Source organism: Rhamphochromis sp. 'chilingali', assembly GCF_963969265.1.
Source record: "Rhamphochromis sp. 'chilingali' genome assembly, chromosome: 3".
NCBI lineage: Eukaryota > Metazoa > Chordata > Actinopteri > Cichliformes > Cichlidae > Rhamphochromis > Rhamphochromis sp. 'chilingali'.
The window spans coordinates 28,489,844-28,561,932 of NC_137931.1; the positions used below are offsets into that span (position 1 = coordinate 28,489,844).

The following is a 72,089-nucleotide window of genomic DNA, read 5'->3' on the forward strand; positions in this document are numbered from 1 at the left end:
AAGTCAAAACAACCACCAACAGCCACAAAACAGAGATTAAAAATGATCAAAAAGAGTCTAAAAGACCACAAAGCAGAGAAAACAAAAGGATACGATGTAACAAAAATGCAAAATGATACAACAAACTAACCACAGAGCCACAAATCAACACTAACAAAAAAAGTCAAAAAATAGCTAAAAAAAATAGATAAAACTGCTAAAAATTGAAACAAGAAAACAACAAAAAGACACAAAAGAACCGAAGAAAGAAACAACATGAAAAAACAAATTGTGCACAACCAGAGAAATGTCTCTTACACTAATATGATTTTCTAACTTTTACATTAAAAAAAAGTCTTGGCACAGATAAACACGGGTGTTACAAACAAAGAACAGACACTAAATGGATGATTTCACTGTTGACACAGTTTCTGACGTGTTTGTGGTTCTTTGTGATCACAGCCTGCTGCTAACCTCCTGCTCTGAAGTGTCCAACAGCCAAACCCTGGAAAACAACAAAATGAGGAAAGGGAGGGGTGAGGAAGGAGGAGGAGGTGTGCATGATGAAAAAAGCAGAGAGGGGGTAAAAGAGAGAGAGAGAAAAAAAAATCATGTTTGAGGTCCAGAGAGAAAAGGGAGGGGTGCAGGCTGCCGAGAGAGGAGGGCATGTACAGTAACAGAGGGCCGTATGTGGGGCTTGGAGATGCCTTCCAGGCCACGCCCACCTGCAGAAGCTATAGATGTTGCCGTTTCAGTGGTCCCCCTCTTCACAGCGAGGACGTCCAACAGCTGAACAAGTCCTAAGTCCGACTGACCAACTGCAGGGAGAGGCACTTAGTGAAGTTGTCCAGCACCTGGTTGCTCCTCATCCTTTAAATCTGCGCCCCATCTTCATCTCCAGGCTAATCCCAGAGGCTGCATCCTCGCCTTCATCCTCGTCTCCTGCAAGCTGAAGCTTTGAGAGGTCATGCCGGGCATCGCTCCCCTCCTCCGAGTCCTCCTGCTGCTGCTCGAGGGCACGACTCTCCTCAGCGGCATCCCTGCACAGAGGATCAGAGGCAAGTGCACAAAACGGCATGCAAAAAAACCCAAGTTGCATAGCGTAATGGGAAGTCAACGGGGTAGCACGGGCATGAAAGAGAGCAGAAATAAGTAAAGTAACAGAGCTGTAATAATAAAAATGCAAAAACTAAAAGAGTAAATGGCTCATTTCATGCATGAATGAAACAGATTGGCATAAAGTTGTGAAACAAAAGATGGTGACATGCTTACAAGTAGTACTAAGCAATAGGAGGTTTGAAATAAATGAGGAAAATGTACAGAAATAAATGCTAAAAGAATGGAAGTAAGTGGGTGAAATGTCTACAGAAAAGAAACAAATAGTTGTGAAACAAAGTGGCATCAACTTGATAACAATGTAATACAGCAAATGTAGAATAATGTTTGCAGCAACAAAAATGTGTCCGTGGGTCTGTCAAACAGGATGGATGTAATAATTAAAAGTCGTGAGGTGTGAGAAGAAAAAAAGTCAGGTTTAAGTCATGAAAATGTGGAAAAGTGCAAAGATGAAAGTAAATGGATGTAGGAGATTTAGGCAGGAAGCAATGCAGGTACACAAGAGTGAAAATAAATGGTTAAATTATAAAGTAGGAGTAGGGATGAAAAATCTGTCCACAGAAGACGCATAAACATAAGAGAAAAAGAGAAAGCATTAAAGTTATGAGGACAACGCTAGAAGTGCTAAAGTCAGCATGATGATTGGGTGCAGGCAGGCAAATATCTCAAACGTGTCCAAATTAGTTCAATGTGATGAGTTTATTGAATCTTTTGACACATGAGGAAACCCTGAGGAAACTGAATGTTTAAGAGCTGAACAGCGTTTTCATGCTGCTACTTGTCCCAAGTTTTAGCAGAATTAGCAGATTTCCCTGGTTGGAGCGCCTGCTTATCCTTCAGTGTTCCTGCACATAAAAAAAAAGACTCATTTGTGAATAGATTTGAGTTTTTGTCTTGCTTAATCTGCCATGTGTGCCGTTAATGACCTGTGCAGCTCTTCGCCTGCAGGTGCTTGCCTGATTCTGTCATCAGTGCGTTCTCTCCTTTCTGCTGACTCGGCTTCTTTGGCTGCAATAATGGTCTGCAGCTGCGGAGAAGTGACAGAATACTCTTTCAGAACACTTTATAATACATGCATTTTGGCCTTTTCCTGATTGCCTTTTGGCTGAGTGTTGAGGTGGATTTTGGTTCGGTGTCTTTGTCAGCTCCTGCAGCCAGGCTTTGCTGCAGGTTGTGCCTGCCCCGGCCCGATGGGAGGAGGGGCTAATTCATGAAATAACCTGTCATTTTTTTCTGCCTCATTGAGCTTTTTATGTTATGTAAGATGATAAAATCCCCCTCATTCAGAGAGACACGGTGGGCTGACGTGACAGCTCAGAGAAGATTACCTCACCGGGTGAGAGACAGCCAAGAGCAACATAGAGGGACAGAGAGAGTGAGTGATGTGTTTGGAGGAGCTCCGTGGTTTTTTTTTTTTCCAGTTTGTTTTATCTTTTTTTGCATATATTTTCCGCAGTTCTTTCTTTATAGGGAAGTTTATTGGTGGCAAAAGTACAGAGTGAGCAAAAATGTAATTAATGTGGTGAAGAATAAGAAGCACACAGGGACACGTGTGTAAATGTGGAACAAGTTTCGTGCTAAGTCCTGCTTTGATTTTGTTTGTTTCAGCTGGCTTTGTTTCAGATTCGGGGGATCCTTGACAACAGTTTCATCAGGCCACGCCCACATACAGCTGTTAGATTCAGTTTTTATACCGAAGCTCTTAAAGGGAAAAGTTAACTAGCCAAACAGGTTATTACGGGGCTCTCAGTGTTTGTAAAACAAAGACCAGTTGCAGGGGTTTTGTCATTGTTAAACTTCCATACAACTCCTGTTTTAGTTTTCTGGGCAGCTGCTTCAAAAAACAGCTGTTTCCCATTATTTTCGTTGAATACATCTAGGTACAAATAGAATTCGAGGGTTATAATTTTGCACGTGTAACTGTTTCTTCACATTTTTCCCTGTGCAAACTCAGAGTGGATGTAAAGCTTGTCCTATCAAAGAAATGCCATGAAATATTGCAAAAAGATTTCTCTTTTGACTTATTGTGTAAAACGATAAGGTGTCACTAACAATAATTTTTTTTCTCTATTCTTCATTTTTATTAAATACCTCTCTAATTTGTTTGGTTTCTCTTTGAACTGTTTCTCCCCTTAAAAGCAGCCAAACTGAGTTTTTTTTTTTTTAACATAATGTTGCAGTTGACCTGAAGGGGCCCCCCTTTTTCGCCTTTTTTTTGGGTCATTTATATATAAAAAAAAAAAACAACCCAAGGTTAGTCCCCACTTAAATGCTAAAACATGCAATATCTTTTGAGGCACCAGCAGTTAGTCAGTCCCCACAGACTCCCCATTAAAATGTCCAGCTTTACTCGAGAAGCCAACATGTTTGGAGTCGGATACACAAACAGATTTAATTATTACAAATGTAACTTCAGTTGCAGGTGACCTGCAGGGGGCACTAAGTAACATTTTTGTACTTTCATTGATTAGTTGATGAATTTTAATTGTATGAGTGGGTGGGTTTTTGATGCTGTTTCGTAGCTTACCTTTAGGGTGCCGTGACACATCTCATGATAACTAACATTTTATGTTCAGTAAATTAAATCCAGTTACACAAAAACCATCTGGAGGTGTGGCCAAAAGGGGGTGCAGGATCAATGTGCAGTCTTTTTCTCATGGAGTTTTTCAAATAAATAACTTTGAAGATTATTTCAGGATCAGTTTCAGGCTTAAAGTTGAGTTTCAGCATGTTTTAGTTCTTTGTGTATTTTCTTTTGGGGGGATTTCCCACCTGAAAGATGATAACAACCCTCACTGAAGCCAGCAGCAGGAGCAGACGCTTGGAGGTCTAGAGATACCGGGGCCTGTGCTGTATCACAGACGACTGTTTGAGTTCCACCACACTGTTTTACCGTTGCTGCTAATGAGCTGGCTTGCTCTGTTGTCTGGTGGCATTTCTTCCCTTAAAAGGAGCTGCTGCACACTGAGTGTGTGCAGAAACAGACTCCAGACTGCACGCAGGTGATTTCTTTTGCTAACTGGAAAATGTTATGTGTGTCTCTCTGGTCGTCCGACTACGACCAGTACCTTCTAATACTGCATCTTGTGTGGTGGTTTATTGTTCATGTTTTGTTGCAGTACTCAGTGACTCATGTATCACTTTTTGGTACAACATTATCTTTCAGTTCATTTTGATGTTTTGCTGTACTTCTAATGTAATTCTTAGTGGTAGTTATTTTGGAACCTTTCTGGGTTATGAGCAGTTTATAGCTGCTCTTTGTGCATAGTAATACTTTATGTGTTCTTTGTGGATCAGATGCCATTTTATAGTACTTTGGATTGTTTTTTCCCACAGTACTTTGATGTAACAGTTTGGTTTCTTGTAGTATTTTAGCCTTTGTTAGGACTTTGTGCTCCTTTTTGGTACTTTATTTTGAGCAGTTTTGTGGTACTTTCCGATTCATAGCAGTGTAAGTTTAGAGTAGCTTTATATTTACTTTGATGCACTTGGTTCATTACTGTTTGTTTGTGCTACCTGGTGACATAGTTAATGTATAGTTCTTTATACTACATGGCAGTACTTGTTCTTTGGTTTTCATATTTTGCACACTTGGGTGATTTTTCTGTACTTTTACCTCCTTGTGATACCCTTTTCTTGTAGTAAGATGAAGTAAAAGACCTGTTTTAGTACTCTTGTTGGTAATTGTTGAGTTCTTATGGTTGTTTTTTGTGCTTCTGGGCATTTGGCTCTGTGCTGTAAGAATTTATAGAAAATGTTATGCTTTTTTGACTGTCTTTTGTAATGTTGCAGGTATTTAATGTAGCACATGTGATGATGTTAGTTGATGAGAACACTGATAGCTTTTTGAGCTATTACTGTTTGTGGGTTTATTTTAAGATTTTTTTATAGTACTTTTGGTTACTTGCTGGAGTACTTTTTCTTCCATTTGACGCTGGTTTCGTGGGTACTTGTGGTATTTTGTTGTACTTAATGTCTCTTCATTAGGGTCCATTTGTTCCTAAGGAAAAATGAGAGTCATTACAGAGATATAAGAGTTTGACACACCGAGAAAACTGCTGCAGCTGGGATATGTTGTCCATGCTTTTGGGAGGGGGAACCCTCGTCTATATTAAGCACTGTTTTTTGTTTGTTTTTTTTCCGTGGGGGTGGGGGGCTGATGTCTGTCATGATGTTGAGGTTTATCCCTCCGCCTTCGACAGGCCAAACAGCGGTGCCAAGAATGAGCTACATGATTCCACATGTCCAGCATGTTGGCCTCTCTGCAGGCTTTTCTCATACTGATCTGCATGAACAAACAGCCCAAAGAAAACCTAGACAAGATGATGGACTGGATGTACTTGAACACAATGACATGCTTGGAAAAATCCAAACCTTACAAAAAAGAAAAAGAAAAAAGAAAACACTTGTCTAGTGATTGGGCACATGCCGTTCCTCGCAGGAGGCTTTAATGCCTAATTAGACCTGATTGTTCCACTGAGCTTCTGCACAGAGAGTTAATCAGCTAAAACAACAGTTCAGAAACAGAAAAATGCTCCTCTGCTGGAATTTATCACTTCAAACTGCTCAATTGGGCTCCACATTAACCTGTAGTCACTTCTATGAAAGGATGTGTCTTCCAGCAGCAGCTGATTTAACCTTCCTCTATTTAAGGCTGAATAACCGCTCACATAAACATCACAGAGCCTCAGTTGATGGCTTCAGCTGATAGAGATACTTGGATCATAAAAGGTAGGAGCACAATTTACAGATCACAGTGTTTTTTATGAAAGGTTTGAGGCAATAAATCTTCGTTAAAGACCTACAAAGTCAAAAATTGTCAACATTCCAGCATTCAATATCATCTACATGGGCTTTGCAACACCATTACAATTCAGTTTCAGTTCAGTTTTATCTACAGTATATGGCACTAAACAACAGTTGCCGCAGGGTGCTTTATATCAAGAAGGTAAGGTGAAGACTGTACATAACACAAAGAAAAGACTGAAACTCCAACAATCCGATCACCTGCCTATGGGAAAGTGCTTTGGCCACAGTGGGAAGGAAAAACTCCCTTTTAACAGAAATAAACCTGCAGCAGAACCACACAAAGCAAGGGGCAGCACCTAAATTGGTGCACATTAAGTTGCTGCAGCAATCTTAAAAAAAACTGGACATTTTTAAATACAGTGTTTTTACAAACAAATTTGTTTGTAATATTACAAATTTGCAGCGTTACATGAGCATTGTATTTGGATCATAAATGTACCGGTATATAAAAATTCCTTACAATTTTCTGAGATACTGCATTGTGGTGACAGCTAGACAAGATCTACCTGATAAGATAGATTATCAGAAGCTAGAGAATAATAACAACTGTGTAGTGAAGTTCTGTGTTCAGAGTAGAAACATTTTAAAGACAGAGGAATTTTTGGGATTACATGTGGGAAACCTTACAAAAATCCAGCTAACAGGTTCGTTATGCTGGGACTGGTTTGCAGTTCGTCAGAAGCCAGTCTGAATGTTACCATAGCTCGGAAAGCCACATGAAGGCACGGAGAGGAACATGAAGCGTCACATGTGTGATTGCCTCGTCATTGAGTTTTCCTGGTGTGGATTCAAGAGAAAACCAAATGCAGATGAGCTCTTAACAGCTTCATCATGTTCAAGCAAGTCGGTCCTCTTTAAATGGTGGGAAAGTGTTGGAAAAACAAGCAACCCTGGCTGATGTGGAAAACTTAAAGAGGCTGCAAGTCCTGCTGATTCAGCCATTTTAGGTTTAGGACTTTCCAGGTCAAAGTTTGAGTTCTTCTGGTGTATTCACATGAAATAACCTTGTTTTGGGTACAGTTGGACATTCTCAGCCTGTATCACTTCGCGGGTAGTTGAAGTGTCTGCTGAACTCTCAGTTTACAGTGTTTCATTGATGTACTGTTACTGTGACGCTAAAGGAAAACTGAAAACAGACTGATTCCCAGGCAGCTTCTGAACGTCTTTTCTCCAGTTTCTGAGTGGATTATCAGAGATAATGATGCACAGGAAATGGAAGTCAAATCTGTTTCATGTCTGTGAGTTCTGACTCTGAGGAGGCTAAGTTTGATGCTGGCTTGGTTTAAAGCAGCTTATTCACAGAGTAATTTGGACCTCCTCGTGCTTTCCTGTGTTTGGACACTGTCAGAGCTCTGGGGCCTGGAAAATAAAAAGTTTATAGAGAAAACCCTGCAGGACTGAAACATTTTGTCCTTGTTAAAATTTTAAGTGTGGACCATGATGATGCACTTGAACCCTGCAGACAGAGGTCAGGAGGATCTGCCACTGGACACCAAACATGCTCATTAACTGCTTGAGCAGAGGCTCTGAGGGAAATCGTAAAAGCCCATGAAAAACAGAGATATACAGACAGTGGATTGTAGATGAGATATCCATCTCAGCATGAAATGTAATCAAAGCATGACTTCCCCTACAGAACAGACTGTATCTTCAGACTGGAATGTTCAGTCCAGTCAGAAACTTCCATGTTACTGGACTATAAACTGGACAGAGCTTAGAATAGAGCCAGTATTCATCCAGTTGAGGTGGTTTGGCCATCTAATCCAAATGCCTTCTGGACACCAGCCCAGGTTTTCTGGGCATGGAATGCCAAGCTCTGAGGAGACCATAACGTACACCAATATCATGAAACCAGTTGTATATCCCATGGATCTCTCTCAGGATCCCACAGGAGGAATTGGAAAACCTGAGGAAAGGATTGTCTTGAATATAACTTTGGGTAAGAAGAAGAAAATTGACAGACATAATTCTTGTCTCTTTGAAATAAATTTCTGGCAGCTTCATTTTGTAATAAAAGTGTTGGAAAACTCTAAAAACTCTTTCCATCATCAGGAATTTAATATAGCATTTATTCCAAAAATGACGTCCCCAAACATATAAAACAGAATCTCAATAACCTGTCAAGGGAAATGTGGTTTCTCTCCAACAAACAACAAACAAAGCAAACAAAAACAAGAAACATTTTAAAATTGTCTCGTTTGAAGACATCGTGCAACACTGGCCGTCTGTGTTGCAGGATTCTATATAGGATCTCTTTTGTCATTGGTCCTCCAAGAGAAAATAGCATTATTTTAGAGACCTAAAAAATCCACACTGTGCTGATTGATTATTGTGCTGTTCATGTAATTGACATGTTAATTCTGAGAACTGGTTTGTGTCCTTTATGGACGTTTTATGAACTTGGTCTAGATTCTTGCTTAGGTCCAGGCACTAACCTAAACCTGCATGGTTTAGGTTTTTGTTTGATGGAGCTTTAAATCAATAAAACTTTCACCATGGTTTGTTTTTACTGCCTTTGATTTCTAAAAACACAACCTTTACTCGTTTTTTTTCAGTTGCAGTGAGATTATCTTGGTTTGTTTTAGGAAAAGGTCCTGCTTTGTGTTAAAATAAGTCCCTTGAGAATGCAAAACCACATGTTAGGAAAAAAACTTTTGTCATCTGCAACAAGTTTCTCCTTTGTTTTCATCCTGTGACAGTGGCTACACCAGCAAAGAACATGTGGCCACAGTCTCATGGTTTCTATTTCAGACACCATGGAAAAAGACGCTAAAGGGGTACCCGCTGGATCACAGTGTGACACTGAGTGGGCTAGACTAAGCTTCAGTGATTAGCTTTGAGTGCAAATACCCTCTTTAATCATGTTACAATAACTTTAAATAACTCCTGCAGTAAGTAATAGGCCACACTTTTAACTGTTGATTTTTCCCCATTTCTTTCTAAGCTAATTTCTATAAAAGTAAAGTCTTATAGGCAGTAGAAATGTTCTCTCCAGACCAGTTTTAGAGTTTTGGGCATCTTATTAGAAAATCCTTATTTGACTGACTTGAAGATTCGATAACATGCCATGTTTCAATCACTTTTTGAATTAAAAATTTAAGTATCTTGTCTTTGTGTTCATAAAGACTATTTAATTAATTTGTACTTAGAGTGAAATGTGGTTGAACTCTGAATTCTTACTTGATATCCAAGATGATTGACTGTAAAAGCTCAGAGCGACACTGGAGCTGGTGTAGAGTTTGAGTCCTTGTCTGTCCCCACTTTGGTCTTTGATTTTTCTGTAAAGCTAAAACAAATGGTTCCTCTCTAACTGTTTGTGCTAATTTCGCAAAGTGTTCAACTGTAATTATCATCAGATTGATCTGATACTACCTGTTTGGGTTTGACAGAGCTCAGTGGCACACTGGCAGGAGAAAGAAAAAGAAAGAAAAACTGAAATGGCAACATGACTATTGGAAAATGAAATGTTATTCCAATTAACATAGTTTTTTATTATGTATATAAAATGTTTTTGATACATTTCAATTTCTTGAAACTTAATTTATAGTGCATTTTTTAGATGCAAATTATGGGTGACTGCAGCAACCTGTTAGTGACCAAAGCAATCAAAAAGAGATTTTTGGTGGAGCAAAATAGTAAATGGCCTGCATTTGTATAGCACTTTTCTTAGTCTCTAAGGACCCCAAAGCACTTTACACTACATTCAGTCATTCACCCATATTCACACACTGGTGATGGGAAGCTTCATTGTAGCCACAGCTGTCCTGGGGCACACTGACAGAGGCGAGGCTGCCGGACACTGGCGCCACCGGGCCCTCTGACCACCACCAGTAGGCAAACATGGGGTTAGTATCTTGCCCAAGGATATTTGGCACGCAGCTGGGAGGTAGCCTGGGATTGAACCACCAACCTTCTGATTAGTGGTTGACCTGCTCTGCCACCTGAGCTACAGCCACCCTTTTTATGACTGATTTCAACTTGAGACAGCCAGCAACCACTCATTAGCAGTCGTTTTTACCTATCAACCAGATGTTGCCAGTGGGTCTTCAACCCATATTTATGCCTTAGTAAATCAGAGCTTGGTCTTGAAACATTTAAATCTGGTCTTGGTACCAATTTTTTGAGTCAAAAACCAAAATGTCTTTGAAATGTATCACACAGTTCTGACTTTGTAAATTTTTATTACATGAACTTTGATTATGTTATGATTTTTTCTCACCTTGAGTATTTGTTGTTGAATTCCTGATATTCCCTAATAGTCTTGCTTCTTCTCTTCCTTAGTGCGTCGACAGAACATGAAGGTTCGAATCAACGCCACTGGTGACACCATTGTGATGAAGTTTGTGCGTCCAAGTCCAGATGTGAAGTTAGAGGGTTATATTCTGGGTTACGGCAGCAGCATGTTCTCCAAACAGTTCATCCAGCTGCCTGAAAACGGACAGCCCTACGAGACTGAGATGGGTAAGACCCACAAATATTTCTTCATCTACAGTATGTGCATATTTATAATGTTTTTCTTTTCCAATCTACTTTTCCATTTGTTTTAATCAGTATCAAGTTGTTGATGAAGATGGTCTTTGCAGATAAAAGGCAGCAGATCTTTATGAATTTCCTTAAAAGTTTATTAGAAAAAAATAGTACACTTGGGCAAAATGAAACCTTCCACTCCCTTTTCCTAATATTTTCCCTTTATACAATTCTCAGAAGCTGAATGTATTAGTGTCTGTCTTTAAAACATTAAACAGGTTCATGAGGAGATGATTAAATCTGTGCCAAACCACGACTTTGTGTTGTTTTGATTCTGGAACTTTTGTTTCTGCATCGGTGTGACCACCAAACCTCCATGTCTAAAGCTTTACACTCGTGGGAAAGTGAGAGTTTCTGTAGGAATACTTTCGGGAAAAGAAGAATGTAAGAAGCTTTGAGAAGCAGCAGAGTCTCACAGTGACAGCAGCAGGTGGCTCTGATCCGTTTTCTGAAGCGCAGCCAAGAATTTTTATCCCATCACACCAAGAAAGCTCTAAAAGTTGCGATGGTATGATGCATATAATCGGCCACAGTGAGAGGGTTAACAGAAAACCGGCTGAAAGTCATCCTTCAACACCAGTTTTCATGCAGGATGAGTTTGTTTGCACTCCTGCAGACTTGGGACTAAATGACTGCAGCAGCTTTTGGAATTTAGACCAGAATTATGAGGACTTTTCTCCTCAAGCAGGAAAGCCCATTTATCATCTAATGACAAATATTGGCTCTGCATTATGCTCACAAAAAGCACCAGATTTGGCTGAAGTTTGTTTATGGTCTTGGATACATTTGCTTTAGTGAGAGATGTGGAAGTGAAAAAAACATAAATCCTGGGTCAAAACTGCTTATCGTGTTGGCATTATGAAACATTAAAATATGACTAAATTTGGCTGAGGTTTTGTGGTGATCCTTTGTGTGAAAACCCAAAATTTGCTCAGTATTGCCGTGTATGTTGGCAGAATTAGAAGTCAAGAGGCTACAACATTTCGGTTGATGGACAGGTGCCAAAACGCTCAACTTTTCTTGCCTTTTGGATGTTTTTATCCAGGTTCTCTTAGCCTTGAGAGCTTAATTTCTTGGTGATGAGAGTGTAGCAAATTTAGCTTTGTACTTTCTTTGAAATCAACTAAATTGGGCTGTTCATGAATGACATTACTGATTTTAGATGCAGTTGCAGTTCTTATCAGCTGTGAGCTTTTTTTCATCCTGCTGGAAGTAGTTTCATACTATGTTTAAAATTACACAGACGTTGGCTGAGGTTTAGTGGTGCTATTTTAAATACTTTATTCACTGCGTCCCTACTTTTCTGATTAATGTACAGTAATAGTGACTTTGCTCCAGTCTCTCTGTGTGGGTCACTAAGATACTAATTCAATGATGAAGAGGCGGCTGAAGGTTGGTAGACAGGCCCTCATTTACTCGTGTGATGATAAATTTTTGTCTTTTTTTTTTTCTTCAAATCTTATGGTAGAAATAGCCAAATTGTGCCAGAGTGTCTGGCACTGGTTTTCTGGATAGATTTCTGGTAAAAAATAAATGTGGTAGTTTTTCCTCAGATGATTGATGGAACTTCCTTAAAAGTTGGCATCAGTTTTGGTGGAGACTTCAACAAAAAGAGCCCAAACTTTTAAAGACAATTTTCTCATCAACTGCTTGATTGGCTTTGATGAAAACATCCGAACTCTGGCATAATATTTTGCTCGTGTTATAAATTGGTACAACATTAGTAGTTTGCTGAGAAACATCAGCTTTACTCCAGTCTCTCTGTGTATCGCATTAAAGATACTTAAGTCAGATATGGAAGTGAAGTTCCAACTTTTGATTAAGTTATGGTCTGTTTTTTTAGTCTTTTGGATGCTGTATGTTTTCTGACTCTCTTTGAGCAACTGTGACCACATAATTTCCTCTGAGACTAATAAGCTAATCTGATTCTGATGATTCTGATTAAAAATTGCCAGAATTTGCATGGTCTAGCTTTGATTTTCTTGGTATATTTCTGATGACATAAAATATATTTTGCCATTGATGATTAATTAATATGACTTAAAATTTGGCTTAGGTTCGGTGAACAAAAAAGCTTTTCTCATCAATTGTGAGCTTCATTTCTTTACTTAGTAGCTTCCCATATGGAAAAGAAATAGAAAGAAATTATAAAAGACTTGCATCAGATGTGGCCTACTTCATATAGTGAATCATATAAGGCTTATATGATTTACTCATGAATGTGGCCACTTTCATATATTGTTTTAGTAAGTATCCAAAACATACAAGTTTCATTTATATAATTTTTCTAAGGATCTTATATCTGTTTTCACTCTTGTATGCTTTTCATATAAGTTTCACACAAGACAGATACAAACTTTATAAGATTTATTTATATCTTTTCCATATGGGTTTGTACCTTGTTCAAACTGTGCAATATCTGGCTGAGGTTTGGTGGACAGCTCACCACACATCCAAACATCTTCAGATTATTTGATTTGAATAATTCAGATCTAAGTGTTTCTTCCTTTCTTGGCATTATGAGACATGCTGAGTTCATGTGCTGCTGGGAAAATCAGGTATCCCATTCTTCCATGTCATGTTTACTTTCCTCACTGTGGGAAAATTAAATCCAGCAGACAGATGATAAACACATATAAACAGTTAGATACAGGAGGATCTTGGAGCTCCTCTGGGAGAATTTTAATTTAATCTCCTTCTTCATTTTCACCACTCATCTCTCATCACTGCCACTTCTGCCTCAAGGTCATGTCATGTCAGTTTGACGATCTGGGCGGGACTGTGGTATCAGAACTGCTCTTAAACATTTCCTGCGGTGTTTACCTTCCTGTTTAAAAACCCTCAATGGAGGATCATCCATCAGCAGTTCCAGGAGGACTGCAACCGCAGTGTTGACTCTTTAAATCCGATGCTGCCGGTGGTTTCGGGGTTTTGGTTTTTTTAGCCACATGAGACACAAACATGGCTTCATGACGACTCAGGGATACTTCACCATTTCCTCTGCAGGCAAACTGTTGCTGTTTCAATTTAAACTTTACTGCACGAGAGTGGAGAAACAGTAGCACTGTATGGTGTTAAAAACATCTGAATTTTGGCTCAAGTTTGGAGGATGGTTTGGTAAATACAGACAAATCCTTAATCTGTTTAGGGCATGTGATAGATGGGGCCATTTGGGGGGTGGGACATGTTTACACCTGTAGAGATGAATACAGTCTCCTCTCAAACCAACAAAGACACTGGTTTGTTTTTGGAAAAAAAGTTAAACATCACTCAGTCCAGAGAACTGTCAGAAAACGCTGTAATTTTAAATGAAGTCATTTGAATGAGGAGATTGTGATAAAGAAGCATTTCATCAGCTGACAGCGGCTTTGTTAGATGCTACAGAACATCGTGATACAGGAAGAAATTACCATATTGATCGCACAGATGGCTGAAATATTAATCAAATATGAGGAGCTGAGTTATTGATCACAAAAATCAGGCGATATTTGCAGAGTAAATGTGCTCAGTTTGACAGTGAGGCGTTCCTCCCCCATAACTGGTCATAAATAAAAAAGCTGAATGGTGTCCAGGCTAAAGGCAGGAAGAAACAGCAGCTGCTTTAACAGTCATTCATCATTTAAAAAGGTCTCCAGAGAGGTTTAATAAGTGAGGGTGGAACTTTTACTTTCACACTGATGACTGAGTGAAACTCAGAGAGCTCAGTCATCAGGAGGAGTTCAAAGGTCACTAAGAAAGGAACAATGATTTTCAGTGTAGGCTTACAAATGATTTTGACCTGTAATTTTTATTCTTTAAAACCACTTCATAGCTGTTTTACAAAACTTTGTTGTTATTTTATAAGACTTTCTGGTGCGTTCACCTAGTTGTTTTGCAGTTTTGTAGCTATTTTTACATCATAACTGTTTTATCATAACTTTTGTAATACTTTACTTTTTTTTTTTTTTTACACCTCTTTAAAACTCTTTGTAGCTTTTGTGATTTTATATTTTGTAGTGTTTTATGATACATATAGTGCCGTAGTTATGTGTGCTGAATATAATATCAGTGAGTTCTCAGTGATTCCCAGACATTTACAAAAGTTTCTTTATTTTTACGGGGATCTAGGCCAATGTTCCTGTATGTAAGCCACACTTTGCACTGTTAAATTGACTAAAGAAAGTCAGACTAAGAGATGAGTTTGTGCTGGAAAAGGAAACCGTGCATGTGGGTGAGAACAGAAAAAATGACAGATAAACACAAAAAGGTTGAGGCTGAACTCTGGAGTTAAAGACGCAAAGAACAAAAGCAGAAAACATTTGACTTGGATGGAAATCAGATTATTATGAAAGAAGATGTGAGTGTTTTCACATGTGGATGTTTAAACTGCCATCCTTGTATTTCAGCAAAGAAACTCTCTCCTTATCTATAATCATTCACATCTGTGTGTCTACTTTCTGTCCATGTGTGGGAGGAAGGTGGGGGAGGGAGGGGGCAACAATACCCGCCATGACATAATCACCATAAGAGAGTGCAGAATTCCTCACATGTTTCAGCCTCTATGAACTCCCACATGAGATGTTCATGTTTCTGTAGGGAAGGTTGCAACATACTTGCCATGGTAGTTGCAGCAGTACAGGTTGTAACTGTACCACTATTTGAAAAAAAAAAAATGGTACTGTCTGCAACTGTGTGTTGTGGTTTTATCCAACTTTGTTGTTGTTGGCTTTTATTCTTCTTTGTCTGCATCATTCTGTTGGGTGTACATCACAAAGCCTGACCTCATTTGACATGTTTTTTCAGATGCAGAACCAAAGTACCTGGTGGCCGTCCAACCAATCCCAGCTAACGATGTGAAGAAACACTGCACAGGTATGCTGGCAGCTACATGTGGGCTTCAAACTGATAAACAGGCCAACACATAGTCTCACTCTGTACTCACTTGTCCCAACAGGTAAAGTGAACCTGGAGAAGCCGCTTCACCTGGTGATTGGTTCTATTAGCCCAACCGCTGTGCTACTGTCCTGGGGAAACTATCTGAAGACACCCTATGAAGGGAACATCATGAACGAATGTCTGGAAGACGGGTGATTAACTTCACTTGTTGTCCCAATGCTGATTGCATGTTTTGTCTAAGCTGTACACTGAGCTCTGTCTCTAAAGCTTTGAGCTTTCAGGAATATTTTAAGGAACAGTTCATAGTCTGGTAAAATATTGCAAATTAATTTTTGGGGTTTACCTTTATGATGAGTAACTTCACATATGTCACAGATTCATCATAAAACCAGTTTTGGTTTAGTGAACATGAAAGCTTTTTACCTCCTCTCATGTATTTTATGTTTTATGGACAACCAGAAAGCCCTGTTCCAAAGCTCGACGTTACTCAGAGACAAATCACCTTCAACTAATCAAGATGATGAATTACAACCCTGAAATCTCCACTGCTGTTGAGCTTGAACTGTCCCAGTGTGTTGAGTGATATTACACCGACTGAGACTCACCAATGCTCTTTTCCATCACCCCTTGATCTCTGCTGCCTCTAATAATACATATTTTTCCTTCCCTGTCAAACAAGTTGGAGGAGCCATTGGAAAGCCTGACCTAGGCGTCCTCTGCCACTCTGGGCGTCTTATTAAAACCTAATGTCAGCTCCATCTGTGGAGGGTTTGGCTGCTGCCTCAGATTTTTGGATCCCTGCTCTGAAAAACAGAACTTGAAGGAGTGAAAGTGGAGATTGGCTTTGTGGTCGCCAGAATTAACAACACCTAATGGACAAAGTTGTTTCCACACTGAGGTCACGGTGGATACAGGCAGCCAGAGAGAAACCGCACGGCATGAAGACGCTGGTACTGGATTGTGTATGTCATCCATATGTCGTACCACTGGGACACTTCGATGCTTTCTGAAACCTTCAGCCTTGTGATCAGGGAAACTTTGACAAGATGCAGCCGAACACATCTTGCACAGTCTACGAAGCAGACCTGCAACCACAGTCATCAGTGATTTAGTTTTGTTTACTTCTGCATAACCCAGTTTTTCTACCTATGAATCTCAGACATTATGGCTCCTTATATAGTTTCAAATCCCTTTAATATCAACTAGACACAAAATTATAGTGTATTTAAAGTGGGTCAAAGTCTATTAAATGTAAAAGCTGCACTTTGAAAGCACATTCTTTTTGTTCTGCAGCTCTAAATGGGCTCTTTAAGCATCTCTCTGATTTTAGTTTTGAAAGTTCAAAGCATTATTTCACTTAACAGCAATGTATAAAAACAGTTGGTCAGATATTAGTACAATTTCAAACTGCTTAAGTAAGATAGTGGCCATAGTTTTGGATTGCATATGAACTTTATATCAGTGTCACACAAGTTCCTGTTAATACCTGCCTCTTTAACAAAGAGCAGCCAAAGCAAAGACTTACAGGGGAGTTTGTTCCATTATTTGGGACACCATCTGGCAGTTTGTCCTCAGTCTGTAACTATAAGCATTTTGTTATTTTAATAGCTAATTTAAAAAAAGGTAAAATAAATAAAAAACTATTTTTGTGATTCCCTAAACTGTGGTAAGTGCTGGTTAGCCAAAGATTTATTTATGTACAGCACACTTTCAATGGATACAAATACACACCAGTTGTAATTTGTAGACAAACATGTACATTTTTTACACAGCTGTATCTGTAGGTAATTTTTATTCCTATCCTTGATAAAAATCTTTACCATAATGGTATTATGGCATTAATTTTTTTCAAATACTTGGCTTGCTATTTGTGTTTATCACAATATAAACCTAAAATATGAGGAGCTTGAGTCACTCCTCCAGAAATGTGTGATACTGTCAGCCTAATTAACCCATTTCTTTGTATTTTTTCGAATTAGTATTAGGCAGCTGGTTGCTAACATGTTTAGATCAGCTGCTTTACCTGTTTCCTCTGGGTAAATTACAAAGATAACCTTTGTGTTTTATAAAAGTTAATGAATGTAAGCATGGCCAAATCGATGTATTGCTGAAACACAACCAAGCTATTGAGAATTAAAAAAAAAAACAAAAACCCAAAAAACCCATTACATATAAGCATATGAAGTTAAAATACAATGGACCAAAAATAGAACTCTGAGGAGCTCCAAGGGCAGTTTTCAGACAATCTAACCACCTTGCTGTTGGTAAAGGCATTTTTCCTTTTTCTCCATCAGATTCTACACTATCCGCTACAGAGAGAGAAACAGGAATTGGATCTACCAGACATGCCCAACAAGCGATACAGTCATTGATAACCTGAAACCCAACACGCCTTATGAGTTTGGCATCCGCTCCAACAAGGATGACCGCAGTGGCACATGGAGCAAACCGGTCATCCACAACACCAGCATGGGCAGTAAGGAGTTACTTACGTACTTGTCACCACTGGAATCATAAAGGCTCAAGCTAAAGAAAACATCAAGCCTTGATTTTGATGTTAAGAAAAAGTTTACAATCTCTTCCAAGAAAAGTTTTTATTATCATTTTTTTTGCAAAGCAATGGCTAATCGATCTTTAATAATAATAATGATTAATTTTACTGCTTTTTCTCTGCACTTTTTTCACAGATAAAAATAGACAGAAATCATACAAGCCACGTAACAGTCCTCCAGTCAAGCTGGGGGTAAGTAACCTGCTGTACTGTAACAAAGTAAATGCTACTACATCTGGGATGTAAATGTGATGACCTTTAAAATTTTTAAATCATGGATACATGTAGAATAGACTGCTTCAAACTTTATATTTACTTAAATACCTCAAAATGTACTTGAAAAATATTTAATGAAGTAAATAATAACATGAACAAACTATGCTGCGCTTACTTTATGTGACATTAATAACATTTTTTACTGTTTGCTTTTGTATAATTATGGCTATTTATTATGGTTAAATTCTAAAACATCAAAAAATGTGCCATATTTTTAATTTGTGTATTTGTTTTTGGTCAGTAAGCTTACTTCATATTTAATGTAAAGTATTATGGCAATGAATATGCAAAAAAGGTTTTCTTAAATTAATAAAACTTGAAGAAAGAAAATAGGAAGATATACAAAAACATTGTAAATAAAATTAAAGGTGAAGATAATAAGTCTTCATTAAAGGAAAATTACCTCTGGGTTTCCACAGAATTTAAAGGTTGAGGTCAAATTTTTCAAAGCAGTGCATCACGAGCTTAGGAGTCCTTGTGTTTATGTATATTTGATTTAAACATGTCTAAAGTTGACATTCTTTGTTCTTTCTTTTTTTTTCTTTTACAAACAGACGCCCCTCTTTGCTCCTCGTTATGGTAAGATTTATGATTTTGTCTTTAATTAATATATAGTCTGTTCAGTCATTATCTCTTCCTGGCATGATTTGTGGAATCTGTTTGACTTCAGTTTAGGTATGTACAGTCAGTAATGTGTTCTCATAGGCCACCACAACAAAACAGGTTCAGGCTGGTTCGAAACACTCACACTTTGCAGTAGGAAAAAAACAACAACTTCCAATTATCCTGAAGTTCAAGCCAAAAGCTTTATGCACCAAATATAATAGCTGCTCATCTTTCTGAAAACATCAGTCTTGTATTGTGCACTTAGACATCTGTCTGCTGAACTGCTCATGCTGAACCATTTCATTGTTTTTCTTTTAACATCTTTGTTGACTTGTTTGCAGCCCTCCACAACGGAACGGGCCCTCGAACACCTACTTTGTTCAAAAACCCAGGGTTCCCTGGAGCTCCACGCACGTCCTTTGGTGATTACCGCTCTTTCTTTCTTTTCTCCCTGTCTGCATACTTTTACTTTTCTTCCTCTCTGGGCAACAGAGAAGTTTCTCACACAGCACAGCACAAAAGCTTCCTTAAAGGGTTCCACTGATGGAAAACAGGCACCAAAATGCAGTTTCAATCCTCACATTGCAGATGTGAGAAAGTGAGAAAGCAAATAATAGTAATACCAACATTCTTTAAATGTTAGAAAAGTAAGAAATTCACAGCACTAAAGGATGTTGAAGATTTGTTTATAAAAAGCCTCATCAGTCTAACCCAATGGCTGCTTTTCCCAAACTAGGTTTCACAAAGAATTGATTGTCTCTCCAACCCTATCCTCTTTAATTTTGACATTTTTCCTCTTATAAACCCACCGTGTTATTTCCAACAGCACCTCCCGAGAGCCAGCAGGAAACTATCCCTGTGCCTGGCTCTTCTGAGCCCAAATTTCCTCACGTGTCCCCGGGTAACGAAACAGACGCTCTTTTATTCTTTAATCATCAGCTTCACTCATTTGCAGTCCATCTTTACCTGCTTCGCCTGAGCCTGTGGTGCACCTGGGAGGGGTGGAGGTGGGGTGTGCAGCTATTGAGATTGGCTGCATGTTAGCATGTCTTAAGCCCAGTTAGAAAGTCAAAACAAGGCGAGGAAATGATGTCCCTGGAGATCAGTAAGTTCCCCTTGGCCTGCCCATTCCAAAAGTAGCTGCAGCTCATTTTTTCAAACCACACTGCTGAAATGTATATGACAGCCATCATGCTTCAGCATTCATCATCAATTTTCTTTTCTCCTTTCAGCTGCTTTCTTTGATCAATGATATTTCTCTTTCTTAGACTTTTCAATTAATACCTGATATTTTTTACCTCTGAGAGGTACAAGGGCTCAACATTACAGCATTATCATTAAATATGTAGATTATATTCAAACCATCAGCTATTTAAAGTAAACCAGTTTCAGTCAGAACTCCTCCATTCCTCTGTCATCCTTCTTGTCTGTCTGTCCAGCTGTCCCCATCCTACTTGTTGCAAGTCACCGCTCTCTTCAGTCAGTCTGCATGTCAGGAGTGCATGTCAGCCAGTTCAGACGCAGACGTGGTTGGAATTTCCCATCCAGGAAAGCCAACACAAGTCGTTCTGCAAAATCCTCCCAAAGTACAATGTCTTCAAACTTTTCTGTATTTCTCTGAGGTACGAGATTATAGGGAACAAAATCAAATTCTTTAGGCATCTGTTTGAAAATAAACAAATCTTGTGGAATCTAGGGCTGGGTATCTGGTATGAAACCAGAGATTTCTAATTGGTTTTAACAGAAATATTAGATCTTGATCTACAACAGGAAAATGCTGGCTAAATACAATGGTGTGAAAAAGTATTTGCTCCTTTCCTGATCTTCTGTTTTTTTTGTATGTTTGTCACACGTCAATGTTTCAGATCATCCCAAAAGAACTCAATATTAGACACAGATAACACAAGTAAACACAAAAAACAGTTTCTGAATGAAGGTGTTTATTATTAAGGGGGGACAACAACAAAAAAAAACTGCATGTGCAAAAGTGATTTCCTGCTAAACCTAATAGCTGGAACAAGCAGCAGCAAGTGGAGTCAAGCATTTGCGATAACTGGCAATCAGTCTTTTACAGCACTGTGGAGGAATTTTGGCTTACCCCTCTTTGCAGAATTCTTGTAATTCAGCCACATTGGAGGGTTTTTGAGCAATACCTGCCTCTGTAAGGTCATGCCACAGCATCTCAGTCAGATTGAGGTCAGGACTTTGACTAGGCCACTCCAAAATCTCCATTTTGTTTTTATTAAGAGGTGGACTTGCTGGTGTGTTTTGAATGGTTGTCCTGTTGCAGAAACCAAGTATGTTATAGCATTCTCCTTCAGGATATTTTAGTAGAGAGCAGAATTCATGGTTCCTTTTACCATAGCAAGTCTTCCAGTTCCTGAAGCAGCAAAACATCCCTAGACCATCACACTACCACCACCATTTTTAATGATGGTATAAAGTTCCTTTTCTGAAATACTGTGTTACTTTACATCATATTTAATGGCATACACACCTTCCAAAAAGCTCAGCTTTTATTTTGTCACTCCACAGAGTATTTTCCCAAAAGTCTTGGGGATCAGAAAGATGTTTTCTAGCAACACTTAGACAATCCTTCATGCTCTTTAGCTCAGCAGTGGTCTTGGAACTCTGTCATGCAGGCCATTTTGCCCAGTCTCTTTCTCATGGTGGAGTCATGAACACTAACCTTAACTGAGGCAAGTGAGGCCTGCAGTTGTTTAGATGTTGTTATGGTGTCTTTTGTGACCTCTTGAATGAGTCGTCGGTGTGCTTTTGGGGTAATTTTGTTTGGCCGGCAACTCCTGCGAAGGTTCACAGCTGTTTAATGTTTTTGCATTTGTGGATAATAGCTTTCACTGTGGTTTGCTGGAGTCCCACAGCTTTAGAAATGGCTTTATAATGTTTTCCAAACTGAGAGATCTCAATTAATTTGTTTCTCATTTGTTCCTGGATTTCCTTGGATTGCATCATAATGTATGACATTGAGGATGTTTTGGTCTATTCCACTCTGTCAGGCGGGTGCTATTTAAGTGACTTCTTAAACCTGTGTTTAAAAACTGCATTCTGTGTTTTGCCTAATATTGACAGTTTTTGATGATCTCATACATTTAAGTGTGACAAACATAAAAAAGAACAGAAATCAGGAAGAGGGCAAACACTTTTTCACACTACTGCATATCACCAACCAATAAGCCAGTGAGGACCCTTCATTATGAACATGTTTTATTTAGTATCAAATGAAGTATCTATACCATGTCCTATCCTGACAGAAAAGCTAAACAACTTTCCAGTTTTGAAAGACATGTATCTGATGACTTGAATTTCTCCAGAGTTGCTGGATGAAATTAGTCAAAATGCATGTCTATTTTATTTTATATCATAGTGTACACATCGTGCAAAAACAAACACTGACCAGTTTCCTATGACCTCAGTACCTCTCTTCTCTTTCATCCCAGAAAAAGGAAACACAATTAGAAACAACAACACCCAACCAGCGGATATTCCCACTCCTGCCCTCCCCAAACTTCTGTCCACCAAAGCCCCCCATGCCAACATCACAGCCGTCCTTCTTACTAAGTTAGCCTCCAGAGGTGACTCCAGTCATGTGCAAACCACTAAGGCACCCACTAGTGCACCTGAGAAGCCTCGTAACCCCACTGGTAATTCCTCCTTACAATCTTTTTTTTGTCTTTCTTTCTTTTTTTTGTCTGTGACATAATCATTACGTTTTAGAAAACATACAGTTTTATCATAGTCAGCTTTGGTTGAAAAATATCTGTCTTGTCTATCCATGTCGCTTAATACTTAAAAATGTTCTAGACTCAGTGTATGGTGTCCATGAATATAAAAGCATCATCTGCAAATAGTTTCACTGCATTTGCCATATTCTGTCCCAAAAATGCCAAATGTTCTTTTCAAAAGTTGGCTTCTTCTAAAAAATCCTCTTTCTGCTTCTGTGAGATGTTGTATCTCTCAATATCTAAGCCTTTTGGGGGTGTAAGTAATGCAATGTTGTTCTTCAAAAATGAGTATGAACATAGTTAACAATGTTCTGTGTTTAATTTTTCTTTTCACCAAATGAATCAGTGTATTTTCTTTTCTTTTTAAACTGTGTGGGCCCACAAAAATAAGAGTTTCATCCAACAGTTGAACTTTACAAAGAAATGTAGCACACTCAGCTGCTGTCAACAAAGTACTTTTTAAAAAATGTATAGATCTTAAAATCTTTTTATCACACATTACCTAAGGTGTTGAAAATAATCATAGCAGTTCTACAAAATTGGTTGGTTTTAAATGTATTTTTTTAGACAGCTGAGACATAACTGACTGAATACTTACTTTTATTTAGATTTAATTTCTGCCTCCGTAAACTGCTCATTTGAGGTCAAAGGGCCCTGGCGACTGTTACTATATCACCCTGTTACCAAGGCAAGTGCCAGATGTACTTTGCACTATGTGAAAAGATCTGGTACCAGGAGTTGGTGGACTATTGGCTAAAGACAGCACATCCTACACTGGTCACATACATTTTTTTAGGTTCTACACCACCTTTGTAAGATTTTGAGGAAAGAGCTCGTGATAAGTCTTCATAGTCAAATCCTACTTCTTAAATGCACTTTGAATCCAAATGTAACCGAGGCTTTAAAAAGTCTTGCCATTCGTGTCTTACCTTCTCAACAGTCAGTTCTGCTTGGCAAACTTTAAGAAGAATATTTACATTTTCAGGTTTTAATTTGACAGGATGCAGACCATCTCTCAAACTTCATTTTTTTTTTAGTGTTCAACCTTCTTTTTTTCATACAGCTGTTGGCAAATCACAGGACGGCTCATCACTGCTGAGATCAGCACTGGCCAATGAGCGGGCCAAAACTAACACATGGGGTAATAACAACCTCACAAACAGCTTCCTTCATCTTGCAATCAAAAGCAACCTTGCTATGTCTGTCTGCTGTTAATTTGCAATCATCTCTTTCCCTTGAGCTTCCAGGCAGCTTCCAGTGAAATTAGTGCTAAAGGTTTTTTTCCACAGGAATGGCTGCTCAATCCAGGAGTATCACCTTCACGCACATTTCATCTGGTGTTTGCATGCAGCACACAATCTTCCAGTTATCAAAATTCATCAGCATCTTCGATGACTGGTTTTTCAAGATTGTGAGCGCTTAAAGAATCATCTTGGTCCCATCATGCTCATTTGTTTATTTATTCCATAAATTCAATGACATCAGATTTAATGGTCCATCACTAACGATGCTGCACAGGGCTGCTGCAAGCTCGCTTGTCTGCCAACACAGATAAAGGTCAGATCAGACTGTAACACAGGCCGTGCAACTGTTTTTGATCTTTTAGGTCAAGGAAACAAAAGAAATCTCACTCCATCGCTGCCCTTGCAGCCCTACAACCCAGCAGCTACCACAGTTACCGGATCCATGAGGCCTGCATCGAGAAACCCTCTCTTTCCCTTCTCTAATGGCTTCAGACAGCCCCACTCCCCCTCCTCTAGATCGAGTAACTCATCCCCAACTTCAGGGAAACTTGGGGGTAATCCTCCTTGTACCTGTTTCTTTTATGTTCACTTTGCTGCTTTGCTGTCTTTTACTGTCCAAGGGGAAAATGTTTTGATAGGCTAAGCCATGAAATATATCTAATTTCAAGTACTCAAGTTTAAGTTTGACTTTTCTTTTCAAGTCAAATGCAAATTGGAAAAATACTTACAGGCTTATTGATTATATTTCTCTCTTGTTCAAGATTCTAAAATCAAGTCGATAAAAATTGATACCAAAAAGAACTGAAATATCAAATATACCTACTATTTAGGTTGTAGAATCTTGAGATATTCTAATCAACGCTGATTGGTTTTGCCTCTTGTGGACTCATTATCTTCCAGTTTCCCATCTATTGTTACTGTCTGAGACATTTTGGGGGCTTTTGCAATGGTTTTCTATGCCACTATTCTTTCAATTTTAAGAAAGAATTTCTTATGTGTCTCAACACTGTTTCGCATCTCATCACCCCTCAACACAATTTTACTTTTGCCTTTTTTCTGATTAAATGCTGTGAAACTTCATTTTTGTTAACTGTTAGCTGCTAAATGAACCTTTCAGGTGAACAACCAAACAAGTCCGTTAAAAGCTTTGGCTAAAAGTTTAATAGATCAACTAGTGGGATTTTATATTGCTTCCAGAATAAATAATGCACATTAAGGTTTATCTTTGGTTCATAACTGATCCATGACAAGAATTAAGGAATTCTGTACAGTTAAGGAAATGGACAAAAGTTGGGGAAAAATGGGAAAAGTAGGTGTTCCAAATAGTCAAGACAAGTAAAAAAAAAAGAAGATTTATTTGGTTAGAAAAGGACTTGGTTGATTGTCCTCTCATCAGGTTCAGTTTTCAGAGACAGTTTCTTTCCCTTCATAACACTTAGTTTTCTCCCAACAGTAAATGGACAACCACACCGGGGCATTTCCCCACCTAAACCGGCCATATGGTCCCGACCTCGATTGGGTAAAAAAGACCTTGTTTGTCTTTCTGTGTTTCATCATTAACCCTTCACTCGCTTTTGCAGCATTTTCACCTCCACTGCAGCTCTTGTTGGTGTTTTTTGTGTCCCTCCATTTTTTATTAATACTTTAATGTCCATGCACTATTCATCCATCCATCCATCCACCTGTTTGTCCACCATTGGTCTGTCCATCTGTGTTGTCTTTTTGTCCCACATTCGCTGCCTCAAGCCAGTTTTGAGCAAAGCTTCAGTCAGAGAGATTTAACTAATCAAGACGCTGCACATGGTTGATTATGTGAGTTGGTTACTTAAGCTCAGCAGCTGATTGTGTCCCTCTGTGTTCTACAAGTTGTTGGTGGTGGGGAGTGTTTAACCATCTGGTTTAAGGTTGTGGTTGGGGAAACTGTAGCAAATTCAGAGACCTGAGACCTCTTCAACTCTTTGGGTGCTGGGCTAAAAACCATTTCACTGCTTCACTGTTTCACTGCTTTGCTCTAATAACCATGTAGAATATTTCACAAAAAGTTTTAATTATTCCTTAGAACCAGTTTAAAAACATTAAACTCTGACCAGTTTGAAATAATGTATATTTTCTTGGATGAACTCCATCTGCAGATGAAAATGGTCAGATAATACACTAAGGTCACTGAAAAAGTTTGTTTGTGGATGTATGTTTAAAGATTGTGTTTTACAAAAGTATTGAATAATTAAGCTATTTGTTGTCTGCAGGGTTGACTATTGATTTTTTTAAACTTTGGCCATTTCCCCAGAATTCAAACTTTTTTATGCTACTGCACAGTTTTTGAAGTTTTTGGGAACATTAGCATGATGTTTTTTTGTTTTGTTTTTTTAAAAAAAAAGCTGTGTGTAGTTTAAATAGTGTTTCCAGAGTTATAATCTAAAGAAAATAGTCTGTTATCTGCTGAAAATGATAAAAATTGACAGAAAATAACCTGTCAAGATTATTATCAAGAGCTACAAATTGATTCGAATCCTTTTTCTGAAACTGGCCTTTTAAGTTTATAGAGAAATATCTAAAAATATACATATAAGGCATCAATGTTATTGGGAGTGTTGTTACTCTTTTAGTTAAAGTAATGCTTCTAAAATGTAACTTAGTTAATGAGAGCTGGTGTAGCGTGTTATTGCTGGCTCAGACCTGCCTACACTTGTTGAGCTTTACTCTGTACATTGATATAGTAGTAGTTATAATAGTTGCTATATGGGCTCTCTCTCAAACTCAATACCATTATTTTATTTGTAGTGTTTGGTTTACTTTCTGATGATTTGGAGTAGTTTCCAACCCAACTAGGAAAGAAAATAGTAATTTTGCTCCAACAATTACTTTAATAGGCTTAACAAGTTGTTGGCGCAAACTGGCTGCAATATTTATTTGGAATAGGAACTAACGTACCAATGAAAGAAAAATATTAGAAAACTTTTTTTTTCATTTGTTTTTTAGGAGAATAAGCATACATATTTTTTTTTGTACCAGCAAAAGTGTTTTTAAGTGTATAGAAGTTATTCTAGTAATACCTTCAGCAGAGGTTAAACTCTCTGCAGTGACTTTCAAGCATCAGAAAATTCAATAGAATTTGAAGTCTTTCATAAGCAGCTAAAAAAAGAGGGTGATATGGGTTATGAGAACTTTCACTTTAGATTCAGTTGTATTATGAGTTAGGCCACCCTCAGAACCCATCTGACAATTGAAACCCGGTCAGATCACAGTTTACAAAAGTTTATAGTGAATTATACAGTTAATGATTTACATTGTGCATGGTGTCATGGTGGGCATGGTCTTCCTGTCCAGTATGCATGAGCTGGTTTTGGTGTCATCAGTTTTCTAGTTTTGATGTTTTGTCTTTTGTATTTTAACACCCAGAAACCACTGATCTATGACTTTTTGACAGAAACTTAAAAATACAAAACCGAAAAATGGCCAAGGCATCTCAGGGCTTTATTTCAGTATTGAATACAAACTCCAGTTTTAATCGCAGTGCCTCTCCTGCTGCAGTGAACAACTCATTGCTGGAGGAAAAGAAGTCTGAACTCCCTGAAGTGTTTGGTCGTTCGGGTCCCACGACAGAAGAGTGGGTTTATGGTTGGTAACGGCATGAATTTCATTTGTCTGCACCCAAAACTTGCCCATGCCGTGTGCTGACTGCCGCTCCAGTTGCTCTACATCGTTAAGACTGCATGGTTTGGTGGTGTTACATGTCCAGAAACAAATCTTTAGAAGGACCATGAAGGAAAATACTGGCCGTCAGCTTGAAAGTTTTGGCCAAAGGCTTTGGAAAGTATGCGCTCCCCTGATCGTTAGCTTACTTTTACAGAACCTCACTTTGCAGAGCTTTGCGCTTTTTCTCACCACAGAAATTAAAGGAGGAGACTGTTTCTAATTAGCCTGTGATGAACCTGGCATCTCGACTGGACCTTTGGTATTATTTTAAAAAAGTTCTGTCCAGGGTCCAAATGCTTCAGCTTGTGCTTCTTGCCTGATTGCGAGTGCGATGAGCTTCAGACATCTTGCTGCAGAGATGCCGTGTTTAGAAAACCCTCACGCGAACCAGGACAGCATGGCGTGCATTGGACAGTTTTCATCAGAATGTGGAAACCTCTGTTTGATTTTTATTTTAGAATTATTTGTGTGAAAAAAATCATACCAATATGTATTTATTCTAGTTCTGTATTGTAATCACGAGGCATTTCTGAACATAGGCTATAATTATAGCACAGTTTCCACTCTGACCTTCCAATATAATGATCCTTTGAGAACACTGTACCTCTTGTGGTTTCTTGACAAGCCTCCTAATTTATGTCCAAGAATAATACAAGGTTTATCCAAGTAAGCAAAATATCTCTATGAAGCTTAAACAATTTTAGCCAAACTTCATGTCAAACAACAGCAAACATTCATACAGGCAGCCCATCATACATATTTACATGCAACTGATTGAAAGGAATGCATCTGTGTTGTTTCATGTTACGAGCTAACATGTTTCAGGACTCCATCATCTTTCATGTTCCTGGCTTTGCATTTATTCTATTTAGTTTTGGAACCGAGTCAATTCCTTGATTGTGAAGAATTTGGCTTCTGCTTAAATAAGAGGAAAGGGGGCAGGGGTGGGGTGTAATTGGCTGCAGGTTCTGGACTTTAGTCAGAAAAACACAAAAGATCTTGTGGGATTACAAGGAATTGTTCATGTTTTAAGGTTCATTTGGCATTTGGAAATGGGTAGGGAGTTCTACCTTAGCTGAAAAAATATATATTTCAAGAGATTAGACAGCACCTGGCTAGAAAATAGATCCAAATTGGCTGTTAAAGCTTTATTTTTGCCTTATGTAAAGCAATACTGTCCACAGACTACAGAACAGGCCTGAATCTGATCTAAAACAGAGACATTCCCATCATGTAATACTTTAGAAAATTATTGCAGCACTTTATATGAATAGTAGTAAAATAAATTTGAAATGACTGTACATGAAAGAGACCCTTTAATACAAAAAGTCACAAGTGCAGAGATGGTTTAGATCAGGACAGTAAAATAAAGGCTGATAAGGTGGTTGTAACAAGATAATGTTTTTGTTTCTTTCAGGATCTCCTGCTCGTCCAGCAATACAGATCAACAAGAAGCCAAATTTGGTTGGAAAACCTGGAGAAACGGGTAGGAACTCAATAAGAAAAACAATGAACTTTGTCTACACCCTTGTTTAACTGCGACATTTATAGTTTTCTGAAGGTTGAACTGTTTTTGTTTACATATTTTCCATCAGACAAAGTTAACAACTTCAAACAGAATGATAAACTGCCTGTCCTGAAACCCAAAGTACCAGCAGTGACCGCCAAGCCGATCAAACAAGAACGGAAACAGACCACAACTGCAACACCAACTACTACTGGTACAAAGATTTCCACTTGGCAATCAAGTAGTAGTCATCAGCCCAGTTTCGTCCAGTTTACCACATGCAAACTGCAATTTAAGACAATTTTCTCCTGCTTATTTTGAAATGTTTTGCTAGTTTAACCAAATGCATGTGACCAATGATTGAACATGAAGTCTATTTACAATATGCTGCCAAATGGGGCCTTGCTGGGCACTTTAAAAGTTTTCATGTCAGTCACTGCTTTCTTTGAATAAAGCTTTTGGAAAATATAATATTTTTTAACTATATACTCACTCCCAAAAGAAACCCACAAAAACAAAACAAAGAAAAAAATATTTTCATGGACATGCACAATATGCACAAAATATCACAAACCAGCTTACAAGAAGTAGACATACCTTCTTGTAATATTTTGCTTTGTTTACAAAAAATGTTGCACATAGAAGGAAGGTCATTTTGTTCCAGAAGGTTTATTCTTGAAATTAGACAATTTGTGTTGTGTTTCTTCTTTCAGCACCTCGACAGGAGTCATGGGAGGAGTCAGATCTTTTTAAATCACAGCCATCCTCTGAGATTGACGCCATGGGCAAAAAACGTTACGTAGGTAAGCTGAAATGGTCACTTTAGCAGGACATTGGGTTTTACCATATAGCGATACAGACATCAAAACAAGCATTTTTTGTTCCAGCTCCAATTACATATACAAAGTGAACCTCAAACCCCAGTGATACTTATGCTTTACATTCATGTTCTCTTTCTACAGCACCTCATGTCATCTACAAAACTGGAAAGAAACCAGATGAGCCTTGCTCTATTACCTCTTCCCTCAACTACTTTCCCGAAGATGAACCCAGTGAGACAAATGTGACATCACCACCAAAGACTCCACCCTCCAACCTCACTGTGGTGACAGTGGAGGGATGCCCATCTTTCATCATCTTGGACTGGGAGAAGACTGACAATGAAACCACTGGTACTTATTAGCTGAATTTTTATTGCAGCAGCCCAACAAAAAACTGAATGAAATTGAAACTCTTTGGTGACTAACCTATAACACTCCTATGGTGGTTTTAGCTGTGTTCTATCACGATTCTGTTGGTCATGTCCTAATTCTGTCATCCTCTTCTCAGAGTACGAAGTCATCTCCACTGCTAAAGGCCCAGATGGAGAACAGGTTTCCATCCTGACTACAAACCAGACTCACACTGCCGTAGAGAACCTCAAACCTGAGAGCAGGTAAGTTCTACCTAAATTAGTTTTCTTTCTTCAACTTTACTTTTCATGAAGTTGAAGTCAAAGTCAATTTCTAAATTGTAGAATTTGAGATTGGAAATCGACCAGCCTTGTGTACCATGTGCAAATTTTCACAGCCTAGCATCAAGGGTTATCTACAGATTTATTTACCATGATTTCATGTTATGAGATTGATTTGCTGTGTAGCCAAGAGAACCAGTCAATTTGTCGGCTACACAGAAGAAAGAGAAGACATGAAAAATGTGAAAACACTCCAAACCAAACCAGGTCATTACAATAAAGCAGGTTTATACATATTAATCTCTGGATGTTAAGTGTTTCTGCAACTCAGATCTGACTGAACATCTGCTGGTTGGCGTTGCAGCCATTTCATTCAGCTGTTCAAACAGCCCAAGTTAGTTGAGCCCAGTAAAATAAGCAGAGCATCTGTTACGCTTGCTGACGCTTTAACGAGCCGCGATGTGGGAAAGCTATTTGGTGTGAAGGAAGGTGGTTAGAAATTAAGTCTGGCCAATTGCAAGTCTGGACTCAAGTAAAACCATATAAAAATAAAGAGCTGTGAGCAGAGGTCATGGTTTTCACTGTCATGCACGGGTTGCATGATGTTTGTGACTGTCCAAGCTTATAAAACCTGTTTTAACAGTCAGTTGTGTAACTTTGATACAGTATAAAAGAACAGAAAACAATAGTTGTTGTATTGTTTTTTTAGTGACCTAGAGGAAATGGTTAAGGAGAAATCCTTTGTTACAGTAAAATCACCATTATTAACAAGTAGCTTCAAAGTAATTTGTTAATAATTCCTTAAAAGTGTATAATCAATAAAAAATAAAGGTAGTCTATCCAGAGAAATGTAGTATTAGAATATATTGGTACTTTAACTGGGCTGAGCTGATGTCTTTATTTTATTTCCTACTTTACTTTGATAAATTATAGTTCTTAAAAAGATTTTGCAATATAGTTCATACCTAAGTAAGTTCTGCATTTTCTTGTACTTTGTGGCATCTGAGTTTGCTGTGTCATCTTTGAAAAGTTATGACTCTATTCCTGATTATGTATTATTGTAATGCTATATTTCCCCCCATTTTTTAGTTACGAGTTCAAGGTGAAGCCAAGGAATGAGCTGGGCTCAGGTCCTCCCAGTGAGCCAGTTACCTTCAACACAGAGTCAGGTACATTCCTGCTCAACTGCCTGTCTTTAGAGAATGCACAAGCCAAAGCAGTTGCAGTCAAACTGAAACTCCAGGACCTCTCTGTGACTTCAAATGTTTTAAACAACAAGTAGAAATGCTCCAAACTTTCCGCTCATCAGTTAAGACTAATGTTCACCCTCAGCGGCAGCTACTGTTTCTGCCCATTTCAAATTCACTTAGCAGGAATTGCAACTCATTGCAGATGTATAATTAATTATCGCTATTGCATAAAGGTAATTTCCTGCTAGAAATTTATCATAATGTGAGACTTGAGACTTCACTCCTGATTGCCTACAAAATACAATTAATCAGTTATGCAGTCATCCATAACTGGACTTTACTGATAGAATTACTAACAAGTCATTGATTTAGTTGTTTTTTAAATGCTGACATCCAGGATATTGATTTTTTCAAACATTGCACGAGTGAATTGATATCCTATATTTCAAACACAGAGAAATAATTAAATGTTCTGCTTCACTGATCTAGATGATGATGAAAGTTGCTGCTCACGTTATAAGAAGGCACTCCTGCATCAATGTGCAGTATCAGTTATGCTTTCTTTATATAAGCTGTTAAGACCCTGTTGTTATTCTTTCCTTAGCGGACCCCAGAGTGAGTGAGAACGTTTCAGGTAAATTAACATCCACCTTATGTCCACATGGTTATAAGAAAAGCCTTTGTTTAAAGGTAGAAAGTTATATTTATTTTTCTGTACAGGAAAAGATGCTATCTGGACTCAGTTCCCCTTCAAGACAGACTCATACTCTGACTGCCATGGCAAACAGTATGTGAAGAGGACCTGGTACCGCAAGTTTGTTGGTGTACAGCTTTGCAACTCACTTAGGTACAAGATCTACCTGAGTGAAACACTCAACGGTAAGTACAAATGCTGAATTTATTGCCCACTTTAACAGGGAAACTGATCCCAGATCTGATCTGTTTCTCTATATTTCCCCTTATAGGTAAATTCTACAATATTGGAGATCAGACTGGCTTTAGTGAGGATCACTGTCAGTTCGTTGACTCATTCCTGGATGGGCGAACGGGCAGACAGCTCAGAGCTGATCAGCTCCCATCCAGACAAGGTATAAGCTTTATTTCAGTTTTCCTGAATTTTTCCTGAGCTCCTTAGTGAGCATGCATTTTTTGGACATTAAGATCCAGTATACTGCATGATTTGTCTTAAAAAAAATGGAAATTAGTTATACCTGTACTTACATCTCATTTCAATTCAATTCAATTTTATTTATACAGCACCAAATCACAACAACAGTCACCTCAAGGCCCTTTTTATTGTAAGCTAGACCCTACAATAATACATACAGAGAAAAACCCAACAACAATTATAGCACTTTGGCAACATTGGGAAAGAAAAACTCCCTTTTAACTGGAAAAAACCTCCAGAAAAACCAGGCTCAGGGAGGGGCGGCCATCTGCTGTGACCGGTTGGGGTGAGACATAACAGACAAATGTAAAACATTATATTTAAATCCAGTGTGACACCCACTTCATTGTCATTGTCTTTGATGCCCATCTAGAATAAGAGTTCAGAAACCAGAGAGGACATTTTAGAATCTTTTAGTTTTTCCATTTCCTTTAGAATCACAATCATTTATTTAGTATTAGATGTCTGTACATTTTTATTACAATAAATAGGAAATTCTGCTGCTCTTAATCGGGTGCTTTGATACAAATTAGATTGAATGTATCAGATTTAAAATATGTTCCTCATCACGTATTGTTCTTTTTTGTCCAGGTTTCTTCAGAGCATTGCGTCAAGAACCTGTCCACTTTGGAGAAATAGGAGGACATTCTCATGTCAACTACGTCTCATGGTATGAGTGTGGAACACCCATTCCTGGCAAATGGTAGACGAACAGTCATCCTCACAGAGGCCTATGATGGGATTTGTTGCCAAAGCTTGGATGGCTAAGCCGTGCCTCTGAATTCTCTCAACCATGTTACTCAGTGCTGTAAAAATGTACAGGATATACTTGTCAGGGACTTTGTAAGGAGAGAGCATTCATCATAAATGATATAGCAACCATGCCTCATTTTTAATATTTATCTAGCAGCAAGGCTAAAGTGATGTTAGAACATGAAGATTCATAGAGGTATCGTTTCTCTGACTCATGCTAGATATATTTTATTTTGTGTTGAAATAATGGGAAGCTGGCTCCCTGGATTACTATTTTCATAACTTGTGAGATGTTATTTATCAAAAAGTCTTTGATTGCATTGCTTCACGAGGGCCACAGATGGGAATTCACAGGAGGTTTTTTTTTTTTTTTTTTTTTTTTTTTTTAGAAATGCCATAAAAAGTAATTCAAGTGAGAGGTTTTAAAAGATACCATCCTGCTTCACATTCATCCATCGGCAACTGGCAGTCACCCATATCACCAGTCTTTAACCAATGCTTCACTAGTTAGTGTAGCGAATATAGACAGCATCATGAGTGATACATTTACTGGATATCAGCAATAAGAAACCTATTTTAAACATTAAAAGTAAATAATGTATTTGATAATATAAATACCAAATAATGTACTTTCTGCTCTGAAAGGTGCCCCAAAAATACAGTACGGTGATATTTTTCGGGAACTAAGTTAGCATTGTAGGTAACTAATCCAGCTTTGTGAATCTAATGTTCTGTAATTAATTTTCATTATTAATTAATTAATCTGCCAGTTATTTTTGATTAGCCAAATTAGTCATCAAAAATAAAAAAGTAAAAAATAGCCCATCCAATTTCTGAAACACATATTTAGCTTACTGTCATGTAATTCTTATATTTAAGAAGCAGCAAATGTTTTACTTGAAAATAGACAAACAATTAATTGATCATCCATTAACTGATCTATTAATGGAGAAAGAGCTGCGGCTTTTTATCATTGTCCTTTAAAGAAAATATCAAGCTGGCCTGAGTTTTGGTGCTTTAAACTACATTTTTAGGTGAAATGCCTAAAATTCATGCTTTACATGTCAATACGTTGGATGTGTTGACTGAACGCTGAGCTTCGGTGAGAGGCTTCTACACTTGCATTTTGCACAGCAGAAATGTATTTATATGTATATGGAGAGAATGTTTTTTTTTTTTTTCAGTACATTTTTGCAGATGCATTTCTCTCACCATGACCAAAAAAACAAAAGGAAAAAGAAAACCAAATGGTACTATAATATGCTCTTCTTTGTCCTTCCTCGTGCTAGAGCATGGTGGGAAACTAATATTGCTGCCTGATTGCAAGTCAAAAGCAGAATTATTTACATTTTAATAACCAAATTACATTTAAAGATTTTATTTCTAGTTAGGTAGGGTTAAAATATTCAAATGGGAAATTAACTTGTTAACTGGTCTTATAGATGGAAACTAATTGCCATCTGATGCCTGGTTAATCACATAAAACATTTCCCTAAATACAGTCTCTTTCTGTATTTTACCAAATTAACTCATTGGAGCCATAGTTGCCCCAGTGGTTTTTCAAGCTCAACAACAGACCCAGTCATGCAGGCCTAGCAACCCATCACATGGCAACCACCAGTTACTAGGGAAAAATATTGGAGATTGGTTGCTGGATGTCACTGGCTGAACCTGGTAACAAAGTAGGTGCTGCTCCAAAAGCCTACAGGACCTATAGATTAGCATGGAAGATACCAACATGCTTGCAAACACTCTTAAAATATTTTCCCTAGCAAGCAGTCTATAGGTCTGTGAGACCTGTGAGCCTAAAGTAGGGGCAGCGATAGCTAGATCAGGAATGCTATGAGTATCTGTTTCCTTGAGTAGCTAGACAACCAGCCTGTATGCAGTCTTCAAAGGAAACCTCAGACACCAGTTTTATTTACTTACACTATTTGTCACAATCAGATAGCTGCAGGAACAATGAGCCATCTGGCTCAGAACTCAGACATTTCAGTCTTTAAAGGGTTTGTATATATCTTCTTATGGAAATTATGCATGAAAATAAATCCTGTTGTATTGTTTGTGATATTTTTAGCAACACATAAGAAAGGCATTAATAACTAAAATTGAAAGATACCATTTTTAACAATTTTTAACGAATGTAAAGTTTCATCAAAACAAATTTAATGACCCAATGAACAACAAAAATGTCTGAGACAAAATCTGATCATAATAACAACATTAGTAAGAAAACAGTAATAGATAACTATAATGTGGCTGAAATGTTCTAATGATGTTCTGATGGCTAGCAAATCCAGAAATATCTGCATTAAACATGCTGTTTACTTAACCAACATCCGGAGATGGCAACTAAGTTAGAAAAAGTAATGGAGTGCCATGATCTGCCCTTCTACGTGTCTTCAAATGGGCATTTCTTTAAGGGCACCTAGTCTGCATTGTCTTACCTGTCATATGAATATAACATTAAGATGCTGAATGTTAATATTCGAGTCACTAGGTTTCAAAGAATGAGGTTCAAGTAATCATTCTAAGCCAAAAGCTCAGCTTTCAAACTACTCTGAGTAGTCAGTACAGGCTTCCAAATGTTGGCCAATCAGAAGAAAGAAGGGGGAATGGAGTTGTTAGAAATGCTTAACAACTCATTTAATGAACTGAGGGGTTCATTAAAAGGAGGGCTTTATGAAGGGCAAATATAAGTATCGATTTTTATTTGAACTGTGAATCATGCAAAGCTACTCTAGTAGAGCCAAGAAAAGAAGCAGAGTGCTGAAAATTAGCAGACTAGGTACCCGTTCAATTAGTTGCAGTGTGTGTTGTAATATAAATTTTCTCCCTGGCAGGAAACAGATTACATGACTGTGGTATCTGAGAGGTGCAGTAATGAAAGTCGCAGATTAGGGCTATTAAAAAGCGCTATACAAATGCAGGCCATTTGCAGGCCATTAACTAAATTGCTAATCTATCTTTATAATACTTAAGGCTGCCGTTAACTTCCTGTCCTTCCACCAGCCTCAAACTTACCTACTGTCACACTAATAATATATGGTGGAGTGATGGAGGCAGAGACAGTAGAGAGCAGTGATATAATACAGCATTAGCGGGGTGTTTTCTGATTCTTCCACATAGTGTTGCACAGTCCTGCTTAGATGCTGTTTCCTGACAATAAAGCAGTGTACTTTGCCTTTACCTTCCAGCTGCAATCCTGACCGCCTTCATTTATAAAGTCCATTATTATAAAGCAGGGATCATTTAAAACAGAGGAGTGCTTTGTAAGGAAAAATAAGAATGTATTGCTGTTGATGTTTTTCTACATACATTTGTTTCTATATTGATTTTTAACAATAAAGAAGTTTTGAGTCCTTTTTAAAAAAAGTGTCTTTATTTACCCTCCACATGCATAAAGCTTTATCAGTTTATTACCTAGAACAGAACCTTATTATGTTTTTCTATTTTCTTAACTACTATTAATTGAATTAATCAATACCTAATTCAGAGTTGTCGAGATTTGGAGACTATCCCAGCTGTCATAGAGTGAGAGGCAGGGTACATCCTGTAAAGATCACTAATCGGTTGAAGTAAAATAATAAATTTAACCCATATTTCCTAACTCAGGACACAGGAAATGTGTTTCGTTGAAGATGAGAGATGAAAATATCAACAACAGTCACATCCATTATGTTTAAATTGGGAAATGCTCACAGGGATTAATCAGAGAGTCAGACAGGATGGAAAGGAAGTGTTTCTCTTCAGCTGTCTTCAATTGCTCATCTCCAGCCTCTTTACAGCTGAAAATTAGAAGTTGGTGAGTATCAAAGTAAACGCCTGTGACTGTAAGGAGGGAGTAAACGCCACTTAATGTTAACACAAATAAAAATCTGTTCTAAAAAATTTCAGTTCACACAAGCACTGAAATCCACCTTTAGTCACAGACAAGATTAAATTTTTGCCTTTTGAAGATGATCAAACAAGTTTAAAGAATCTTAGACATTAATTTTCTGCTTAAGCAACTTCTTGAAATGAGCTTATCAACCTGTAGCATTTCAGTCTGGTGATTAAGTTTGATCACTATACTCAAAGACACAATAGTCTATATCAATACCTACAGGGAGTGCAGAATTATTAGGCAAATGAGTATTTTGTCCACATCATCCTCTTCAGGCATGTTGTCTTACTCCAAGCTGTATAGGCTCGAAAGCCTACTACCAATTAAGCATATTAGGTGATGTGCATCTCTGTAATGAGAAGGGTTGTGGTCTAATGACATCAACACCCTATATCAGGTGTGCATAATTATTAGGCAACGTCCTTTCCTTTGGCAAAATGGGTCAAAAGAAGGACTTGCCAGGCTCAGAAAAGTCAAAAATAGTGAGATATCTTGCAGAGGGATGCAGCAGTCTCAAAATTGCAATGCTTATGAAGCGTGATCATCGAACAATCAAGCGTTTCATTCAAAATAGTCAACAGGGTCGCAAGAAGCGTGTGGAAAAACCAAGGCGCAAAATAACTGCCCATGAACTGAGAAAAGTCAAGCGTGCAGCTGCCAAGATGCCACTTGCCACCAGTTTGGCCATATTTCACAGCTGCAACATCACTGGAGTGCCCAAAAGCACAAGGTGTGCAATACTCAGAGACATGGCCAAGGTAAGAAAGGCTGAAAGACGACCACCACTGAACAAGACACACAAGCTGAAATGTCAAGACTGGGCCAAGAAATATCTCAAGACTGGTTTTTCTAAGGTTTTATGGACTGATGAAATGAGAGTGAGTCTTGATGGGCCAGATGGATGGGCCCGTGGCTGGATCGGTAAAGGGCAGAGAGCTCCAGTCCGACTCAGACGCCAGCAAGGTGGAGGTGGGGTACTGGTTTGGGCTGGTATCATCAAAGATGAGCTTGTGGGGCCTTTTCGGGTTGAGGATGGAGTCAAGCTCAACTCCCAGTCCTACTGCCAGTTTCTGGAAGACACCTTCTTCAAGCAGTGGTACAGGAAGAAGTCTGCATCCTTCAAGAAAAACATGATTTTCATGCAGGACAATGCTCCATCACACGCGTCCAAGTACTCCACAGCGTGGCTGGCAAGAAAGGGTATAAAAGAAGAAAAACTAATGACATGGCCTCCTTGTTCACCTGATCTGAACCCCATTGAGAACCTGTGGTCCATCATCAAATGTGAGATTTACAAGGAGGGAAAACAGTACACCTCTCTGAACAGTGTCTGGGAGGCTGTGGTTGCTGCTGCACGCAATGTTGATGGTGAACAGATCAAAACACTGACAGAATCCATGGATGGCAGGCTTTTGAGTGTCCTTGCAAAGAAAGGTGGCTATATTGGTCGCTGATTTGTTTTTGTTTTGTTTTTGAATGTCAGAAATGTATATTTGTGAATGTGGAGATGTTATATTGGTTTCACTGGTAAAAATAAATAATTGAAATGGGTATATATTTGTTTTTTGTTAAGTTGCCTAATAATTATGCACAGTAATAGTCACCTGCACACACAGATATCCCCCTAAAATAGCTAAAACTAAAAACTACTTCCAAAAACATTCAGCTTTGATATTAATTGGTTTTTTGGGTTCATTGAAAACATGGTTGTTGTTCAATAATAAAATTATTCCTCAAAAATACAACTTGCCTAATAATTCTGCACTCCCTGTAAATAAGCAAGTAAAATTCAGAACTTGCCAAAGGTTTCTGTATATCTACTCCAGGTACATATTAGAGCTAAGATAAGATAACCAAGCATGCTGACGTTACTTAAAAGCCCTCTTACAAATGTGATTACTTCTTTTCTGAAAAAATAACGCAGCAGTGGTCAAAATGCCAATTTTGATCATTTTTATCATGCAAAAACACAACTTTTTCAAAATACCTTGCAGTCCTGTGAAAAACTAACTATACCTCAGTGTTTCCATGGGAATTTAAAGGGTAAGTAGCAGCCACATGATGCTGATTTGAATGCACTTGATGAAAAGCAGAAGTTTTTTTCAGTTTGCGGGTCTGGAACCTTCAGGTGTGTGTTAACACGGTGCCAAAGAGAAAATACATCAGCAATGAATTAAGGGGAGCAACTGTTGCCCATCAGTCTGGGAAGGGTTATGAGGCTATTTCCAAGGAATCTGAAGTCTATCATTCTACAATGAAAAAAAAAAAATTTACAAATCAAAAACATTCAAGGCAGCTGCCAAACTTCCCAGACACGAATGGATATCACAAGAAATTCACCCCAAGGTCAAACTGTGCAATGTTCAGAGAAACTGCAAAAAGTCCAAGAGCGAAAAACTGTACTAAGTGTTGCCGTTCTTCACAGGTTCAATGGTCGTCTTAGAGAAAGTGAACCTAAGAGAAGACGTCTTTAAATTTGGAAAAATGACTGAGGTCTGGTTGGACGCAACTGCAGACTCCACACTGAAGTCATTAAAGTGAGGGACGAGAACATTTTTAAGGGATCATATTGTGTTTTTAGCCCCTTCTCAGATCATCCATCCTCATATTACCCACAAACCCCCTCATCCCCCAGTGTCACAAATTCAACCGCAATTCCAGTTAGAAACACCAGCAGTGATGTGACAGATTACATCAGTTTTCCAGTTCTGAAACCACCAAAGAAGGGAAAATAGTGACGACTTCTCAACTCTGTGACCAGAAAAGTGGAGGTTTGTTCACCATGAACGAGGAAGAGAGAAAAAAATCAGAGCAGGAAGTCTCGTCAGAATAAGAGCACCATGTCAGGTCTGCTGTAATTCCACCTTGTGATGTAAGACATGAACGCTCTCTCTGGATCACTAATGACAAATGGGACAACTGGTTGGTGAGGTAATGCCTGGTTCAGAGAGGCTGAAACAGAAAAAAACCGTGGGAGAGTTTGTCATTCACGACATGTTGCAGAGGTTGGTCAACATGTCAACAGCTGCACAGTTTCTTTAATCTGAATCAGTCTGGTACCAAAATGCAACAATAAACTTTTCCTTGTGTTGCTTGTTGCTGTTTATTTGTTGCTTTTGATTGTTGCTGTTTCCTGTGTTGATGATGATTTTTGTTATGTTTACTGCTGTTCAGTGATTCTTGCTGTTTGTTGTTCCTTTTTCTTGTGTTGTTATTTGTTCCTTTCATCATGTTATTATCATTTGCATTGTTGCCGTTCATTGGTTATTGCTTGCTGCGTTTTGCAGTGTTTTCCTGTATTTGTGTAGCTGTTTTATTGCTTTTCTATTTGTTGTTACTGTTCATTGGGTTATAATCATTTATTGCTTCCATTTGTCGTGTTTTGTCGTGATGTTGCTATTTTTCTTGCTTGTTACTTTTTGACATTTGAGGCTTTTGATTCTTGGCTGTTGTGGTTGTGTTGCTGTTGTTTCGTGTCTTGTTGCTGTTTTTCGCAATGTTGTCTTTTACTGTATTTACGTTTTAACTTTAAGTTGTGCTGTTACATTTTGTTGCTTTTTTAATAAATTTGCTTTTCATTGTTTTGCTTTTTGCAATCTGTCACTTCATTCCTTTGTGTAGTTTCTTTGTTGATTTCTTTTTGTTACCGTTTGTGTTGTTACTTTCAACCTTTGAATGTTCTCTTGCAATTTTTCATGTCATAGATGTTATTGAGAATGTTGATGCATGTAGCTTTGTTGATATTGACATGGGCTGTATCATATTTTCTTGTTTATAAGTGTTATATTGCATTGTTTTTATTTGTTGTGATGTTGCTTTCTGCGTTTAGAAAGACAGCGCTTGACCTGCTGTGGTTTGTGTACCAAGCCAGTGGATGTGTTTTTTATATAAGTGAGGCTAGTTATTTGTGTTTTTCATCATTTTTTTTCATGTTGGTGCTTTTTGCTATCGTTTTTGTTCTGTTTTTACCTTTCACTATCTAATACTTTTTTTTGCATTGTTATCGAGTTATTTTGTGTCGTTAGTTATGTTGCTATTTTTTGCTTCTGTAAATTGGATACTCTGTTTTGTAATATTTTAATGACCTTGTGGTTGAAGCCCTTTGGTTGAATCCTTTGGATTTTTCCCCTACGAGTGTTCAGAATTGTTAGGACAAAGGAGCATTTTCATCACAAACTCTGCTTCTCTGTTGTGATTTTTGTTTATTCGCATGGCATCGCATCAGGCTCCAGACTTGATCTGAGAAAAGAAGCACTGCATTCGCCTCGATCTCCAGGAAATTGAGATTTTCTGGTTTTAAGCAGGAAAGTCGAGAAGCGTGAGAGAAGGCAGCTGCATGCATTTTGAGGGATTTCAGACACAGTTGTAGCTGCATACAAACGTGTTGCATGTTCGTAAAACAAGAATTTTTGCAGCGAAACGTGAGAGACTGTAAAATCATTTTGAACTTGCTACAGTTTGTAATTTCAGAGCCCCCAAAACAACATGGCAACTCTCCAGACTTTTTCACTTTCATTTGACATCCTGCAAGTTTTCAATATGTCTTTAGTAAACAAAAGTAGGTTTTTCAAGTTTACATTTGGTTAAGAAAAAAAAGAAAGAAACATTTCCAACAGAAATCACAAGAAAGAAACAGACATCCGCAGGTTTGTAGAGCTCAGTATCATTTCAGCTACTAATGAGGGTACTTATCAGGCTCACATTTAATAGAAAACAAGTAGAACTGAATAATTATACAATTAATCAGCCATTTAGTGATCAGGAAAATAATCTTTTAATCATTTTCAAGGAGACTACCAGGAAATCTTTAGTGTTTTATGTGGATTCTATCACAGACAAACTAATATTTATTGATTTAGGACCAAATAAATAATAAATCATTTCTGACAGACCATGGACTGGACAGTCTGTCAGATCCATTTCTACTTTGCAAATCTCATAAAGAATATCTTATTTAAGACGCTTTAGCCCATCTACATTTGCTGCAAGCTACTTTGTGACCCACCTCTACTGTAAGCTTTCTACTTGTGCTTTTTCTAATTCAATCAATGACATGCATTTTCTTACTAATTCTGTTTCTCTCCTAACTTTCCTCATTTCTCCCAGTTTTTGCATAGTGTGGAGCAGGGAAATTATTTTACTGCTATTGTTAAATAATTGTCATCATTACCATTGCATTAATAATATAATCTGGAGTTTATATTGCATTCAGGGGTTAAACAGTGTCTCTTTCAGAAAGACTGAGTTGCAGGCTGACAGGAAGTTGTATGCAGAAGTGAAAGCAGGAAGTTATTTTGAGCAGCAGGCTAAGACGAGGCTTTAACAATGTAACAGATAGCTTTAAGAAGGCTTTAAGGTTTTATGCATACAGGTATTAAATTAACTTTGTATTCCAGGTGCAGTTATAACTATTTTATACATATTGCATATCTGTGCTTATTTGAGTTGATGTTCAGGTTCTTTAAAGGTCTTAAGCTTCATCTAGTGAGAGTGTCTAGATGATCCATGCTGAGGGAAAACTAGAACATAGAAGGAATTGCAATACATGCTTACAAAACACTTATATATCAGATCATTTTATATTAAGGTTTTAGTAGAGGTTCTTGGTTAAAACATTTATTTAGTAGAAGACATACACATAGTCTCAGTGAGCCTCTGTCCTGGTGAAAGGTCAGAAGTGCAACAGGTGAATTGAGAAAGAGCATGTGAGGTCGTGACACACACACATGAGTTAAATTTATTTAGAGGAGAGATTAGTGATGTCTCGACAAGAAAGAGGAACAATTCACTTTAAGATAACGGAAAGTACCAGCCATGAAAATAGAAGATGATCTTCTAGGTGAAAAGTCATTCTGGTGTTGATCTGATCTATGTATAAAATGTATCTGTGACGCATGAAGGGGCGTCAGTAAATCAAACCCTGATGCTATAAAATATCTGTTCATGCTTTGATTAAGTCGAGGACTACTGGCTGTCTGCGTACAGAGTGTCTTCCCACGCGTGTATTCATTAAAATCATTGTTGGACCAAGATCCTCTGGACCATGGGTGGTTTGTACTCTCCCTCCTCAATTTTGAACCTTAACAATAGAAAATCCAATTACATTGAAGTTTGTGAAGTACCTAATCTATTGGACATCTTGAAGTGTATGAGGGACACTTGGAGTTCCACATTCAACTGAATAACTTCACGCTTTATTTTAATTACTGAATCACACTTAATTTGTGATTTGCTGCAGGTTGTAGGCAGTAAATCATCTCACATAAGTTAAAAAAAAGTTCATGAATTGGGTGAAAATTCAAAACGTGGCATTTTTTAAAAAGTTCTCTTTGTTGCACCATCAGCTCAGAAGACTCTCAGAAACATGGATAGCGTAGACATAAAACGTTCCCCCAATTTCAAAGTTGTGCTGACTGTAATGAAAAAAAAACACAATTTGTGCCCATGTACACATATTCACTTTTCATGGCGTTTTCACATATTGCCATAAGGCTGTTTTGGATGGAAGGTGAGGTTGCAAACCAGAGACCCATTGCCAGATATAAATGACTGAAAACAGAAAATGTCTTCTTTAAACTCTAGTCATCTACAGCAGCAAAAGGGGCTTATTTTATTGTTAAAGTGAAAACTTTCATCAAAAAGTCAGTTATTCTCATGTGCTTCTTCTGACCAAACTTTCAAACATTTCATTTTAGACAAAGAAGAACACTGGTGAACAAAGGTTTCTGCACAAAAAATGGATAATTGTTTATTAAAAGGGTTGGCGTGTACAAATGTGCAGCATTTTAGTCCAGCCATCAGGTAGCCATATGACTCACAGTGAAATTTTTGCCCAAAATGCTGTGCTGAAAAATGTATGGTTATAAACAGTTCAACAAAAAATCCTAATAATGTTCTATCCAAAAGAGTCAATCAGATACAGCAACCCCAAAGTACCCTTATCCATTAAATGGAGCGAAGGAAAAAAAAAAAAAAAGGTAACAAGACCCCTATATGTTCATGAAACCAAGACCTTAAAAAATCCAAAATGAGGTGAAATGTCCTGTTTTCTGAAACCAGTAGAACCTGCTGAGAAGTCAGGAAATGAGGTCACTCGTGTGGACTCTATTGAGACTTTGCAAAACTTTGATCTGTGAAACTCATGAAGGACAGAAGTTACATAACTGTGCATAAACTAGCCGAGAACTACAGGTTACAACTCGATCGTTTCACATGGAATAAAAGCTGCAGGAATTCTTTTACTTTCTAAAGTTTTCCAGGAGTTCTTGATAGAAACATGTTAATGAGAGCTCCAGAAACTCAGAGTAAGTCTTATTCAAGATGTGAGATAGTTAAATTCCAAATTGATGTGTTGCAAAAGGACTGAAGGAAATGAAAAAATTAGAAACTCCACCAGAAGAAATTGTGCCTCAGAGGTCACTAGTAGAGATTGCTGTAACAGCCTTTGTTCATGCAGTATAAAGCAGAGAAGTTAGCTTACATTAACTGCTCTGTGAGTTAAAAAGAATATATATTGGAATGTATAAATTAATTTGTTGTTTTACTTCATTACTTTTCAGATTAGCGATATCTGTGACTGACTTTACTAAAAATGGTCTTTCTGTTCAAATAAACTGCATCCTAAGTTGAATTTTGTGGAGACTTCATGTTTTCCTAGGTAGCATGTTACTGGATATAAAGTTGACATTCATGCAAGGTGGAGGAGGTCATATACATCAAAAGCTGTACTCTCAGTCCCGAGTCCTAAATTAGAGTCCAGCGTGACAGTTTTGAGTCTCTGGTTTTACTTTGGTATTAGATTTTCTATTTTAAATCTTTTTTACTAGAAGCAATGCTAATTTTTTTTTACAGATCTACTCATGAGTTTCTCTCAGTAGTTTACATGGAACACCAACTTGTCTAATAACACTTGCTAAACAATTTTACCTCCAGCCAACCAGTTGGGGAATACACAAACATTTTTCTGTTGCAACGTGTTACAGATACCGGGTGGCAGCACCTGTAGACAACTGTATATGTGTCCTGTAAATAGAAAAGAAATGATCAGACAGGGAGACGTGGCTTGCCGTTTCCTGAATACTCCACCATTATTTATTCAAATTCACAATTATGCACTCCTTTTATTACTTTTACAGTATTACAACTGTGTATTTACTTATTCTTAACATAGCTCACACATTCTCCATATGTGTTACCAACTGTTACCAACTAGACTAAAGAGAATTAACACATTCCAATGTTATAAACATGACCAATTTTCTTGTAAGACTTGGTTCAAAATGAATTCCAACAGGACAAATCTATAAATCTCAAATAGTTTGAAAGAATGGTGTAATCAGCACCATCTTGACATGTGCACTGAATTCACGGAAACACTTTATGGCAGAAAACAAGATACTAAAACAATACAGAATAACGGGGGAGCCGATCACTAACATCACAGAGCATAGGAGGTGTGCGACCCAAACTAACATGCTAACCATAGCATGCTGCTCAAGCCGTAAACAAATATTTACAAAAGTCTAATTTACTGTACTACACAATGTTGTACGCTTTCACTTTCCAACCGTAATGGTTAATCTATGCTATATAATGGATGTGATTGCTATTATATTCTATTTCGGGCACGATACAAACCTGTAAACAGGAAAGAAATGATCAGACAGGGAGACGTGGATTGCTGTTTCCTGAATACTCCGCCATTATGAGAAAACAGCGCAGAGCATTCGCGTCAGGCTGCTAACAACAGGCCAAACCATGGTCTCACACTGCCACCTACTGGTACAAAAATGGAGCGTCCGCTACAAATATCCCAGGGTAGTTACCAAGTTTCCTGTTAAAATTACTGTAGTCATTTAGGGCATTCCCAAATGGAAATATCACTTACATTGAAAGTGAAATTACTTAAATTAATTCACATAAATGTGATCACACATTAGTGGGTATCACAAACGCAGGGTTGCCAGGGTTGTTACCTACCAGTCTCTTGCCTGTGTGACCGAGGCCCAACAGACTCATAAAACACAAGAATTTCACTCACCAAAACCAAAGCACAAACCTCTGAAATGGGCTGCATTACACAGCAAGCCATAATATTAGTCAGATAATGTATCAAACATGCTCTAATGTTTCTCATCAGGACTGATCAGAATAATAGTTTTTAACCAGGATCTTTAGCATTTTGATCAAGTCGCAAGTTAAAAGTTACAGTGCACCAGATACAGGCTTAGTCCAATTTAGAGTAAATACAAAAATCAGATCAGACTCAGCAAACCCTATAATTGTGATCAGAAAAATTTTATTGCTTTGTAACAAATCATGTTACTGCTTCAGATTTAACACCCTTCAATGTTCTTGAATCCAGCTATAATTCTGGTATTTCATCCAAACTCAAAGGTGGATTTTGTAAATTTAGATACATTTTATTGTCACCAAAGCTAATCAGGAAATCAAACAGCTCATCAGCAACCAATGAAACATCCTGAAAATGTGAAATCACAGCTGCTTTTTATTTCTGTCGTCAGGCAGCAGATGTGAAAAGGATGGAGGTGTTTTGCAGAGCAGGTAAACTATCTGTCACAAGTATTTTTCCTCTCAAGAACAACAGGAGCTTTAATTTTGTGAATTAAAGAATTGTGAAAGCTGAGTTGTGAGAGAGGGCAAAGTCTGCAGGACCTCACAGTGATGATGAGCTCCATATTAAAAAAACGGCAACTCTGAAAAACGAGAGCCATTACTAGCGATGAGTATCAGAGTGGAAAGAAAACATCCTGCTGAGGAAGAGATTAACCTCAGAGGAGAGTTTTAACATTTTCTAAATGTGAGTGAAAGGTCACAGAGGTCTTCAAAATGTGTAAAATGTCAAATACTCTCTGCCAGAGGTTCTTGATCAGGTTTTAGGGTTGTAGTTGTTGCAGAGCTAATTAAGGAGGCTTTAAAAAAGTAGCAAAGTGACCACAAAGTGGTCTCCTTAAATGCCTCTGAGACCACCTTAAGGCTTAAATAACATCAATAAAAACATTGTTAACATTCTAAATTCCATCCAAAGCCCTGATAAATAAAAAATCAAAAGTCCATGAGTAGTAATACAATGGCACTAGTCCAATATGGCGGCAAACCAAACCGGTTTGACAACCCGTTTGACCGGTTTCGTGCGTGTGCGCATGCGCGTTCAGGTGTGGAAACACACAGGGTGTCAGAGAGGTTATATGAGTTTAAAACGTAAAATAATTTCTTTCTCATCACATAAAAAGAAAAAAGAAAACAAAAATATTCAGGAATTAGAAAAAAACATCAAATCACTAGAAGAAGCCTACGCGTCCCACCAAGATCAGGAAACATTGAACAAAATACGCAAAACAAAACTAGAATTAAATGAGATAATTGATAAAAAAAAACAAAATTCTTAGTACAAAGACTACGCTTACAAAATTATGAACATGGTAATAAATCCGGTCAATTTCTAGCAAACCAGCTAAAAATAAATAAAGAAAAAACAACTATATGTGCTGTTCAAGATTCATCTGGGAACACAATATATGAACCGATACAAATAAACAACATTTTCAGGGATTTCTATAAAACGTTGTATTCAACACAAATAAACCCATCTAAAAAAGAAATTGATCAGTTTTTGGACAACATAACTCTTCCAAAATTATTGGACACTCAAGCAATGGCACTGGATTCACCACTGACACCAGGTTAACTCCAGGAAGCCCTGATAAGTATGCCCAATAATAAGGCTCCAGGTCCAGACGGCTTTCCTGCAGAATTCTACAAAGAATTCTGGTCGATTCTAGCACCAGTTTTCTACAGAACGTTGCTGGAAATTAAAGAAAAGGGCAGACTTCCATCAAATATGAATTCTGCAAACATTAATCTCCTGCTAAAACCAGGCAAAGACCCTGTATATCCCTCAAGCTATCGTCCAATATCCCTTATAAATGTAGACCTTAAAATAATCTGCAAAGCTCTCTCAAAGAGACTGGAGAAAATAACCCCCCTCTTAATTCATCCTGACAAAACTGGTTTCATAAAAGGTAGGCACTCATCAACAAATACACGTAGATTACTTAATTTGATAGACTACTCATACAGTAAAAACCTAGAAACTACAATATTCTCTTTAGACGCAGAAAAAGCATTTGACAGAGTTAACTGGAAATTTCTATTTGCAACTTTACACAAATTTGGTTTTGGATCTTCTTTCATAAACTGGTTAAAAATATTATATAATTCCCCAACAGCTTGTGTTAGAACAAATGACCAGACATCCTCCAGCTTCTGTCTCTTGAGGGGCACCAGGCAGGGATGCCCACTCTCCCCTTCACTGTTTGCAATTTTTATTGAACCACTAGCAGCAGCAATTAGACAGAATTCAGTAATTAAGGGCATAAAATGCAAGAACGTGGAACATAAAATCAGCCTTTATGCGGATGATGTGTTACTCTTTCTCCAAAATTCACAAACCAATATCTCTGGGGTGATTGAATTGATAAACTCTTTTGCAAGAATATCAGATTACTCAATTAACTGGTCAAAATCTACAGTCCTACCGATTAATTGCTCCTTCCATAATTCCTCTTCTACACCACTGCAATCGGGAAATATAAAATATTTAGGTATTAATGTTTCTCCCAAGCTTGCAGATCTAACTAAATTAAACCATATCCCACTTTTAAAGAAGGTAGAAGATGATCTGGCTAGATGGAAATGTCTACCCATATCACTCATGGGAAGGGTTGCCGCTATAAAAATGATGGTCTTACCAAAAATAAATTATTTATTCTCAATGATCCCAACTAAACCACCACAAGATTGGTTCAGATCGCTAGATTCATGTATGTCCAAATTCCTTTGGAAAAATAAACCCCCACGTATAAGCTTAAAAACACTACAAAAGACCAAGGATAAAGGAGGACTAGAACTGCCTAACTTTCAGCACTACTTCTTAGCCAACAGGCTTCAGTTTATCTCAGGATGGCTAAAACACACCCTCTTAGATTAACCTTGGCTAGATGTAGAACAAGCACTCTGCACTAATCTAGAGATCTCAGACCTACCATTTATCAGCTCAAACATCCAACGACATGAATGCTTTAAAAGCATCAACATTTTTTATTTTTTTTATTTAACTTTTATTTAACCAGGAATGTCCCGTTGAGATCAAAGACCTCTTTTTCAAGGGAGTCCTGGCCAAGAGGCAGCACATTTCAAGACAAATACATACGAACAAACAAAGTTAAAATTACACAAAACAATTACACATTATTGAGGCAGCCTGTAGGCCTTTGAGTTTAGTTTTAAAAACATTTAAAGACAACAATTCAGTTAGTTTCCAGTCTTTCTGTAACATGTTCCATGAAAAAGGCGCAGAGTGGACAAAGGCTTTCTTACCCAGCTCTGTGCGGACAAGGGGAACAGACAACAGCAGCTGATCATTTGAGCGCAAGGAGTAAGAACCACTATTTGTCCTTGTGACCAAAGTACAAATATAAGGAGGCAGCAATCCAAGCATAGCTTTGTAAATAAAAGTGTACCAATGCCCCTGTCTTCTAATGGCCAAAGAAGGCCATTTTACTCTTAAGTACAAATCACAGTGATGGGTCAGGTATTTACAATTGGTAATAAACCTCAAGGAAGCATGATACATCGTGTCCAACATTAGAAGACATGAAGAAGAAGCGTTCATATACAGAATGTCACCATAATCTAACACAGATAAAAAGGTTGCAGTGACAAGACGTTTTTTTACTGCAAAAGAAAAGCACTGTTTATTACGGAAGAAAAAACGAAGTTTAAGTCTCAGTTTCTTTACTAGTCTCTCTATATGTGGTTTAAAGGTGAAGGAGTCATCAATCCAGACACCAAGGTATTTATATTCATGAACTATCTCTATGACATTTCCTTCAAGGGTGGACACCACTGGAATAGGCTCCGGGACCTTCTTTGACTTGGAAAACAACATTAGCTTAGTCTTGTCAGCATTGAGAACTAATTTTAGCTGAATAAGTGAATGCTGGAAAGCAACAAAGGCTTTCTGTAAAGTTTCAATGGCCTGAGCAAGAGATGATCCATAACAGTAAATAACTGTGTCGTCAGCATAAAAATGCAAATTTGTGTCTGAGACATTTTGACCCAAGTCATTGATATATAAAAGGAACAGAAGGGGACCCAAAACTGAGCCCTGTGGCACCCCCTTGTGGACAGCAACAAATTTAGAACAAAGACCTTCAAGTTTAATGCACTGGGTTCTATTTTTCAGATAATTTGAGAACCACGCTAATGCATGTTCTGACAATCCAAGGCTGAGCAGTCTGTTTTTTAGGACTGCATGATCAACAGTGTCAAAAGCTTTTGAGAGGTCAATAAAGAGTGACGCACAGTACAATTTCTTATCAAGTGCCACAATAATATCATTTATCACTTTCATAGTGGCAGTGTTAGTACTGTGTTTTTTCCTGAAGCCTGATTGAAATTTGGAGACAATATCATTAGAGTACAAAAACTCTTTCAACTGGTCACAAACTAGAGATTCCAGGATTCCATTCCAACATCAGCTCTTCTCTGAAAGCATGGTGGGAGTTTCTAAAATTGACGGCGTCTTCATTAATCCCATGCAAACGTACACCTATCTGGAACAACCCTGACATATTACAAAACAATAATATGATAAACTTTTCAGATTGGAGTGGTAAAGGAATCAAATATTTAGAACATATACTAGAAGGAACAGAATTTATTTCATTTGACGGACTAGTTACAAAATATGGGATCAACAAGAAAAGATTTTTAGAATATCAACAAATTAAATCCATAGTAAAAAAGAAATTTAAACCGGGTCAAGTTGAACTACAAACACCACCAAGTGTGGTTCAATTTCTTACTCTTAAAACCCCCAAATTACTATCCAAAATATACAGAATGCTTTCTAAAACAGATGAATCAATATCACTTCCTATTGCAAAATGGGAAGCGGATTTATCAGTTAACTTAGACCTAAACTTCTGGTCTCAGATTTGCTTAAAAACCTTTCATCTAATTAGAAATCCCAGTCTTCAATTAATTCAATACAAAATATTACATAGAGTGCACTATACAGGTCATCGGATGTTCAAGATGGGCTTTACGTCTACCAACAACTGCTCACACTGCCAAACCAATTCACCGGACAATTATATCCACGCTCTTTGGTTCTGTCCACCAGTTCAGAAGTTTTGGTGCGAGATATGTGAAGACTTATCGAAGTGTCTGTAACATTCCAACTTCCCCCTTAGTGTGTTTGTTGGGCAGCTTAGATAATGTCACTTCAGAAAAGAATATAGCCCATATGGTTTTCACTGCCCTATGCATAGCCAAGAAAACAGTCCTCATGAACTGGAAAAATAAAAATAATCTTAATTCTAACCAATATAGAAATTATCTATTAGATTACATTAGTCTTGACACAGCCTCTGCCACCACATCAGATCAATTGCTCTGGGCTCCTTTGATCAGCTCCATCACCTAGTGGGGGTGGGGGGTCATAGTTTGGTCCCGCCTTCACTGTTGTGATTGGTGTGGGGGTAGGGACAGGCTTAGGGCGTCGGGGGGTTCCCCGGAGGCATCTTCCTTGGGGGGCTCAACCCGGGGTAGCGGTCATGTCCGGTTAGGGGCTCTGTTGGCTCTCAGGTGACTGTTTCCTCGCGGCTGCGTGCAGCGGGGCTAGGGGAGGGTCTGTGCTGACGGACGTGGGTTACTGACCTGGTAGCCTGGCTGCCCCTGGGTGGGTCCGGGATGGGCGTGAGGTTCTGGGGGCGCTCCGTCTCTGGGCTGGGACCCGGACCGGGCCTCGGGGGCTTGGGTCCTGGTTGGTGTTTTGCCCGGGTTGTGGGCGGGTGGGTGCATGGGGGCCCAGCCCTGGAGCAGGGTGCCGCCGGTGCATCGAGCCACCTGGGGGGCTCTTCAACTGGTGGGGGAGATTGTCACATCTTGCAGGAGCTTTCCTCTCCTCAGGAGCTCCCTCTGCAGGAGGGGGAGATACAGGAGAGGTGGAGGAAGATCTCAGCCTGGGTGTTTATTGTCTTATGTAGTCTGGAAGATGAGTGGATGGTGGGGTGGGTGCAGTTTTCTCTGTGGTGGGGTTGGGAGGACTGTCCCGGGCTCTGTGGGGCCGGGAGGCGCTGCTGCACTGGGCCCCGGTCTGGATGGGCCTGGGCCCCCTTTCCCTGGCGGGTCGCGGAGTATGGGGGTGCCTACTGGGGTCAGCGGGGGAGCTGGCCCCAGGGAGGGGTCACTTGCCCCTCCCTTCCTTCCCTCCCCATCTCCAGCTGCCTCCCTCTTCCCGCTCCACCACAACCACCCACACATGCAGGACCTTGGAGTAGGGGTATGTCACCAGGGTGCAGAGGAGGTTACCCCCCCCTCTGTCCCCTTCTGGCTGCCTCTGCCTCAATTTTATCCCACAACTTAGACATTCACATTACTCACACTCTCATTACACATACATATAGGATCTTGGGGGTGGGCACGATACACGGAATCCAAAGTACCATCAGGGTGTACACCCCACCCCTGGCGTCGTTGCCCACCTCTCAATTTTAAATACACGTAGACATTGAGGGCTAGCAGGGGGGACCATGCGCTTACCTCCTGCTCTCTGGCAGGTAGCTCCATGCCCTCCTGGGTTTTAAATGCACCTTAGAACACAAATGCATCAACACTACAATGAGCGGGTGGAGGGAGGTTTGGAGTCTTCTCTCACCCCCATTCTCTGCGACCTGCTGGAGCGGGGGGGCTAGGAGGAGGAGTTGGCCGTCCGACTGCGGTCTGGAGTGTGGGGCCTTCCTGCTGCTGCGGAGTCGGGGCGGTCTGCCTCCCCCCACCGCAGGGAAAAGGGTAACACCACCTGGGTCTGGGTGCAGTTCCCCCCTCCAGGGGCAAGGGTACCTAGACCCGGTTTGTAGAGTACGCTTGGGGAGTGTGATCGTGTGTACAGCGTCTCTTTATGTCTGTCTCCACGTTGGTTGAGTGTGGAGTAAGTGCATATGAGAGCATGAGGGTGGGAATGGATGTTTGTGTCTGTGTGTGCCTGTATGTCTGTGTCTATATGTCAGGTTGGGTATCAGACGCCACCTCTCTAGGGACATCTCAGGCCCTCCAAGGTTTGGAGGCCTATCTCCCCCTACCACCACTTCCCCTGCCAGTGGCGGACCCCCTCAGACATCGGTGCATTGGTGGTTCTCTGTGTCCGGGGATGGGCGTCCAGGTACACACCGGCTCACTCCTTGGTGGCCGCTTATCGGGGCCTGGAGCCTGGGGCTCGCTCGGGCCACTTCGGAGGTGGGGTGCCCCCGGCCTCTCGGCCTGGGGCTCGGTCACTCAGGCGCGGCTGGCTGCCGGCGGAGCTCACGGGCGCGTCACTGCAACTCCCCCTGGCTTCTGCTCTGCAGCTGCTGGGTGAGCCCTCATCTGGGACTCTCCTCAGCTCTTTCTGGGACAGTGGCGCGGCTGCCCCTCTGTTGGTCTTCCTTGGTTTCTTGTGTTCTGGGGGCCTCTGGATGTCTGGAGTTTTGATCTCCTCCATACCTGCTTCATGCCCTGGAGGACGGGGCTGTGGCCCCCCCCCCACACCCTCTAGCAGATTATTACAAGAAGGAACCTTTTAAAAAACAAAAAACAAGCGCGTCCATGCTCACAGGTGTACACACGGGTGATCACACCCACAAACTACACCCTTTTTGGCTCCTACCTCAAAGCACACTGTGTTCTGTTGATCTTATGTGCTGCACAATGATGTTTAATATTTGGTATTTGCTGTCATATTCCCATATATCAATGTGATGTTGTTTGTTCTGTTGCTCTTGTTCTCTTCTGCTTGCTTTCTTTTTTCTTTCTCAGCAGGTGATCCAGGTGATTGATATATGCATTTTTTTTCTTCTCTGCCCGTTCTGTTGGTTTTTGTCTTTTGCCCTTCTCCCCCGTCCCTCTTCTTAGCTGTTTCTCTTTCCCTCTTTCTTTCTCCCCTTCTTTCCCCCAGTCAAGTCTGTCCCGTATTCAGTAAGTGAAAATAAAAGAAACAATAAAAGGTGAATCAAATGGACCATTACGGCAAGGCTGGGATGGTCAATTTGGTAAAGTAAATCCGTTGGGCATCTTTCTTTGCCTTTAGACAACAATTCTGATGGCAAAAGAGCCAAACGGGAGAGGCAAAAAAAAAAAAAAAAAAAAAAAAAAAAAAAGAGAGGTTATATGAGTTTATGTTTTTTTAACTGGGTTTTAATTTAAACAAACCATAGGGTTTTTAATTAAACTATTTTATCACTTTGGTGTGTCTCAACATTCAGTTATGCAGACATATGTGTTCTTAAGAGCAATTCTTTGTTTTTGTGTGGAATCGGTGGAAGCCGTTTTGCTTCACAGTGTGCATTAACAAAGCTGGAATGCTTTTTATTTACATCTAGTCAAAAGTGTTGGTAACAGTGTTTTAATCACACTAATTTTGTGATTCTGACAATGTCTCAGCATGCAGCGATTTTAAAAATGGCACAAATGAGAATTTCTTCTGAATGGGCAATGTCAGCCTGTTCACAAGTGTTTCATTTAATCAAACCACTAGTTTTTAATCTAACTAGTTTTTAGGCATCTACTGGGGTTTCTTTCACGGGTTGATGCGATCATTTTATTTAAAAATCGGGATTTCAGAGTGTTGAACTAAGAGGGAGACAGAGCCAGCTAGTTTTTTAACACAGTAAATGGTCACAAATAACATTCAGCCCTTTAGAAAATTAACGCTATTGGACTACTTCTAAAACACGTTGCACACGATGTCACCTTTTCCCCCAAAGCAGCCAGTATCGCTCTTTCAAACTAATTGTGTTTTAATCACACTCATTTTGTGATTCTGATGTCACAGCATGCAGTGATGCAAGCATTTTATTTATTTAAAAACGGATCAAACGGGAATTTCTTCCGTAAGGGGGTTCATGGTTTCAGAGTAGTTTTTAACACAACAGATGGTTGCAACTAACATTCAGCCCTTTAGAAAATAAATGCTGCAGTGATACTTCTAAAACCAGTCGCACAGACCCGCTCCATCTTTTCAACAGCCGGTTAATTGTTTGAAATTGTTCAGGATTGCAAAAGCCCAACGCGGGTAACATTTAATTGTTGTGATTCCATAGGAAGACAAAAGATAGATGTATCACTTAGTTGTTGAGAGTACCATGCGAACAAGGGCCCAACCTATTGTTTAAAGTGGCCGGTATCGGCTCTTTTTGTAATTCCTCGAGAAGGTAAAAGCTCCGCAGATGTACCAGTCACGCAGGGTCTCGTATATTTTCTGAAGTAGCCAGCAACAGCGGACCCTTAGGCCTATCTTGGCCAGTTACACCGGAGCTCAGCAACTGCGTGCCCCACCCTCATTGTTTTAAACTTGCACAGCAAGGTGATGCCCAGCAGGTGTATCGCCCCCAGACTTATCGGCCCCCCATCTATTGGTTTTGGAAGCACCCAGTCCTATATGAAGCGTTCCTCAGAGCGTGAGACCCTCGCTATTACGCGTCAGGACCAGCGCCGGTGCAGACCATTTTCTACCCACACAGAGCGTTTCTGACAGGCTGGCGTTGCTTATGCATAAGAGAAAAGCAACAATACAACACGGTTCTCTGCTCCAAGACATCCACAGTCCTTTCACACCGTAAGCATGTATGTTATAGCCGGCGCTTCATAAATGTCTGTTTGGCAGCGCAGATTGTTCAAACTGTTTTTAAAACGTGACTCATTTGTTGTCCAAAAAACATTTCCTCTGAATTTGCAAAGTTACTGATTTAAAAATATATATTTTCAAATTTTTAGCTGGATGTCAAACATATGATAGACTCTTGAGCATATTTATAAAGCAAAATTCACAGTGGTATAACCATAAAAGATGCCCAACTGTGCACCATTGCACTCTAATGCAAGCCCTTAAACTGTATGCTGATAAGTGCATGAAGTATACCTTTACCTCTATAGCTGAAAAGAGTCTGCATCCATAATTTGTGGATCTACTGATTTGTTTTTAATGTGGCACTTTTTTTTTCACGAACTGCGGATGATGAAATCCTCTTTATTTAAGAAAGTGTCCCTAAGTTATTGCTGCTCATACTTACTGAGTTCCCTAGCTACTTCTTTACTATGTCAGTAAACTTTTTGAACAAGGCAGGCATCGTAGCTTTAAAGACTGTCACAGGTAATGGGAAAATACGGACTCAGTCGCGGAGCTCTGGATGAAAACGGGCTGGTCCGGACCGGCCTAATTTGAGAAACATGAAACACGCTGTGTACCTTCATGTTCCGCGGGAGGGCCAGCCGGACAGTTACTGGATTCAGGACGGCTTGCACAGAAAAGGGTCCAAGGAACCGGGGAGCCAGCTTCTTGGACTCGGTCCGCAGAGTGATGTTCCTAGAGGAAAGCCATACCTGCTGGCCCACCCGATAAGCCGGAGTAGGGACGCGGCGGCAGTCAGCCAGTCTCTTATTCTGTGCGCTCGTACACAGTAGGCCGCTTGAGTCGCCGGCCAGATCCGTCGACAGCGCCTCATGTGATGTTGGACGGAAGGCACGGCCACCTCTCCCTCTGTGATGGAAAGGAGTGGGGGTTGGTACCCCAGGGATGCTTCAAAGGGAGAGACGCCTGTAGCGGCCGACGTGCTGGAGTTATGGGCGTATTCGGCCCACGCCAACTGCTCACTCCATGACGACTGTTTGGAGGAAACAACGCAGCGCAGCATGGCCTGCAGCTCCTGGTTCGCTCGCTCTGTTTGCCCATTAGTCTGCAGGTGGAAACCAGAAGACAGGTTGACCTGGACCCCCAGCTTGCCACAAAACATCTTCCACACCTGAGAGGTAAACTGGGGCCCACGGTCAGAAACATGTCCAGAAGAATGCCGTGAAGACAAAAAACATGCCGGGTTAGGAGCTGGGCAGTCTCTAGAGCGGTGGGAAGTTTGGTAAGGGCAACAAAATGGGCAGCCTTAGAGAAACGGTCAATGATGGTGAGTATAACAGTTTTACCAGAGGATGGAGGGAGACCAGTGATGAAGTCCAGAGCGATGTGCAACCATGGCCGGCTGGGGACAGGCAGTGGTCTAAGGAGTCCCGATGGAGGTGAGTTGGACGTTTTATTTCGAGTGCACACAGGACATGCGGCCACATACTCCTGGACGTCCTGAGAGAGAGAAGACCACCAAAACAACCTTTATAAAAAGGTGACAATTCGATTCCTACCTGGATGGCAGGTAAACCGTGCGGTGTGTGCCCAGTGGATAACCTTACCCCTGACCGCCGAGGGAACATACAATCTACCTTCCGGACCACCCTTTCTATCTCCCAGGTGAGGGTCCCCACAATGCACGAGGCCAGCAGAATGGGCCTCTCCTTCTCCTCAGGGTCTGTGTCTGGCGCGAACTGGCGTGACAAGGCGTCAGGTTTCGTGTTCCGGGACCCGGGCCTGTAGGTAATGGTTAGGCCAAACCGTGCAAAAAACAATGCCCACCTGGCCTGTTGGGCGTTCAGGCGCTTAGCCGCTTGGAGGTAGGCAAGGTTCTTGTAGTCCGTCCAAACGACAACAGGATGTTCGCTCCCCTCCAGCCAGTGCCGCCACTCCTCCAGTGCCAACTTGATGGCAAGAAGTTCCCGGTCACCCACGTCATAATTCCTTTTGGCCTGAGAGAGACGATGGGAGAAAAAGGCACAGGGGTGTAATTTACCTTCCTCGCGCTGAGAGAGAACCGCCCCAACTCCCCCTAACTCTGCTGCCTAAAAATCAGAGAGCATTGAGTCAAAAGTCCCCGGCTTTTGTCCAAATCTCCACTGAATTTTTCAGGTACAAGTAACGTGTGTTCTCGCTGTGGTGGAGGTGGAGATGGAGGAAGAGAACAGGCCACCGCTACATTTAGAAGCTCTACTGGTGGTTGTGGTTGTGCAGGGAGCTCTGGTGGTTGAACAGGTGCTCTGGGTGTAGCAAGCAACATACGTTTCAGTTCAGATACCACCTGTAGTAGCGCGGACTGCTCCTTGGCAACATGCTGCTGCATTTTTTCATGTCGTTCCAACCGTTCAGCTTGAAGAGCGAGCACGCGCTGGACGGAGTTGAGTCCACTGAGTCCATTGCTGGCTGGATTGTTCTGTCATGGGTAATGGGAAAGGATGCGAAGCAAACAGTGCGTTTATTTACAGTGCTCAAAAACAGTTTCAAAACACAAAGCGAAGTGCAAAAATTCAACGGTGATCCTCTCCAAATTCCCAGTGGTGTGCAGGTGAGTCTCCCAAGTGATTATCTGAGTGTGTTTCTCCTCCGAGAGCTTAATCCAGCGGGCTCCTTCTCTCCAACCTTCTGCTCCATATCACTTCCTCCTACAAACGAGCGACAACAACAGGTGAGAAGGGTAGCTGGCTAAAGCTATGTTACAAGTAACAAACACTCTTTACTACCAAGCTTCCAGTACAATCCAGCGTCGACTGCAGTAAGGACACACCGTTAAATACCTCGGCCCCAAACCAAGAATCATTAGTGACAGCTGGGTGGCAAATTAGGTGCAGGTGTGTCGGCCGCTGGGTGGAGACAACAAGGGTGGGGAGGAGGAGAGAGAAAGAGACACACACATACTCATAGGCAGGTCATCCGTCCGACCATGACAAAGACACGTCTTAATTGAAGGAAAGGCAAAAAATTTGGTTGAATTTTATGTGGCTGTTCATATTAAATCCATCAAAGAGTGAAAATCCAAAAAGCTGCTGCAATCCTTTGTATTAATGATCTGTGTGTGTGTGTGTGTGTGTGTGCTACTATGTGAGTGTGTGTGTGCGCATGCGTGCATGCGTGCTCGCAGAACGAAGGTCAAGACAGGAGCTTTTTTTTTAATGCATTTCCAATCAGCTTTTTTTTTTTTTTTTACAAGAAGTGTAGCTCATACATTGCAATAAATGTATTCTGCTACATCTGCTAATGAGAGAACATGTTTTTTCATCATAAAGACTGTGATATGAAGCATTGTTAAAGTGTCACTTCAGTAATGCTGCTGAGAAAAAAAAGTGTTGACTTTTATTTTTTAAATACATGACTTAAAACACTAAATTTCAAATGTTTATTTTAAGTCTAAAGAACATAACAGCTGGTAAGACGATGAATTTTGCTTCTCACTGTCCATGTTATGTTGTAGTATCCATTATCATGTATGCTACTTTGCTCTGTGGACTGTAAAATGTTTTATTGTATTCATGAAATAAACCAGACTTTCAATGTCTGAATCTTTTACTGTTTTTTCTGCTTTTGTTCACCCCATGTTGACAAAACCCACAGACATCCAGAGTAGGGATGGGTACCGGTACCGGTTCTGACATAGACGGTAGTAACCAGACCGAAAAGCAGCGCACATTTCGGTGCTTTATTTCGGTGCTTTTTTTTCCTGAGATGTCATACACTTTGAATTCTAGCCAATCATTTTACGTTTCCGAGGATAGTAGGCGGATCCAGGTATGTACATTTTTTTAGAGCAGAGCTACAGATTAAAAATGCCCAAGGCGAAGCGGTCAAAAGTCTGGCTGTACTTCACAGCAAAATATGCAAACTCAGCAGCCTGCAACAAGTGCTTTAAGCTGATACTGTGATACTGTCAAAGGAAGTAACACCTCAAATCCGATGAAACACCTGGCGACGCATAGCGTTTTTTTTAAAAGCCGAAAAATGTGCTGTATTTGATAGCTTGCTGCGAGACCTCACACCGAGCGCATCTACTGCTGGTGTGGTGCCTGTTATCGGACCCGGAGTTAGCAACATCCCCCAAAAACCCGAAGAGGAGAGTCCTGGCCCCTAGCCCTGCCAGTGTAGCAGAAATGATGAGGATGATGATGCAGCAGCAGCCGTTCTTCTCTGCGTGAGTAGCTTAATGTTGTTCGTGTATAATTTACATTGAGTAGGCTAACCACGTTATTACATTAATGCATGTAAGGTGAACTAGCAAACACCGTCGTAGTTACATGCGGCTGTCTTCTTGTTTGATGGCAGATACTTCCTTCACCCTGGCCAAAAAGGCTAAAATGGCCAAAGAAAAAGTGGAAAACAGTTAAACATGAGAGGTTTTTAGACAAAGTTTGTGTTTTTTCTATTGTTTAAGCACTGCTTCCAGCCAAGAGTGATACCATATATGCCACATAGCTGCAGAAAAGGCTAACATTGTTATCTTTTTACAAAAAAAACAGCTGAACATTAGAGGTTTTTGGACCAATTTTGTGTTCTCCATTCTTTAAGCACCGGTTTGAGCACCGTTTGAGCACCGTTTAAGCACTGGCACCGTTTCAAAAGTACTGGTTTGGCACCGGTATCGGATAAAACCTAAACGATACCCATCCCTAATCCAGAGTTAACTCACTAAAATGTGGAGCAATCTCAGTGTATTTAGCTGCTTTTTCCCTAAACACAATCAGCTGACTGAGAGAAATGCCTGTTGTCCTCACTTTGGTCATTATGAATGTTGAAGGAGATTTGTTCCATAGACACCTTATACTAGTGTTTCCTGCACTTAATCTAACACTACTATGTTGTATTTAAATCCAGATTCCTTTTATAGATTACAGTGAAATTTGTTAAACCATTGCTTAATGGGACAGAAGTACAAGTTGCTCTTTACTAACACATTGTAGACAAGTTTATTTTTATTGCTGGACAACACAGCTAGCAGTCTCACACACTCTTTAGATTTTTGAAGTTTTGTGCGTAATGGTTTAGTCTCACACACCTTACCCTTTTCTCCCCAGTATCACAACAGTATGACTCCCAAAGTACGGCTCTAAATTCAGAACAGTAATATACAGTTGGAAGATTAATGATTGCGTTTTTTTTTGTTGTTGTTTTCTTCTCTGTGTTGATGTTGTTCTTGTGTGTGTGTGTGAATGCCTTAGAAGTCAAAGTATACATTATCCATACTTACAAAAAACATTTTTAATTTGAATTAGAACTGAGATTCTAAGTTGTGAACAGAAATCTTATACTCAGCCAGGAGTATGTTTCCACACTTTCACAATGCTGAGGTGTCTAATCCATGATCCAACAGATGGTTTGTCACACGCAGGTGAAAAGGGCAAGCCACCCCTTACTTACACAACCTCACACACTATAGATTTTTAAAGATCTTGTGTACAACGGTTTAGCTACAGATAAAACTTCTACTTTTGATAAAGATCACTCCCTCTGCATATTTCTTAAGAAATGAAGCATCTTTACTGGGATATTTATTGTTAAACTATGCGATTTTCCAAATGTGTGTGGAGTAAAATGTTGTGACCAAGAATCATTCAGTATTAACAACACAAACTGTTTTGATAGCAGAAACAGTCTGCCTTATAGCTCCCATACTTTACCGCTAGTTTTATAAACACACTCGTCTTCATGCCTGTTTAATTGTTTTTTTTATGAAACTGGTTTTCAATAGTACAACCAACGTCTGACTTTTCTTTGCTCCCCAGTATAAATGCAAGAATTTTGCAGGCTTTATTGAAACTGTCACAATTTAACACTCAGTGCCATAAACAGAGTTGATCCATGTCTCTATAGACACTGTTTCATACATCAACAGCTCTGAAAATCACTTTTAAAGTAATGTAGAACATGATCTCTCTCACTCTCAGTGTCTCTAAAAACCCAGCAAACTGACAATCACCTCTAAACAAGGGGTTAGTTTATAGGTTTTTTGTTTGTTTGTTTTGTTTTTTATCAGGCGCAACCACCAGACTAAGTTTGTAGTCTCACCTGCTAATATTATTTTATTATAGCACAATATTCAGCTAGGTTACTACTTTGACTTTCTTACTTTGAGCACATTATCAAACTTTTACTTGAGTATTTCTGACGCTAGCAGCTATGCTTCTACTTAAGTAAAAAATGCCTGCACTATCAATATATAAAGCTGTCTGTAATTCTTGAACAGTTCATGCAAAAATTATAAATTAAACCTCCACCACAGCTAACTCTTTTTAAAAACAAATAACAGGTGTATTTCTTAGATCTACTGATACAGCCAAAACACTCTGCTTGTATAATGCCATATTCTCTCCCAGCATACCCTTGTCTCACAACAGGGGAATTCCCAAAGTACAACTCAATAAACAGAGACTCTAAAACCAGAACAGAAAGATAAAGTTGGAAGATCAAAGATTAAGGTTTGTGTTTTTATAGCACGAAGTAAACTGTCCCCCATAGTCTTCTAGACCTTGTTGTGCTTACCTTAGAAGACAGATTATACATTAGTCATACTTCCAAAAACATTTTTAATTCCATTTATAACTGAGATGTCAAGCTGATATCAGACATCTTATGCTCACCAGGAGCATGTATCCCCAACTTCAAAACCTTAAGGTGTCAAATTCACAAACCCAACATGGGCTCATTCAACACAGGGGCCAGAAGTGCATGTCGGCCTTTACTGACACACTGTAAATAAGTTCAACACAGGGCAACGCGGCTAACAGCCTTGGAAACACTTTACATGAAATAAAACCTTTTAGAAAACCCTTTACAAGAATAAATGTGATGATCTGTTTTACCTGAATCAAATGTATTTTTTGTTTACTTGAAATAAAACTTATTTTGGAAACGCTGTACATAAAGTAAAAAGTATCGTGTTGTAAGTTCTGGCTTTAATATTTCCAGCTGATAAGGAGACATATTGCATTTCAAACGCTTCATACAAAAGACTTTTAAACAACCACTTTGTCTGTAATGACAGTATCAAGCAACAAAGCATTGTTTTTACTAAAATTCAACATTTTCAGATGAAAATTTTACTACTTTAAAAAAAAAATTATTTTACTGTAACAACCCCCTGAATGCAATTTTAGGATGATATTCTTGGAGATTCCATATATATAGAGATATGCTTTTGGAGTGAGGGTATCTAATACACAAGTTGTCACTGTGTTTTGTACTACCAGCTGTGAGGGCTCTGCTTTTACTTTGTCTCGTGAGTAGAGCTGGGCAATATGAGATTTTTTCATATCACGATGTTTTTTTCATTTCAGGCAATAACGATATCTATCACGATATAAGCCAAATAACTATATTTGTAAGATTTAAATGTGCCGTTGCTCACAAGTAAAATGTGAAATAATCAGCAGCTTGTTTTGATTTAAATATTTATTTCCCATAATAAGTTCAACAGGGTAGATGTACTTAAGAAACATGAGACTTTTTCAGATAAATAACGGCAAATATTGCAAACTACACAAAAGGCAGCCGCTAAAGCGTTTAAGTTTCAAAATAGAGCAAACAAAACAGGCTACTAAATTGTCAATTCCACTTAGAAACAAAATTTTAATTCTAAGAATAAATCTTAGTTTGTGTTACAATAGAACAGACAAAACTGACTAACTTTTGTCAATATCAAATAAACTGAGAACTAAAAGGAAATTCTCAATCTCTCCTTGTTGTATAGCTTAGCTTTTCAAACAGTTTTAACAGTTACATTAGTCTGACAAAAGCCGAATGACGAATTAGCGCTTCCAGTCAGAGATTGAGCATGCACCGCTTTATTGTATTTCCAGACTTGCTTTCGGCACAATTTACAGTGCACGCTACTCTGTTTTTTGTCAGACTTGAAATAGCCGAAATACCTTCACACTACGGAACTTCTATGGCTCTTCCGTTCGACAACCACTCCGGCATTGGAACCATCATCAGTTTTCTCTTCGGTAACCTTCGGTCCTGCTCTCGGTTGATTTTTCTCTAGTCGGCACACTCGTTTCCTCCATTACCCGGGCGGCACGGCGGCTGGCTGCTTCCCAAAACAAATACACATGTGCGACTTGGCACTTGTGCTGTACGTAACAAGTCATGTGACGTGACGCTGCAGCTGTGATTGGTTCGGCTCTGCACTACTTAATTTGGATTGGCTGTTCTTTTTTTTTTTAAGAGGACAAGAGCGGCGAGGCCTATCGCAATAGTTTAGTTTTTCTATCGAGAAAAAGTTATTTCGCAATACATATCGTTATCGTTCTATCGCCCAGCTCTACTCGTGAGTATGTATTTTTCAAAGGAGATCTTCATCAAGTTGATTTGGTACCGTAGTCTTGTTGACAAGATTAAAAGACACGTTCATCAGAGTTCAGCAACATTTCAGTTTGATTAAATTAAAGTTTTTTTTAACTACACAGGGATTTATTTTTTCATCTGATATAGTTAGCGTATTGAACATGTCAGTGATGAAAGCAAGAAAATAAAGAAAAATAGTAAATGGCTGTCTAATTAAACTGTTCCTGTGAACCTTAAGTCCAAGACAGCCTTAAATCATCCTTTAATATGTTCGGTGTTACAAACTTGAAGAACCACAGAAAAGGTAATCAGAAATTAATCTAATTAGTTTTCAGCCTTCATTCATATTGAAATGTTGAAATTTTTCCTGCTAGACCAAATTGCAGCATCTGATACCGCTGACCATAACATTTTATTACAGCTATCATTAAATGGAGAGTCCTCTTCACACACACTGAGGTTAATTATGAAGCTCCACGGGCTTCTGTGCTAATACCAGTTCTGTTTACATTATACATGCTTTAGAAGGCATAGCATACATTTTCACTACTATGCAGATAATACCCAGATTATTTATTGGTTAAACTGTTGGGATGTTTTAGATAGATGAGCTTTAATTTTCTGCTTCAAAGTTCAGATAAAACTGAGGTTATTGTAACAGGACTTGAAAATCTTGTAAACACTGTGTCTAACAAGATCCTTACTCTGGACGGCATCGTCTTGAGCCGTCCGTTGTGCTGATTTGGCACATTATAAGTAAAATTGAAGCACACAATCCCGTCGCACAACATCAACATTTATTTATATACAAAATAAAAATGCTTTTTTTACAGAAAAGACTTGTAACTTCACAAGTCATCACCGTTTATGTGGGTTCATAGGGTAAGTCCTCATCCTTAACCCATAGTGATTCAGCTAATTTCTCAGGGCCTTGGAAGGGTGGCCATATCAGGATACATTTTTGAAAAAGGATACATGCTTTTAAAAATGTGGTAAAATGCAGGTTACATGTTTTATTAAAGAAAAATCTGGATGCATGTTTGAAAAAATAAGCAGGGTAGCTGTTTGAAAGATACGGTACAATACGTTTTTTGTTCAGTAGAGCTTCTAAATGTAGCAGCGGCCTGTCCTCTTCCTCCATCTCCGCCATAGCGAGAACACACGTTACCTGTACCTGAAAAATTCAGTGGAGATTTGGACAAAAGCTGGGGATTTTTGACTCAATGCTCTCTGATTTTTAGGCAGCAGACTCGAGCTTATGCCTCTTATATTGCCAAGATCACCCTCATGGTTGAGCTCATGACAGGACAAGCTCTAGTGATGTGCGATACCACTGATTTCCTTTCCGATCCGATACCAAGTAATATTCAGGGTGGTATCGACGATACTGATCCGATACCGATACTTTGTACAAAAACTTTTATTTATTGTATCTCACATTATAGCGTCATAATGATTACAGGACATCAGATTACTTGTTCTTATCACTTAATAATGCAGAGTTCATCATATAGAAATAAAAAAAAATTGAAGTTGTGCTATTTGAAAACATTGCCTCCCTGCAGCACTGAAGGACTCCGTGAGAGACGTCTGTCTCGCCCTAGCAGCACCTGTCCCTCTCCTCCTCTTCAGTTCACCTCAATATACGCTCGTCATAGTCTGTGATATGATTTACTCTGAGGTGTTTGACAAGGTCAGTGATGTTGCCACAACCATACATGCCAACCCTCTCGATTTTTCCGGGAGAATACCGAATTTCAGTGCCCCTCCCAAAAATCTCCCGGAGCCACCATTCTCCCGAATTTCTCCCGATTTTCCACCTGGACAACAAAATTGAAAAACCATATCGCAGAATTCATAGCGCGGCCCAGCCAATTCCAGTCTCCAACAATGACAGCAGCTACTTAGTTTTAATATTGCTCTTATTACTCTTTCTGGGTCGCAAAAAACTTTTAACATATTTTCAGGTGAGAATGTAGCTGTGTAAACTTCAAATATCTGAGCCGATCGACAAATCGTCTTCAAACCCCCGCAGTCTTTCATTACTCAGGTTAAACATGTATAAGTCACTTTGATAACTTAAAAGTGTTGTTTGGCTTTTTCAGTGTTTTATTTGTTCGTGAGTAAATCGGTTTGGCTGAGATTAAAGTTATTCGATTAGATTAAATTAAATTTAACTTTATTAATCCCTCAGGATGGTTCCTCCGGGGTTTTCACACAGCTGAATAAACGTCAAACAGAAAACTAATTAAACAAAGTGTGAGACGGTCGAGAGTTTACGCCAGCGCCCAGTTATATTTTAGATAGCAAGGAGCAGACGGCAGAGTTTCACTCCACCGAGGGAGCTCGTGACGTACTACCCGGCTTTCTTTAGACCGCGAAAGCCGAGTCCTCAGGTGGAAGCAGCCTCTGAATTTGGACACCCCCGCTGTTTCTGGGCCGGCCAATAATAACGGTGACATTTAACATATTTTATCTGATAAATAAACACTGTAAAATGTATTCATCACCCCCCCCCCCCTCCCCAACAGCCCTTTTGAATGTCTCCCTAATTCTGATGTCTCAAGGTTGGCAGGTATGGCCACAACACCTCACTTTTTTGCCACATGTATCGCAAACCACGTCTCAGGTGTTTATGGAGGTCAAATACATCCGCACAATTACGCTCAGCCATTGTTGTGAGTGCGCGCACCAAGGGGCTGCAAGACATTTATACAGCTGTATTTCGCACATAACTGTGAAAGGCGGAAGAGGAAGTAGTTCCTTTGAATGTAGACAATCCGAATGTTATAGTTTCTTTTCACTGTGTTCCTGTTAATGATAAACTACAAATTTACCCTAAATTACTAAAATATCGATATTTTAATGTGAGAATCGATTCTAGAACATAAATGATTGGTATCGGAGGAATCGATATTTCAGGATCGATCCGCACATCACTAACAAGCTCTGCTGTGGGCTCAAGCAGTCCTGAGCGCCCAGCCTTCCATCTCATATAGTGATTTTCAATGTGTGTTTGACAAAGGATCTAACCCTGACAGTTCTGCTTATCACATGTTTACATTAAAGCAGGGCCGGCGGAGCGTGGCAGACTTCTCCGTGGATTTTTGGATCCTGGCTGGGAGGAGAAGGCGCTACGAGGAGCCTTTCTAAAGAGCTTAAATGAGAACACAAACGTGAGTTGGCTACTAAAGAGCTTCCTAAATCATTAAGTGCCCTGGTTAACATGTGTATCAGTCTAGACGACCATATGCGGGAGTTTGGCAGGCGGACTGGAGAGGGGCGACGGTCAGTAGGGGGCGTCGGAGTTCCGACTGGACTCACCTGCTGACGAGGAGCAACCCATGCAGCTGGGATGGACTAAATTCAACCGGAGGAGAAGACAACTGGTGGGTGAGTGTTTTGGGTGCGGGAAGAAGGGGCATTTCGCGGACGCCTGTCCCTCACGGTTAAAAGACTCAGCCCGTCGGTAAGGTGGGGATACTGACGGGTGCGCCGGTTAATACCAGTGTTGGGTAAGTTACTTTAAAATAGTAACTTAGTTACATTACTAGTTACTTCTCTCAAAAGTAACTCAGTTACTTCAAGTTACTCGTTACTTTCAAAGTAACTAGTTACTAGGGAAAGTAACTTTGGTTTTACTCAGAATTCTCTTGTTAATGTGTTTCTTCCATAATTTTGCCAGTCTTCTAGCTTGCTTACTTGCCACAAGTGCACTGTGCCACCTACCAATAGAAAGGAAAAGATAATGTGCATATTTCCACGAGAGAAATCCCACGCCTGGACCGTCATTGACTGCTGCCATGATTCTAGCCTACGTCACAGCGTCATGTGAGCCTTTTACATCCAACACAAAAACTGCAGTCGTGGTGCTTTCGATTGTACTCAGAAGTTGGAAATTCTGTCTTCTGAATAGGAAGATGTAGGCAACACCAGACTGCAGATGAGCTGCATACAGGGCTGGACTGGGACAGAAAATTGGCCCGGGCATTTTGACTAGAGACCGCCCACCATTATAGGAAAAATCATAAAGCCTTTGAATGAAAACAAACGCTGTTGTGACAGTGATGTACACTGTTTTGATGGTATATATGCATCAATCTATCAATCGTTTGTTGTAAGATTCAGATAATAATTTTTTAAAAGCTAGACATTTTAAATGAGGATAAGAAAGAAAAGTATTTCTTTGTGCCCCCCTTTCCCTGTTAATGCCCTACATGCCCCCCTGGCAACACTTTGCTAGATCCGCCCCTGCACAGTTACCAGCTGTCAGCTACATAGAAAAGGATCCTGGTGTTATTTGTCTCTCAGAAACAGTTCATAACTTCCCTTCAACTCATTCATGTCACCTAAAAGGTAAACCTGTTTCTCCATCACCTGTTCAGCTCCGATGATCCAGTAAGGACATCTCCTGGTTTCATCTTCATGTTTCCCTCTCACCAGATAACCAAACCATATCATGACCAGCAGCTTTTTTGCAGCTGTGGCTCCAGCAAACATCAGCTGATACTAGAAATTAATATTAAATAAATTCTAACAATAGCTGATCAAGCTTAAACGTGCTGCTGTTGTTTAGCGCGACATCCGCTGGTTTCCTCTTTCTGGCGCAAAGTGAGCGATAAACAAACAAGAGAGACGATCAGCTGATCATTGATCAGTTTTCATGATTGAAGTAGAAACGGGAGAGGGAGGGGGGAGAATGAAAGAAGAAGAGGCAGCTGTGCAGCAAAGACACAGAATAACTCCAGCTTTGTGCCTTTTTCATTGTAGCTGAATTACGGGACAAACTGTTCCTTTTCACCTCAATAAGAAACGCGTAATATTTTCTCTGAATACAAGACGGGACGGTTGGCAACTCTAATAACTTATGAACAAAATAAAGTTCAACATCATTAACTTCATAGCACCCACCCAGCTGTATAGAAACTTCGTCATGCTAGCTAGCACGCAGTACGGAAAAAGTCAGAATAACGAAAATAAACTCCACCTAAACTTGGTTCATATCTGACCCAGAGAGACTGCAGGTCTAACTTCTTACCTGAAGTTCAGTTCACACTTGGACCGGCGGCCGCCTCGGGTCTCTTTTCCTTTTGCGTCCCTTTTCCTTCATCCACCTGCTGGCTTCCACCACTTGCTAATGTTACTGAATCTGTGGAAGCTCCGCGATAGCCACCACACGAAGTAACGAGTAACGACCCTATCTAAATCCCAGTAATGACTAACGCGTTCCTGATTTTGGCATAATAACTAGTTACCGTGCTCGTTACCACAATAATAACGTAGTTACTGTAACGCGTTACTTAATAACGCGTTAGTCCCAACACTGGTTAATACATTCCTCCACCTCAGCTGCCCAGCTAAATTACTGTTTCTTTCCCACACCCATTCTTTTGACGCACTAATAGACTCGGGAGCTGAACAAAGTTTTTTGGATGAGGCTTTGGCCCACAAAATGGGTTTGCCTGTTGTTCCTCTCCCTGAAGCGCTCCAAGTGTCAGCACTTAATGGCAGTCCTTTAGCTGCTGTCACTCACTGCACCCAAGAAATCACACTCACTCTCTCTGGCAATCACACTGAGCAGATGTCCCTGTTTCTCTTCAAGGCACCTGACACACCTTTAGTTTTTGGATTCCCCTGGCTCCAGGGACACAATCCACAGATTGATTGGGCCAAGGGATGTATCGTGGGGTGGAGCACCCATTGTGCTCCACCCCATCGTGGGGGCGATCATGGCTCAAGAGTTGGGAGTTTGCCTTGTAATCAGAAGGCTGCCGGTTCGAGCCCCAGCTTGGACAGTCTCGGTCGTTGTGTCCTTGGGCAAGACACTTCACCCGTTGCCTACTGGTGGTGGTCAGAGGGCCCGGTGGCGCCAGTGTCCGGCAGCCTCGCCTCTGTCAGTGCGCCCCAGGGTGGCTGTGGCTACAATGTAGCTTGCCATCACCAGTGTGTGAATGTGTGTGTGAATGGGTGGATGACTGGTTGTGTAAAGCGCTTTGGGGTCCTTAGGGACTAGTAAAGCGCTATACAAATACAGGCCATTGAGCAGTGTTTACGCTCTGCGGTGCCGGGTTGCATGTCTGACGATCCTGTGGGGCCGCCCACTCGCCCGGACTTGTCAACCGAATATCACGACCTAGGTCAAGTCTTTAGCAACGACAGGGCCCAATCGCTGCCTCCCCATCGTCCGTACGACTGCGGGATTGATTTGCTCCCGGGAGCCCCCTTGCCCACTAGCCGACTCTATAGTGTCTCGAAACCCGAGACCGTAATATAGCGCAGCTGGCATCATCCTCCCCTCCACCTCTCCCTTGGGCACAGGCTTCTTTTTGGTTGACAAGAAGGATAAGACCCTACGCCCCTGCATTGACTATCGGGGACTAAATAAAATCACAATCAAAAACAAATATCCTCTACCTCTGCTCGCCTCAGCTTTTGAACTCCTTCAAGGAGCCACCTTTTTCACCAAACTTGACCTCTGCAATGCTTATCACCTGGTCTGCATCCACGAGGGGGACGAGTGGAAGACAGCCTTCAACACCCATCTGGGTCACTTCGAGTACCTGGTAATGCCGTTTGGACTCACAAACGCCCCTGCTGTCTTCCAGGCCCTGGTAAATGATGTTCTACGAGACTTCTTGAACCACTTCGTGTTTGTTTATCTTGATGACATTCTGATTTTCTCCAGATCCAGAGCTGAACACGTTAAGATAAGATAAGATAAGATAACCTTTATTAGTCCCACACGTGGGAAATTTGTTTTGTCACAGCAGGAAGTGGACAGTGCAAAAGTTATGACGCAAAAATTAGAATACAATAAGAATAAATACAGTACACAGCTGTACAGGATAGAATAAAATAATATACTATATACAGTAGAATAAAATAGAATAAAAATATACAATAAGATAAAAATAGAATACGAATGCTATATACAACTGAGTAAAAATACAACGATGCCAGAAAAGATTATTGCACTTAGTGTTATTGCACATGTGTGGATGTGTGTGTTTGTTCAGTTAAAGTCTTTGTTGTGGAGTCTGACAGCAGTGGGGAGGAAAGACCTGCGAAATCTCTCCGTCCCACACCGTGGGTGCCGCAGTCTCCCACTGAAGGAGCTGCTCAGTGCTGTCACAGTCTGCTGCATGGGGTGGGAGATGTTGTCCATCAGGGATGACAGCTTAGCCGCCGTTCTCCTGTCACTCACCACCTCCACTGGGTCCAGAGGGCATCCTAGAACAGAGCTGGCCCTTCGGATCACCCTGTTCAGTCTCTTCCTGTCCCCAGCAGAGATGCTGCCGCCCCAGCAGACCACACCATAAAAGATAGCAGAAGCCACCACAGAGTCATAGAAGGTCTTCAGGAGTGGGCCCTCCACCCCAAACGACCTGAGTCTCCGCAGCAGGTACAACCTGCTCTGCCCTTTCCTGTAGAGGGCGTCTGAGTTATGAGTCCAGTCCAGTCTGTTGTTCAGATGAACACCAAGGTACCTGTAGCTGTCCACAGCCTCAATGTCCATACCCTGGATGTTCAGTGGTTGCAGTGGAGAATGCTTGTGCCTGCGGAAGTCTACCACCAGCTCCTTGGTGGTAAGCATGTGAGACTGGTGTTGCGCTGTCTGCTGGAGAATCGGCTGTTTTGCAGAGCGGAGAAATGTGAGTTTCATG

The 72,089-nt window shown here is 39.8% G+C and overlaps 1 protein-coding gene across 3 annotated transcripts; it reads left to right on the forward strand.

The window, feature by feature from the left end:
* The first annotated feature begins 765 nt into the window (after positions 1–765).
* Positions 766–35,017, forward strand: abi3bpb (ABI family, member 3 (NESH) binding protein b). 3 transcript variants are annotated; one of them, XM_080878810.1, is made up of 23 exons: positions 766–1,037; positions 10,186–10,365; positions 15,214–15,282; positions 15,365–15,497; positions 17,601–17,782; positions 17,994–18,049; positions 18,688–18,712; positions 19,081–19,161; positions 22,198–22,401; positions 23,546–23,623; positions 24,089–24,280; positions 25,180–25,245; positions 27,258–27,344; positions 28,840–28,908; positions 29,018–29,143; positions 29,643–29,732; positions 29,892–30,101; positions 30,259–30,364; positions 31,472–31,551; positions 32,177–32,206; positions 32,293–32,451; positions 32,538–32,660; positions 33,332–35,017. In XM_080878810.1, the coding sequence occupies exons 1-23, from the start codon at positions 947–949 to the stop codon at positions 33,445–33,447; spliced, it is 2,553 nt and encodes an 850-aa protein (XP_080734936.1). In that variant the 5' UTR covers positions 766–946; the 3' UTR covers positions 33,448–35,017. The 3 variants fall into 3 exon arrangements, with proteins under 3 accessions (XP_080734936.1, XP_080734934.1, XP_080734935.1); XM_080878808.1 differs by lacking the exons at positions 22,198–22,401; positions 23,546–23,623; positions 24,089–24,280; positions 27,258–27,344; XM_080878809.1 differs by lacking the exons at positions 22,198–22,401; positions 23,546–23,623; positions 24,089–24,280; positions 25,180–25,245; positions 27,258–27,344.
* Positions 35,018–72,089: the final 37,072 nt, after the last annotated feature.

Bases quoted from the DNA above. Each gene is read 5' to 3' on its own strand.
- abi3bpb (XM_080878810.1), top strand. From the start codon at position 947: ATGCCGGGCATCGCTCCCCTCCTCCGAGTCCTCCTGCTGCTGCTCGAG. The intron at 17,783-17,993 runs GTAAGGAGTTAC...CTTTTTTCACAG, and splicing joins CCACAACACCAGCATGGGCA to ATAAAAATAGACAGAAATCA. The intron at 27,345-28,839 runs GTTGGTAACGGC...TGTTTCTTTCAG, and splicing joins GACAGAAGAGTGGGTTTATG to GATCTCCTGCTCGTCCAGCA.